Source organism: Schistocerca cancellata, chromosome 1 (genome assembly GCF_023864275.1).
Source record: "Schistocerca cancellata isolate TAMUIC-IGC-003103 chromosome 1, iqSchCanc2.1, whole genome shotgun sequence".
In the NCBI taxonomy this organism is placed as follows: domain Eukaryota; kingdom Metazoa; phylum Arthropoda; class Insecta; order Orthoptera; family Acrididae; genus Schistocerca; species Schistocerca cancellata.
The window spans coordinates 538,787,511-538,859,599 of record NC_064626.1 but is presented as its reverse complement, the minus strand read 5'-3'; the positions used below and the strand labels follow the sequence as shown (position 1 = coordinate 538,859,599).

At 42.5% G+C, this 72,089-nt stretch overlaps 1 protein-coding gene across 1 annotated transcript; it reads left to right on the top strand.

Moving 5' to 3' along the window:
• The first annotated feature begins 25,394 nt into the window (after positions 1-25,394).
• Positions 25,395-58,953, top strand: LOC126188837 (uncharacterized). Its single transcript, XM_049930497.1, has 2 exons — positions 25,395-25,878; positions 58,342-58,953. Exons 1-2 carry the CDS (start codon positions 25,546-25,548, stop codon positions 58,951-58,953), a joined length of 945 nt encoding a protein of 314 aa, XP_049786454.1. The 5' UTR covers positions 25,395-25,545.
• Positions 58,954-72,089: the final 13,136 nt, after the last annotated feature.

Genomic DNA, 72,089 nt, shown 5'->3' with positions numbered 1-72,089 from the left:
TAAGCGAGCGTCAGTAGTCACTTTGGATTCCACCTCAGAAGATGATACGTGCGCTTTCTCTCGCGGAGCTGAAGTATGTTACACTGGTGCCACAACTCCCTCGTGACGTATCTTTCAACAGGATGGCACACCATGCCATTTTGCGAACATTGTGAGCAATTTATTGGATCACCAGTTCCTAGATCACTAGATTGAAAGAGGTAATCCATCGCTTGCTTGGCCCCCTAGCAGGCCAGACATTTTTTTTCTGTGGCGATTATCAAGAATCAAGTGTACCAGACACCAGTTCGTGATCCACCAGCTCTGCACCATTGCATTCGTGCAGCTACCGTCGATGTTACGCCACTAATGTTGCAAGAAACTTGAAAAAAAAAAAAGTGCAGTACAGATTAGATGCCTGTCTCGCCACTAACGGTACACACATTGAGGTGTATTAGGTGTGTAAAAAATCATTTTCAGTTACCATACCTGTAGAAACATACCAGCAATACATATCGCAATTACTTCTCATGTTATAACATTTTATTTTAACCTAACTTGGATAGTATATTTGGACACACGGTAAAATAGCATTTATATGTTTCTCGTCTCTAAGTTATCCACGGCTCTACGTTGTGTACTGCGCACTTTTTCGATTTAACATGCAAAGTTAACCCACTTCCACGTTTTCAAATTCAAATGGCTCAAATGGCTCTGAGCACTATGGGACTCAACATCTGAGGTCATCAGTCCCCTAGAACTTAGAGCTACTTAAACCTAACTAACCTAAGGACAGCACACACATCCATGCCCGAGGCAGGATTCGAACCTGCGACCGTAGCAGTAGCGCGGTTCCGAACTGAAGTGCCTAGAACCGCTCGGTCACCGCGGCCGGCTCACTACTTAAAAGATACTCATTTGTCCCCGAGTGCTGCCAACGTCAAGCTGCCCTTAGATGCCAAGTACTACGTCCAAGTGTTACGTCCACTGGCAAGTAACTTCTGTGAACACGTGCAGAGGTGTTTACGTTACAAGTAAGACTTACTCAGGTTTACTGCTTCGAGTCACTGGGGGAAGTTTATTTCAGGAAATTGCTGCAAGTACATATTGCAGAAGTGCAGTTCTCCTTAAAAACCAGAGCAGCCGCCTCTGTTGCTGCATTATTATTAATAAATAAAAATCGTGACGAAACACAATATAAAAAATAGAAAAAGTGCTAGAGGAAAACATATTAACGATATCAAGAAACTATAATGAACTAATCATTTAGATTAAAAATGTTGACGATGAGTGCAGATTTCATACATATCTTGTCTATTGTAGAATCAAATATTCGATAAATGGAAACAACAGAGCAAAGTGTCTCAAAACACCATATTGTACATCTCATCAGAAATTGCCTTTTAGTTACTCTTCGGTCTTTGCATGCAGTATTTACCACCTTTATCACAAATGTAATGCATTTCTGTTTATGGTAACATTAAAAATAGCTAAAATTTAAAGACTTCTTTACTGCCTGTCCACTTTCCCTTCTGACGAAACATATTGACCGGTACACTCATTTCCCACTTCCTTAACTGATGGTGCCAGTTATACGGGTTTAGGAGTTTCAACAGTATATGTGTTTCAGCGCAATCTGTCTTTGTGCCATTCTCCTTTTCGACAGTGATATTTTCGCACTGAAAGCACACAACTTCTGCAAGTTTGAGAGGTACTTCAACAGAATGACAAATTCTGCAAGTACTTGCAGCAAGATTGGAGAAACTAGAACGAATTTTCTCTCTGCTGTGGACTGTGCGCTGGTTTGAAACTTCCTGAAAAACTAAAACAGTGAGCAGGATCGAGACTCGAACCTGAGACCCCGGTCTGTCACGCAGTTTTAATTTGTCAAGAAGGTTGACGCAAGGAACTGTTAGCAGTAATTTTTCAGATATTGTGGATCGTAATATTCTACCCAAATCTGTGATTTGCGAGACAGGCAAATTAACTGCAATGACTCATTGAGGGAGGCTGAGCTGTTATCTAAAATAAAGAACGCCACAGAGTAATCCGTTTACCACCCTGCAAGCGCTATCTAAATCCTACAGAATTGGCGTGGACCAAAATAAAACCATTTCAGGGAGAACAATGTCACTGGTGAAACGTCGAAGGAAAGATTGTATAATCTTGTTAATGTTGCTGTCCTTTCAGTTACTGCACAGGACTGGCAAGGTTACTGCAGAAAAGTGCAGCAGCTGGAGCAAGAGTATTGGACACGAGATGGAATAACGGAAATGATTATTGATAAAGATCACCAAGCGCTGATGATGACGATTCGAATCAAACACAAATGACAGTGATCTATAGTGAACATCATTTTGACAATTGTTCCAGACAAAGTTAATTACACTTTGCAAAACATTCCTGCTGTGCTGTGTATAATAAATGCATTGTCCAAACAGATCCAAAAATCAGTTTTTCATTTTCGATTGATAGTGTCGTAAGTTGTACATTCATATACTTTCATTTTTCATTATTTACCATAAGTTGTAAGTAAAACTCTGGAGCATAAATATGTCAACAAATAAGGTGATTTGAAATCCGATGCGACGGAAGTTTCACTTAAGCGATCAGTATTTCCGCGAGTGCCGGTTCTGATTTCGTATTAAGACAAAACGCAGGTAATGGTGCCAGCATTGCTGCAAGCAGGAAACGTTGCCTTCCCCTCATCGCCGGCCGCTGTGGCCGAGCGGTTCTAGACGCTTCAGTCCGGAACCGCGCTGCTGCTACGGTCGCAGGTTCCAATCCTGCCTCGGGCATGGATGTGTTTGATGTCCTGATGAAGGCAAATATAATTAGTTTAAAAGCAGTTAGCGATAGTTTGTATTCTTTGAGAGTTACGCAAAATTTTTCAATATTACAATGATGTGCGCCTATGCCTGTGCAGAGGAATCAGATGAATATGAGAAGGATGTATTTTACTTCAAACCGAAGGAGGACATCGGCGCAATGTTCAAAGGCATGATGCAAAAATGATCCTTGGGGATCTGAATGCAAAAATAAGGCAAGAAGAACCGTACAGAAACATAATAAGAAAAAAAAAGCCTGCATGAAATCAGTAATGATAACGGAATAAGGCTGACAGAGTTCGCCAATCACAAGAGATGATAATAAAACGTACATGGCATCCAAGGAAATAAATTAAGAAGTGCACATGGGCACTGCCAGATGTAGTTGCAAGAAAGATGTACTTGCTTTCTTTGTCAAGATTAAGGTCATGGCAATTAACTAACGGAGAACTCAAACAATGTCATTGTAATAGATTATTTATATTTGCGAAGATGGTAAGGGTACTTTACTGAGTTATTTGACGGAAAGGGGGAGGGAACACGGAGGAAACCGTGAATGTGGAAGAGGAGGAACAGGATTTGGAACTAGAAACTATATATAAAGGGCGCACAACAGTTATTATGGAAGCTGGAGTGGATGGAGACACAGATCATTACTGTTAGACAGAAGATTGATGTGGCAAGAATAAAAAAGAATAGCGGAAAAGTAAAAATATAGAAAGTCTCCAAATTAAAGAAATGCAGGAACAATACACGAAGAAGTTACAAGAGATTATCGAGAAAAGAAAGAGTACATGGAACAAAGGGGATAGGGGAACTAATTGGGGGATACCGAAAACAGCCACCAGTGCAGCCATGGAAGAAGTACTGGACAGGACAGCCGGCCGCGGTGATCTAGCGGTTCTGCCGCTGCAGTCCGGAACCGCGGAACTGCTACGGTCGCAGGTTTGAATCCTGCCTCGGGCATGGGTGTATGTGATGTCCTTAGGTTAGTTAGGTTTAAGTAGTTCTAAGTTCTAGGGGACTTATGACCTAAGATGTTGAGTCCCATAGTGCTCAGAGCCATTTGAACCATTTTACTGGACAGGACAGAATACCAGAGAACAGTGAAATGGTTCGAAGAGGAATGCTCACTGGATATCCAAGAGAGAAATGAAGCGAGACAAAGAATGCTGCAAAGGAACACAACACTAGCGGCGGAAGACTAGCGAGAGAAGAGGAAAAGAGCGGATAAGTTACGCAGAGTGAAGAAAAGGTATTATGACAGTAGGGAGATAGAGCAGTTGGAGGAAATGAGTGATAATAATGAGATACGAAAGTTCTATGGAAGACCTAGAGAAAGGAAGAGATGATTCCAGCCGAGAGCAGTGTTCGATAAGGATGGAAACGTAATTGGAGATAAACAGACTTTGCACTATTTATGTATTTGCTTTGTTTGTCAAGATTAAGGCCATGGCAATTAACTAACGGAGAACTCAAACAATGTAATTTTAATAGATTATTTATATTTGCGAAGATGGTAAGGGTACTTTACTGAGTTATTTGACGGAAAGGGGGAGGGAACACGGAGCTTCAAAAAATGGTTCAAATGGCTCTGAGCACTATGGGACTTAACATCTGAGGTCATCAGTCCCCTAGAACTTAGAACTACTTAAACCTAACTAACCTAAGGACATCACACACATCCATGCCCGAGGCAGGATGCGAACCTGCAACCGTAGCGGTCGCGCGGTTCCAGACTGTAGCGCCTAGAACCGCTCGGCCACTCTGGCCAGTTTGATTTCAAAGACCAGCAAAAAAGAAGTAATAATATTTTTATAAGTGAACTGAAGCACTGATAATTTATACGCATTCACAATCTCGAAGTCAGGATTAGACTGGGTACAGACATTTCCTGGGGCAAACGTTATCTTTAACCTACTTCTGATTAAACGGAATAACTACTCGTAGTGCATACATGTTTGCATAGAGGTTAGTCTTAGACTCCGTTAGACAGTCTCTTATTATTTCCCGGCTGCCCACGCAGGACGCACTTTCGTGATTGATCGGTTATGTCCACCAATCATTCGTAACATTAAATTATTTCCTTTATTAATCATTGTAGGTCATTTTTTCTGACTGGAATTCCATAGACAACAGTATGAGTAAAGTCTTTAGCATTGTTAGATTGATTAATCATTTAAATATTAAATACTGTCATACTTCGTCATGTGAAATACTGCCAATAAATGAAAGGTGAAGCTGCTATCAACCCGAATGTTGGTTGGCCGGCCGCTGTGGGCGAGCGGTTCTAGGCGCTTCAGTCCGGAACCACGCTGCTGCTACGGTCGCAGTTTCGAATCCTGCCTCGGGCATGGCTGTATGTGATGTCATTAGGTTAGTAAGGTTTAAGTAGTTCTAAGTCTAGGGGACTGATGACCTCAGATGTTAAGTCCCATAGTGTTTAGAACCATTTGATTTTCGAATGTTGGTTGGCACGCCACAATGTTTAACTAGGCATGATCCTTCAAATGTAAAGAAGGACAGCAGTCAGCGCAGAATCCGTAATTTATTGCAGATCTAGATTTCGATTATACTATAGTCATCATCGGTGCATTACCAGAAGAGTCATACAGGCATAACCATGTCAGAGCATAAACGTGTGACCAGCAACGGCGTCGGTTTAGTTTCTGACTCGTAAATACGTGTTTATGCTCTTACATGTTTAGGCTTATATGAAACTTCTTTTAATATACCTGTGGTGACTGTTATAGTCAAAATCTAGATCTACAATAAGTTACGGATTCTGTGACCGAATGCTGCCTTCTGTACATTTGAGTATTCGACGGCCGCTGTACGCCACCGGTATTCAATGGATTCCAATTAAGTTGGGCGTGATCCTATTTTAGGGAGTACGTCGTAGTCAACACCCGACCTCTGAACTGACTTACCCATTCATTTAAATGGGGATCTACAGATTAACGTGTACTCACAACCATGGAGCAACTCGCCATTTTTTACATTAACAAGTACTTCCATGAGTGAAAGATAAGTAAGTGGTAGCCTTTGATTTCGAGGTCATGCAGAGACATCTACTAACTTGTGGCACACAAACAGCTGCAAGTCAAAATTTCTAGGTACATCACATGCATACAATGTTACTAAGGCTTATGCTATAAAGTTTTGCATAACATCGGAGGATGGAGCGTGTACAAGATATAGCAACGCAGGTGGTCTCAAATATGTCTGACTAATAATAAAGTTCACAGAAATGTCGTAACATCAGGAAGAAGAGTATGTTGTGTATATCAAGGCCACTAGAGACACATTTTTTGATCACTTGCACGCTTATGCAATAGGGAAATAGCTGTGGTGTTTTGAAGGAAACTGAGGAAACCGAAGAAAACTTAAGTCAGGATGGCTGAGAGGGGTTCTGAGCCCACTCCTCCCGCCTTCTGCGCTAACTCGCTCGGCACGTGCGTAATGATGCTAGGAGTCATTTATTCCTTCCATATACGGCTGCGAATGGATTAGTCTGAATCGCTTGTACGTTTCAGTTATTTTTTGAGTATGGATGTAGACGTAGATATCCTGTGCCACATTGAAAACTCTGTCAATCGGAAAATCTTGTAGCCACCCGGAAATCAGTGTCCATTCATATAGATTTATAGAATGACATTTATTCACTAAACCAATATCACTTGAGATTATAATGGAATACAAATAAAAAAATCCAGAAAGAGTCTCTGGTCATTCGGTACGTAATCTCACAACTAGCGCCCATAATGTGGATTCTATTGACGAAACAGAAGAGAATACTTTTCTACTTTCTGCTAGTGACTGATGAACAGACTTTGCACTATTTATGTATTTGCTTTCTTGGTCGAGATTAAGGTTATGGCAATTAACCAATGAAGAATTCAAACAATGTCATTGTAATATATTATTTATTTCGGTTTACAGCGTAAAACACTGCAGAGATCTTCTTCCGCAGCGATGAGTGGTTGGGAAAAAAATCATTCGATTACCTAGAGGCGTTTAATACGTACTCAAATCACTCTTTCATACGATTATGGTACTGCAAGTCTGAATCAGTATGGCTGAACTGATTTTAAATCACTTTTCAGTTGTTTGCATATACATACACTTAGCACGGCTTGAGAAAGCCAAAATTCAGTAATAGTATGAATCACATAATTATAACCTTTTACATGCAATGAGAAAAAACTGTGTTTACTGTTCACACAGGGCGTTGCGCAAGAAACCTAAAAGCTGACCTTATTCAGAGTGACTTTACCTATATATTATAGAGCAAAAATATCTTCAGTAACGCTAGAGAAAGAACTCTTAATGATTTTTGATAGTACACCGTGTGTTAATATGAACTATTAGCGAACCCGGCAAAGCTCGCAATTGCTAAACAGGGGATTGTATATACGTCCTCATCTCCATCTCTTCCTTCTCTTTGCGCATCTCCTTCTCTCCTCCCTTTCTTTGTCCATCTCCTCCTCCTTTCGCCTCTCACTTCCCATCTCCTCCCCTCCCCCAATCTCTCTCCTCATCCCCCTTCTCACTTCATCTCCTTCCCCCTTTCTCCGTCCATTTCTCCCCCCTCCCCTCCTTCTTCATCCATCTCCTCTCCCCACCCTCTCTAACCTTGAGTCTTTTTTATTGGTCTATTGTTACTGCAATCGACACCTCGACTAGGAAATGAAGTCACTTTAAATGAGTGGATGAACTGGTTGAAATCATTAATATGAGGGATACAGGAGGGACCTCTCCAGCTGCAGGATCTTTGAGGATAGTAACTTCAACGACAGTGTTTCTCATTATATTAATATCTCAGTATGTAGGATTGCAAAGTTTCGCCTGATTCAGATTCTATAGTAGTATTGTAGTTATAAATCGATAAGCCATAAATACAGCATTTGTCTTTCCTCTTAAAACTGGTTGCTACGAAGAGAACAGAACAGCACACTGTTTTGTCTAAAATATATGTAAGCAAAAAGAATATATGGGGAAGAAATAATTTGTCTAATGGTTTAAATGCCCTGATATCTAAGTTAACACTGACTGAGAAAAAGAAAAGAAACCATACATTTTCACAGAACATCATTGTCTTTCTTCCTGTTGGCTTTAATGGAAATTCTATACATTGTTCAAAAAATTACATAGCTTACGTTCGTCTGAATGTTTAATAGAGCATCGAGTAAAAACTGAAGTAAATCGGTCGATAACTTTTTGAGCTTCTTGCTAACAATGTTTCCCCTTTATATACTATGTATAAATTTGTATACCACATATATTAAAGAAATATGTAGCCTATGTCCATCCGAGCGTGTATTAGAGTATAATGTTAACATCTGAATTAAATTGGTCGAGAACTTTTCGAGACTTTTGCTAACATCGTTTCCCCTTTACTTACTACATATATTTTTATATGCCATGTATCTATAAAAATATGTAGTCTATGTCCATCCGAAAGTTTGTTGAAGTATGGTGTAAAAATAAGAAAAATACCGGTCAAGAACTTTTCGAGATATTTAATAACAGCGTTTCCCCTCTATGTATTACATATATATTTATGTACCACATATGTTAGAAGTACGTAGCCTATACCAGTTCGTACATTTGTTAGAGTATCGTGTGAAAATCTGAAGTAAATGGGCCAAGAACTTTTTGAGATTTTTGCTGATAACGTTACATATTATTCTTATTCTGTGTTACATATACAAATTTTGTAGAACCACGTACGAGTAGGCCTATGGGCGTTCTCTACCGTGTGACCGAGAATGTTGTGTTAGACCAAACGCAGGCAATCAAAGAGGTGAAGCGAAATGGAAACATGAAACGACAGAGTGTTACGTTGAAATTGAAGGGTGCCATTTCAGCATGTTAAGTGAGCTCGACCGGGTTCCGGGAATTGAATTAGTCCTACCGTGGCATTTCGGCTTGCACTGAACGTGATCCTATGAAACAAATGCGTGTGCGAAGCCAATCGATAAGAGTCGTACGCAACGATGAGCGGGTTTTTGATCATGCAATGTGTTTGTAAGGAAGTAATGCTCACGTTTCAGATCATTCAAATAAAACGGTTCAAATGTCTCTAAGCACTATGGGACTTAACATCTGTCATCAGTCCACTAGACTTAGAACTACTTAAACCTAACTAACCTAAGGACATCACACACATTCATGCCCGAGGCAGGATTCGAACCTGCGACCGTAGCAGCTGCGCGGTTCCGGAGTGAAGCGCCTAGAACCGCTCGGCCACACTGGCCGGCTCAGATCATTCCGTGGCGTTCGTGGAATCTGTATTGCATCAGTTTCTTTCAACATAAAATGATACATTAGAAGCAACAGCGCACGCCTGAGGGAAATATTCTAAATGAAATTTACTACGTTTGTATAAACATCCCACTGCAGTCACGTTAGCGAGATACCCTAACCTATCGCGCTGAGTGTAATTGGGTCGGACCATTTCTTGGTCCGAACGGACTTGATAGTAAAGGTCAATTTGCAGCAACGCCGACAACTTAAGCAACAAAATGCATTAATAATCGGCCTTAAAATTGATTGCAAGCTCTTTAAGATCTACCTGATGACGATGAAACGCAATGGTTTAAGTTCTAGGATTCAGCGAGTACATGAGCTGAAGAGACAGTTGGACGACGGAGAGTAACACAGAAAGAGCGATGTATCCAAGACTGAATTTGGCATCTTATAGATAAAAAAGAATGATAAAGCAACAGCGGGAACAAGCTAAGGCTTAAGAAAATAGCTAGACGAAAATATTCCGAGTTAGAACTTCGAGTCATAATCAGTTGGAGAACCGACAAAAGGAAAAAAAATAGTGGTTTGAGCGGAAAGACAGAGTCGTCCCAAATACTGCCTGTTGAAATGACAAAAGGATATCAGTCCTATCGTTCGAGAACTTATTGCAGAGCATAGTTTTTTAAACGTCCACATAAAGAATAAAACGGCAAACTTCTTCCCATAAGACATGAACAAGCTAATCGATGGGTTAAAACTTGGAAAATGAGACAGAAATGCAAGAGCTAATGGGAGAAACGTGATATTACAGAAGCCGAGGTACGCGCAGCAATCACAATTTAAGGATCTGGATTTTGCTGATGACATCGTTCTTCTGCCAGAAACACCACAAAGTATACAACTAAAGGTACTACAAGATGTTGACTGACATCCAGTTATGTCGGCAGCCTTATCTGTAATATCAGAGATATGATGCACACATCAGCAGCAGAATTGGGAAAGCTTCGGCATTCTTCCAACGGATGCGATCCGTACGGCAATTAGATTCTCTAAGTACCGAATAGTTATAATTAAACTTTCCCTATTTAAAACGTTATAACACGGAAACTAATTACCGTCCAAGTACTAAACTTGGCAGCATTAATGTCCAGAGTATAGGGTGCTTGATTTCCATGCATCACAACGCCACGGTTCAGTTCCAACTATGACCACCAGGTGCCATGTTCAGTCATCGTGATTCATAGTCTACACACCTGACCAGTCGCAGCGCACTTGTTGACGTGTCAACAAGAGCTTGGACAGAAGAAGCAGGGCATCACTGGTGATCCTCTGTTATCAAAACAACAGTAATGCGCAGCTGTACTTCGAGAATATCACCGGCTGCAATGGTTACGGAAGGATCCTCTTTCTCCACCTGCTGTGCGAAGCATGATGAAAAAGTTCAAATCAACTGGAGAACTGGGCGTCGCTCCCGGAAGAGGCCGACGACCGGTTGCACCACAGGTGGTTGATGAAATCGCTGTTGCTATGACAGACAACGCTGTGCACAATTCCCGATCGTCAAGCAGTGCTCTTGCTGTGTCACGACAGTTGAAAATCCCGTGGTTCACTATAAGGAAGGTGCTTCGAAACATTCTCAAATGATATCCATATAAGATCCGCACCACAGTTCGCGCAGCGCGGGGCAGCTGCGCGGTCTTTATGTGTCTTGTCGCAGTTCGCGCGGCTCCTTCCATCGGAAGTTCGAGTCCTCCCTCGGGCATGGGTGGTGTTGTCCTTAGCGTAAGTTAGGTTAAGTAGTGTGTAAGCTTAGGAACCGATGACCTCAGCAGTTTGCTCCCATACGATCTAACCACAAATTTTCCACAGCTCGCACAACGATGTGTTGACTTCGCTCTCCACCTTCACGTAAGGTCTGAAGTTGACGAGACCTGACCCTGGACCATCCTATGGATGGACGAAGCTAATTTTTCTCTTTTGGGTGGGGTGAACACACAGAGCCGCCAAGTGTGGGGATCTTCACCTCCAGTCACTGTGCATAAAGTTCCTCGGTGTGGCGAGCGTGTCACTGTATACTGTGGCTTCATGGCTACATTCATCATTGGTTCTTTCTTTTTTGAACAGTCTGGCGCTCAAGGACTAAAGACGTGCAGTGTGAATGGCCAGCGTTACTGCGATATGCTTCGCCAGCATGTCATGCCCGCCCCACAGGAGAGAGATGCATTGAACTCAATAGCTTTCATGCAAGATAGGGCACCACCGCACGTCGCTCGTGAAATTCACCTGTTTCTCTGGAACACATTTGGAAACGATCGAATTATCAGACGATCGTCTCCAAATGCTTGGCCAGCACAATCACCTGATCTCACTCCCTGTGATTTCTGGTTATGGGTCTACCTGAAGGATAGGGTTTACCAGGGGAACATTCACACATGTGCTGATCTGAAGCACAGCATAACAAGAGAGGTAGCAAGAATACCTACGGATATGCTTCTTTCTGCTGCGCAGAATGCAATCCTACACTTTCAGATTCTTCTGGACACTGACGGGCGCCATATTGAGTCCCTTTTGTAGAAGTAATGGTACCGTAGCAGCACATTAAAAGTGTTTCAACTGAATCGATTCTGCATTATTTATCTTTCCCGTGTCCTTGACACTAATGCTACCAAGTATGGTCCTCGTACAGTAATTAATTTCCTTGTTATAACGTGTTAAATAGCGAAAGTTTAATTATAACCAGCCGGTATGTCCACAAAGCACAGGCTATACTCCTCTGTCATCCCACCGATGGCCACATACGCATGTGAGAACTGGGAAATATCAGTAAAATCAGCACACATGCCCATTGGTTTTCACCAATGAAGCTTGAGGTGTATTTTGAAAATCAATTATCAGAACCATGTTTCAGATGAAGTGCTGAGAAGAAGTGGTCTACGCAGCCTGCACAAAATCGTTGCTGAAAGAAAGGTGAATTTTTTTATGAAAGATGGCAGAATCCCCACATCAGCACTGTTGCTGAAACCAACGGATAGAAACAGAAACAGAGGAAGGCCTCGTAACACTTGGAAACGAACTTTTACAACGAATCTTCAGTGCATGAACATAAAATGGGAGGAAGATAAATACTTGGCAGCTGATCGAGTTTGCTGGAGGAAAGTTGTTGTCCCATACGCTACTTAGCATTGGAGCAACTGAGTCGAAGTAAGATAACCAGGTCAAGTATGAGGCATTGTTCGTTGACACACTGTTTATTGCTCCGGCGGGATGATACACCAGTATGTGGTTCACGTGGAATAGAACATTTTGAACAACGTATGTTTCATATGCCAGTACGTAACTTCGCTGGAGACCTGTCAACCATCGTAGCCGACAGTGTAACACAAACTGTAAAATTTTGTGAATTGTCGAACCTCCTATCTCAAGTGATGGGGAAGGGTCAATAAACCATGGGTAAATAGTTCAGCCCTTGTTTTTTTAAAAAAATTATGTCCATTAAACAGCATCTGAAGCCAGGAAAAGTACTGTTTTCCTCAACTGCGAAGATGCTAATGTGAGTGGAGACAATAATTAACGAACTTCGCGGGAACAGTAGCTGGGTATTTTAAGCGTCATGTCATTTGGCATAATGATGTTTTACCTATTATTGGCGAATTTCAACACAGAATCGTGGCCTGTGACCTACTAGCCAAGCATTATGAATTGTTTACAACTTTAACACGTCTCCAGCTTTCTACCTACCTCTGTGTGGAACAGCTGATTATTAATGGACAAGAAAATATCCCTAATCAGACAGTGATGTTTAGCTTTCTCCATTTTCATATTACTCGCAAGAGATAAGACTTCTTTTCCCATTAAACTGAAGACATTTCATGATACTGAAGAGAGTAACATTTTTCGTAATACGTATTAAAGCTAGGTCGTAGAATTGTTGTCTGTTGTGGTGTTCCATATCACTCCGCTAGAGTCACGTGTAACCAACCCTCCGTCTACCTGGCCAACGAATGGTGATCACTAACTAAAAGCTATATAAAGATTAAATATTTGGGAGAGTGCAAATGTCCGCGGTTTTGTTAATTACTTTTGCATGTAACGAGTGTACCGAGGGACATCGCATGTCTTAAAGGTGGGGGTGGCTATCGCAGTAACTCCACGAGATGAAATACCTGCGTTGGCGTTTATGCACGTTCCATGCATCTTCGTCCCAGACTGGAGCAGCGCGATAGTCCAGAGCAAATACCCGCAGCTTTACAATACTGCGAGTGATCCAAGCAGCTTGTAGAACGTTCATTTATGTCACACATTTATGTGATAGCTGGAGAAGTTAACATTTGTGATGTTTTCTATGTTAAAGAAATCTAGTACATACGAACTTATTGTATGTTGACAGAACAAAATTCTGAGAGGGTTACGGAAGGAACTCTACCTGTTCATTTATGAGAGTTTCATATTATTTTTAAGGATTCTATTTCGAGTATTACTCACGACTGTAGCAGTGACGAAGGCCGATAAGTCCGCACCGCCACGGTCGAAACACAAATCCATTTCAGGTGCAGAAATTCAGAACTACGAGACATCGACAAATTCAAACCAGAAGACAGTTATGGGAACATCTGAAGGTACACAATTCTGATTTTTAATTCGAGTGTCAGCAATCTCGATATAATCCTGGAATCTATCTTATAGAGAAAGAGCATAAAAATAATTTTGTTTTGAATTTCAACTGTAACGAATCTGACTGACATTTTTAACGTTTGTTATTGATCTCTATGAGAGTCACCGAAAGCTCGGAAACTGATATTCTCTGGTGACTGGGAGGTGATACATAAACCCTCCCGTGAGAAACTAAGCTGTCACATGCACAACAAGGCGCTTGCAGACTTATTCTGTACTTAAATGAGACCCTTTCTTGTGGGTCTGAGTGCGTAATAGATTGGTATGTCATAGATATACTGTGGTGATACAGTTTACATCCCCTTGCGGAAGTAATGGGTGTGATGGGAATGGCAAGGAGAAAACTGTACGTACTGAACAGCAGATCCCCTAATAGCTAGGTGAGATATGAGCAACAGTGCGATTCCATTTATCAGTTTGAAAACATATTGACGACAGCATTGAGGCATAAAGAACGATTCAGCATTTGTTTGCAGGAGGTGTCTGCAGTCCAAGTGTCTTCTGTGTCTGCAGTCCAAGTATACACTGAAATCATCGCGCCACCGTCAGGTCAATTAAGATCACTTCTTTAGCCCTCTGGAACGGCCAAACAAAGCTGTAATATTTTCACTGCTAATGAAACCAAATTATCTTTGCTATTCCAATTTTTCAAAGAGTACGTCATTGGTCCCTTACTTAGCTTGCATTTATCGCGAACCTCTCGCCCAGCGCTAAGTCCCAAGCGACTGGAAAAACGTGCAGGTGACTCGCGTATCCAGGGTGAGTCACTAACTATTGCCACCTAGAATAACTCCGAAAGTATTATAGTAGCTGCAAAGTTTGTGGGACAACAAATGTTGCATGGAACAACGGGGGCCATAATATGACATTGGTTTTTATTGCGAGGTGGTGTGGCTTCAGAGATATGAAAGTCAACTTTTTTTTTTAATGGGATGCTATACTTTGGTACTTATTTTCTGATAGCGGATATCGAGACGAATCCAATGATGTGTAACAATAAGGTCTTTGAAGGTCAGCAAAGGTCACGAAGGTGGCATGGACGCCTATTTAGAGAAGGTGTTCGAAGTGATGACCATTGGTATCAATGCAGTGCTGCAATCTTCTTATCATGGATTGAGTGGAATTCCTTACCACTTCGGCGCATGTCGAAGCACATGCTCTTACAATTCTCTTTCGTATATCGTGTAAACAGTATATATTCGCCGAATACGGAGTATCCATTCAACGTGCCATTGACATGTAAACACCATTCGACGGTTTCGCAATACAACACTAATAGGAACGGTACGACTAGTATCGTCGAATCAAGCGAATGTGAATGATGTATTCCTTCGAAGAACAAGTCGATATGCTTCTCATTTATGGACAATGCCAACGAAATTCAGTGAGAGCTAGAGACTTATACCCTGAAAGATATCCTCAACATACTCACCCTACACATAGTACATTTAAATATGTGTATGATAAAATGAGAACAACTGGATCTTTAACGCATCGAAAACATATCTGGCAAAGGAAAGTTAGTAACAAGGAAACGGAAATTGGTACTCTTGCCACTGTGGTTCGAGATGCTTGTGTTAGTTAGCGTCAAATCTGAAGGGAATCTGGCATGAGCCAGAATAGTGTTGTTCGTGTGGTACATCGCCATAAATATCATCCTTACCATATCAGTTCCCACCAAGAATTAACTGGTACGGATTGTATGCGTCGCACTGTATTGTGCCGATGGGCTCAACTTCAGATTCAGATGGATGAACATCTATTAATTTGATTTTATTTACTGACGAGGCTACAGTCACGAACCATGGAAATGTTAATTTGCATAACATGCATTACTGGGCGACTGAAAATCCATGTTGGCTGCGGCAAGTTGCACACAAAAAACAATGGTCGGTGAATGTATGGTGTGGGATTTTGGGGAACATAATTATAGGCCCCTATTTCATTGAAGAAAATCTTAATGGTAGGAAGTACACCACATTCCTGCAAGAAACATTAATTCTGTTATTGGAAGAAATACCTTTAGGAACAAGGAACAGAATGTGATATAAACAGGATGGGTGTCTGGCACATTTTTCGCTGATGGCTAGAAATGAGTCGCAGGACAATTGCCAAATCGTTGGATTGGACGCGGAGGAGATGTGTCGTGGCCGGCTCGTTCGCCAGACCTGATATATCTGGATTTTTTCTTGTGGAGATTCGTAAAAGACATTGTTTATAAAGATGTTCCAGCTACATCTGAAGATATGCCAGAGAACTGTCAGAGCATGTGCTTCGATAAGTGCCGATGTGATAAGGAATACCAGTCAATCCATGATGATAAGATTGCAGCACTGCATTGATACCAATGGTCATCACTCCGAACACCTTCTGTAATTGGACGTTCATGTCACTTTTGTGACCTTCGTTGCCTTCATAGACCTTACTGTTATACATCATTGGATGCGTCTCGATAGCCGCTATCAGAAAATAAGTACCAAAGTATAGCATCCCATTAAACAAAAGTTGACTTTCATATCTCTGAAGCCATCCCACCTAGCAACAAAAAACCAACGTCATATTATGGCTTCCGTTGTCCCATGCAACATCTGTCCCACAAACGTTTCAGCTCCTATCATACTTTCGGAGCTATTCTTGCTGGCAATAGTTAGTGACTCACCCTGTATAAGAAGGGTAAAAGAACGGACCAGAAAAAATACAGACCAATATTCCTAACTTCGGTTTGCTGCAGGATCCTTGAACATATTCTCATTTCGAATATAATAAATTTTCTTGAGACCTAGAAGCTTATGTCCACGAATCAGCGTGGTTTTAGAAAGCATCGCTTCTGCGAAACTCTTTCGACGAAGATCAACAGGCAGATTCCATATTTCTAGATTTCTGTAATGATTCGACACGGTGCTACACTGCCGACTGTTAACGAAGATACGACCTTATGGAATAGGCGAGTGTTCATCAGTGAAAAGGGTATCGTCAGAAGTGCACCGGGGGAAATGTTATAGGACAACTACTATTCTCTATACACATAAATGATTTGGCGGACAGGGCGGGTGGCAATTTGCGGTTGTTTGCTGATGATGCTGTGTGGTGTACGTTAAGTTGGAAGTTGAGTGACTGTAAAAGGAAAGATGAGTTAGACAAAATTCCTAATTCTTTTGATGAATGGCATTTAGCTCTAAATGTAGAAAACTGTAAGTTAATCCGGATGAGTAGCAAAAATAATATCGTAATGTTCGGATACAGCATTAGTAGCGTACCTCTTGACACAGTCACGTCATTTAAATATCTGGGCGTAACAATGCAAGCGATATGAAATGGAACGGGCATGTGAGAATTGTGGTAGGAAAGACGAATGATCGACTTCGGTTTATTGGGAGCATTCTAGGAAAATGTGCTTCATCTGTAAAGGCGCTACATGTAGGACCCTAGTGCGATCTATTCTTGAGTACTGCTCGAGTGTTTGGGATCCGTAACAGATCAGATTAAAGGCAGACAACAATGCAGTTCAGAGGCAGGTTGCTAGATTTGTTATCGGTAGATTCGAACAACACGCAAGAGTTAAACGGAGATGGTTCGGAAACTCAAATGGGAAATCGTGCAGGGAAGGTTCATTCTTTTCGAGAGAAACTATTGAGAACATGTACAGAGCCGGATTTGAAGTTGATTGCAGAACGATTCTTTTGCCTCGGACATATAATGCGCGTATGGACCACGAAGACAAGATATTTTTTCCTCGTTCTATTTGCGAGTGTAACAGGAAAGGAAACGCCTAGTATAGGTACCGGGTACCCTCCGCTACGCGCCATAAGGTGGATTGCGGAATACTGACGTAGATGTAGGTATCAGTGGAGAGCTCCTCTGCGGCGTGCTACGGTAATCTGGGACGGGAATTTCGGTCTGTACCAGGACGACAGACATCCATATCTACTGAAAACAAAAATTGATTGTTGTTGTTGCGGTCTTCAGTCCTGAGACTGGTTTGATGCAGCTCTCCATGCTACTCTATCCTGTGCAAGCTTCTTCATCTCCCAGTTCCTACTGCAACCTACATCCTTCTGAATCTGCTTAGTGTATTCATCTCTTGGTCTCCCTCTACGATTTTTACCCTCCACGCTGCCCTCAAATACTAAATTGGTGATCCCTTGATGCCTCAGAACATGTCCTACCAACCGATCCCTTCTTCTGATCAAGTTGTGCCACAAACTTCTCTTCTCCCCAATCCTATTCAATACTTCCTCATTAGTTTTGTGATCCACCCATTTAATCTTCAGCATTCTTCTATGGCACCACATTTCGAAAGCTTCTATTCTCTTCTTGTCCAAACTATTTATCGTCCATGTTTCATTCCATACATAGCTACACTCCATACAAATACTTTCAGAAATGACTTCCTAACACTTAAATCTATACTCAATGTTAACAAATTTCTCTTCTTCAGAAACGCTTTCCTTGCCATTGCCAGTCTACATTTTATATCCTCTCTACTTCGACCATCATCAGTTATTTTGCTCCCCAAATAAGAAACCTCCTTTACTACTTTAAGTGTCTCATTTCCTAATCTAATTCCCTCAGCATCACTCGACTTAATTCGACTACATTCCATTATCCTTGTTTTGCTTTTGTTGATGTTCATCTTATATCCTCCTTTCAAGACACTATCCATTCCGTTCAATTGCTCTTCCAAGTCCTTTGCTTTCTCTGACAGAATTACAATGTCATCGGCGAACCTCAAAGTTTTTTTTTCTTCTCCATGGATTTTAATACCTACTCCCAATTTTTCTTTTGTTTCCTTCACTGCTTGCTCAATATACAGATTGAATAACATCGGGGAGAGACTACAACCCTGTCTCAGTCCCTTCCCAACCACTGCTTCCCTTTCATGTCCCTCGACTCTTATAACTGCCATCTGGTTTCTGTACAAATTGTAAATAGCCTTTCGCTCCCTGTATTTTACCCCTGCCACCTTCAGAATTTGAAAGAGAGTATTCCAGCCAACATTGTAAAAAGCTTTCTCTAAGTCTACAAATGCTAGAAACGTAGGTTTGCCCTCCCTTAATCTAGCTTCTAAGATAAGTCGTAGGGTCAGTATTGCCTCACGTGTTCCAACATTTCTACGGAATCCAAACTGATCTTCCCCGAGATCGGCTTCTACTAGTTTTTCCATTCGTCTGTAAAGAATTCGTGTTAGTACTTTGCAGCTGTGACTTATTAAACTGATGGTTCGGTAATTTTCACATCTGTCAACACCTGCTTTCTTTGGGATTGGAATTATTATATTCTTCTTGAAGTCTGAGGGAATTTCGCCTGTCTCATACATCTTGCTAACCAGATGGTAGAGTTTTGTCAGGATTGGCTCTCCCAAGGCTGTCAGTAGTTCTAATGGAATGTTGTCTACTCCGTGGGGCCTTGTTTCGACTCAGGTCTTTCAGTGCTCTGTCAAACTCTTCACGCAGTATCGTATCTCCCATTTCATCTTCATCTACATCCTCTTCCATTTCCATAATATTGTCCTCAAGTACATCGCCCTTGTATAGACCCTCTATATACTACTTCCACCTTTCTGCTTTCCCTTCTTTGCTTAGAACTGGGTTTCCGTCTGAGCTCTTGATGTTCATACAAGTGGTTCTCTTACCTCCAAATGTCTCTTTAATTTTCCTGTAGGCAGTATCTATCTTACACCTAGTGAGATAAGCCTCTACATCCTTACATTTGTTCTCTAGCCATCCCTGCTTATCCATTTTGCACTTTCTGTCGATCTCATTTTTGAGACGTTTGTATTCCTTTTTGCCTGCTTCATTTACTGCATTTTTATATTTTCTCCTTTCATCAATTAAATTCAATATTTCTTCTGTTACCCAAGGATTTCTACTAGCCCTTGTCTTTTTACCTACTTGATCCTCTGCTGCCATCGCTACTTCATCCCTCAAAGCTATCCATTCTTCTTCTACTGTATTTCTTTCCCCCATTCCTGTCAATTGTTCCCTTATGCTCTCCCTGAAACTCTGTACAACCTCTGGTTCTTTCAGTTTTTCCAGGTCCCATCTCCTTAAATTCCCACCTTTTTGCAGTTTCTTCAGTTTTAATCTACAGGTCATAACCAATAGATTGTGGTCAGAGTCCACATCTGCCCCTGGAAATGTCTTACAATTTAAAACCTGGTTCCTAAATGTCTGTCTTACCACTATATAATCTATCTGAAACCTGTCAGTATCTCCAGGCTTCTTCCATGTATACAGCCTTCTTTTATGATTCTTGAACCAAGTGTTAGCTATGATTAAGTTATGCTCTGTGCAAAATTCTACCAGGCGGCTTCCTCTTTCATTTCTTAGCCCCAATCCATATTCACCTACTACTTTTCCTTCTCTCCCTTTTCCTGCTACCGAATTCCAGTCACCCATGACTATTAAATTTTCGTCACCCTTCACTATCTGAATAATTTCTTTTATTTCATCATACATTTCTTCAATTTCTTCGTCATCTGCAGAGCTAGTTGGCATATAAACTTGTACTACTGTAGTAGGTGTGGGCTTCGTATCTATCTTGGCCAAAATAATGCGTTCACTATGCTGTTTGTAGTAGCTTACCCGCATTCCTATTTTCCTATTCATTATTAAACCTACTCCTGCATTACCCCTATTTGATTTTGTGTTTATAACCCTGTAGTCACCTGACCAGAAGTCTTGTTCCTCCTGCCACCGAACTTCACTGATTCCCACTGTATCTAACTTGAACCTATCCATTTCCCTTTTTAAATTTTCTAACCTACCTGCCCGATTAAGGGATCTGACATTCAACGCTCCGATCCGTAGAACGCCAGTTTTCTTTCTCCTGATAACGACATCCTCTTGAGTAGTCCCCGCCCGGAGATCCGAATGGGGGACTATTTTATCTCCGGAATATTTTACCCAAGAGGACGCCATCATCATTTAATCATACAGTAAAGCTGCATGCCCTCGGGAAAAATTACGGCCTTAGTTTCCCCTTGCTTTCAGCCGTTCGCAGTACCAGCACGGCAAGGCCGTTTTGGTTATTGTTACAAGACCAGATCAGTCAATCATCCAGACTGTTGCCCTAGCAACTACTGAAAAGACTGCTACCCTTCTTCAGGAACCACACGTTTGTCTAGCATCTCAACAGATACCCCTTCCGTTGTGGTTGCACCTACGGTACGGCTATCTGTATCGCTGAGGCACGCAAGCCTCCCCACCAACGGCAAGGTCCATGGTTCATGGGGGGAAAAATTGATTACGTATTTTAATTTCCTCGAGGCAGTAACTAAAACTTTACGACTACTCCCGTCCCATTAAATTAGCAGACGGAACGAACACGAGAAGGAGAGCATGAATGATCATTTTTGTTGGAATCATGTGAATAACACAACGATCATCACCAATATAAACTGGGACTGTTGTTGAAAAGTGTCCGTTATAAATAAAAAAAAATACTTAGTAAAGAAGTAAGAAGTACCATCCAGTAAGCCTTAACGGAAGAAAATTCTTGCAATAGCAGTAAATTTGTCTATTGGTTAACTGCCAACTAGCTCAGCAGATGACGAAGAAATTGAAGAAATGTATGATGAAATAAAAGAAATTATTCAGATAGTGAAGGGAGACGAAAATTTAATAGTCATGGGTGACTGGAATTCGAGTGTAGGAAAAGGGAGAGAAGGAAAAGTAGTAGGTGAATATGGATTGGGGCTAAGAAATGAAAGAGGAAGCCGCCTGGTAGAATTTTGCACAGAGCATAACTTAATCATAGCTAACACTTGGTTCAAGAATCATAAAAGAAGGCTGTATACATGGAAGAAGCCTGGTGATACTGACAGGTTTCAGATAGATTATATAGTGGTAAGACAGACATTTAGGAACCAGGTTTTAAATTGTAAGACATTTCCAGGGGCAGATGTGGACTCTGACCACAATCTATTGGTTATGACCTGTAGATTAAAACTGAAGAAACTGCAAAAAAGGGGGAATTTAAGGAGATGGGACCTGGATAAACTGAAAGAACCAGAGGTTGTACAGAGTTTCAGGGAGAGCATAAGGGAACAATTGACAGGAATGGGGGAAAGAAATACAGTAGAAGAAGAATGGATAGCTTTGAGGGATGAAGTAGTGAAGGCAGCAGAGGATTAAGTAGGTAAAAAGACGAGGGCTAGTAGAAATCCTTGGGTAATAGAAGAAATATTGAATTTAATTGATGAAAGGAGAAAATATAAAAATGCAGTAAATGAAGCAGGCAAAAAGGAATACAAATGTCTCAAAAATGAAATCGACAGGAAGTGCAAAATGGCTAAGCAGGGATGGCTAGAGGACGAATGTAAGGATGTAGAGGCTTATCTCACTAGGGGTAAGATAGATACTGCCTACAGGAAAATTAAAGAGACATTTGGAGATAAGAGAACCACTTGTATGAACATCAAGAGCTCAGATGGAAACCCAGTTCTAAGCAAAGAAGGGAAAGCAGAAAGGTGGAAGTAGTATATAGAGGGTCTATACAAGGGCGATGTACTTGAGGACAATATTATGGAAATGGAAGAGGATGTAGATGAAGATGAAATGGGAGATACGATACTGCGTGAAGAGTTTGACAGAGCACTGAAAGACCTGAGTCGAAACAAGGCCCCACGGAGTAGACAACATTCCATTAGAACTACTGACAGCCTTGGGAGAGCCAGTCCTGACAAAACTCTACCATCTGGTGAGCAAGATGTATGAGACAGGCGAAATTCCCTCAGACTTCAAGAAGAATATAATAATTCCAATCCCAAAGAAAGCAGGTGTTGACAGATGTGAAAATTACCGAACAATCAGTTTAATAAGCCACAGCTGCAAAATACTAACACGAGTTCTTTACAGACGAATGGAAAAACTAGTAGAAGCCGACCTCGGGGAAGATCAGTTTGGATTCCGTATAAATACTGGAACACGTGAGGCAATACTGACGTTACGACTTATCTTAGAAGAAAGATTAAGGAAAGGCAAACCTACGTTTCTAGCATTTGTAGACTTAGAGAAAGCTTTTGACAATGTTGATTGGAATACTCTCTTTCAAATTCTAAAGGTGGCAGGGGTAAAATACAGGGAGCGAAAGGCTATTTACAATTTGTACAGAAACCAGATGGTAGTTATAAGAGTCGACGGACATGAAAGGGAAGCAGTGGTTGGGAAGGGACTGAGACAGGGTTGTAGCCTCTCCCCGATGTTATTCAATCTGTATATTGAGCAAGCAGTAAAGGAAACAAAAGAAAAATTGGGAGTAGGTATTAAAATCCATGGAGAAGAAATAAAAACTTTGAGGTTCGCCGATGACATTGTAATTCTGTCAGAGACAGCAAAGGACTTGGAAGAGCAGTTGAATGGAATGGATGGTGTCTTGAAGGGAGGATATAAGATGAACATCAACAAAAGCAAAACAAGGATAATGGAATGTAGTCGAATTAAGTCGGGTGATATTGAGGGTATTAGATTAGGAAATGAGACACTTAAAGTAGTATAGGAGTTTTGCTATTTGGGGAGCAAAATAACTGATGATGGTCGAAGTAGAGAGGATATAAAATGTAGACTGGCAATGGCAAGGAAAGCGTTTCTGAAGAAGAGGAATTTGTTAACATCGAGTATAGATTTAAGTGTCAGGAAGTCATTTCTGAAAGTATTTGTATGGAGTGTAGCCTTGTATGGATGTGAAACATGGACGATAAATAGTTTGGACAAGAAGAGAATAGAAGCTTTCGAAATGTGGTGCTACAGAAGAATGCTGAAGATTAGATGGGTAGATCACATAACTAATGAGGAAGTATTGAATAGGATTGGGGAGAAGAGAAGTTTGTGGCACAACTTGACGAGAAGAAGGGATCGGTTGGTAGGACATGTTCTGAGGCATCAAGGGATCACCAATTTAGTATTGGAGGGCAGCGTGGAGGGTAAAAATCGAAGGGGGGACTAAGAGATGAATACACTAAGCAGATTCAGAAGGATGTAGGTTGCAGTAGGTACTGGGAGATGAAGCAGCTTGCACAGGATAGAGTAGCATGGAGAGCTGCATCAAACCAGTCTCAGGACTGAAGACCACAACAACAACAACAGGTTAACCATTTTCCTGTCATCAATTAAACTATCGAAAAATTATTCCTGTCGCCCGTTTATTTTGTTGATAAAACGGCGTAGCGAACTGCAGTAGGCAACAACCCATACAAACAAAATTTTCACACATTCCGCTAGCGAATGAAATGTATACAAAGACGACACTGCTTATAGAATAGCAGACAACGGAGTGATGAACAAGCAGTAAGAGGTGTGGAGCAACGGGGAATCTCATGCTTTTTTTAAGGGTGAAAAGAACCATATACAGAGCAGTTGCAGCATAGCGCACGACCTTGACAATGGCTATATCCCCAGAGCAGGGATAGTCATCCTTTTCACGTACCGCCCGCTTTTGTACCTGTGTTCATAGTAAAAACTAATCACCCACGGGTTCCACAGCAATGGTTATTTATAAAGTAGGGAAGTAACTTTATGTTATAAACCTTACAAAGCAGAGTTATGGTAAGTTAAAGCGTATAATAATAATAATTACTTACCAAATATTTTGTGTCACAATTTTATGAATACCTAATGAAATGTTTTTTTTAAACCCTTACCGCCCATCATGAAAGCTGGAACGCCCACTAGTGGGCATCACTATATGCACCCATGAAAACGATACATCTGGATAGTCGGTGAGTTAATTGGGCCTAAATAAGGATGCGTCTTGGTTCGTCTAAAGCTTATTTACTGGTGAATCTCTAGCCGTCAACGGGACGTTACATTCTGTTTAAAAAACAAAATATGCCAACTTGCATTGACTTCTGCCATTAAGTCCGACAAACCATTACATTTGGGAAACAAATGCAACATGAATATTGGTAGATACAGCATGTTGGCATTAAACCCATTAATGAGAATGATCTGAGTGGGATATATAATGCCCACCTATCCTAAGTGCGAGGCCGGTGTACGCAAAAACGTAATTTGGAATTCCTGAAAATGTACTTCACATCCATTATGCAAATAAAAAGATTAAATTCGGCTACGTATGCAGATGGAATGAAAGACAGGGAAGATGCTACAGAGCTCGAGCGAATTACAACTGACAAGCAGTGGGTTGCGCTCGTGCAGTGAGCTAAGTGTTGCCTGTCTCTGATGTGGTTGGATTATTGAGAATAATTATATGAAGAACGAACATCACAATTGAGAGCTCTAGTTTGCGCTCCAGCGGGCCACCCTCTCCCCCCATTACCCCTCTCCCCCTGCAACAACGATCGATGCTCGCGTTTCAGGCCACAGCAAAACGAGTGCCCGGCGCGGTGCGTGCACGCATGCTTGCGTGCGCGCGTGAGTGCGTGCGGGACGGCCAGGGCGGAGCGGACGTGCATGATGGCGTGCGTGCTAGCGTGCGTGGCGAGTCCGCGCGCTTGTGTGAGTAGTGTGTGTGTGTGTGTGTGTGTGTGTGTGTGTGTGCACGTGTTCCTGCGTAGCTGCGACCGTCTATATGTATGTATGAGTGTGTGTGCGTGTGTGTGTGTGCGCGCGTGTGTGTTTGTGCGCGCCCCTCCCCGGGCGCCGAGGCCGCAGTTCCCTTCGCCGCCGTCCGTGTTTGTTCGCACGCGTTCGCCGGCCGCGGCGGCGCACCAGCTCAGTTGTTCGTTCGCATTCGCGGCGGACGCAGCTCGGCTGGTATCCCGCGCTCGCCAGCGCTCGTTGCCCAGCGCCTCAGCTCTCTTTCCACAACGCACGCCACGTATCGGACGAGAGCCGCTCGGCGGCGTCGCGTCGAGATGGAGTGGTCCAACGACCTGTCTCTGCAGCTGATAGAGGCTTACCGCGATCGGCCCGTTCTTTGGGACGTCAGCCACAACTATTACAAGCTGGCCAACCGTCGCAACGAGGCTTGGGCTGAGATCGCCAAGCTCTTCAACTGCGACGTCATGGAGGTGAAGAAGAAGATGAATTCGCTACTGTCGTCGTTCCGCCGAGAACGACAGAAGGAGGGGCTGCGGCGCTCGGGCACCGGCCCGGAGGAGGTGTACCACTCCACGTGGTTCGCTTTCAACAGTCTCAAATTCCTGTTCGACAGATACCGGCCTCGCCGCCACAGGCACAACTTTGAGGTGAGTTCTGCCAACAACAGCCGCCCTATCTGTTTTCTGAATGTTATATTTACTGTACAAATTGCACGTAAGTATTCTTTTTTTCGCAGGCTGTAATATATTGTATACAGTGCAGGTATGCCTTACTCTACTACACTACAGACATAGACGTCGCATGAAAGTTTACCGCAAGTGTATTTCAGCTAACATCCATATTGTTGTGTCTTATTGTCTACATTCCGAAGACTCATTTCATGCAGTTCTCCATCCTCGTAATCAACCCTCTTAATCTTTGCATAACTACCGCAATTACTTCCCTGACTGGGTGTTGTGTGATGTCCTTAGGTTACCAGAATGAGATTTTCACTCTGCAGCGGAGTGTGCGCTGTATCGTCCTTACGTTAGTTAGGTTTAAGAAGTTCTGAGTTCTAGGGGGCTGATGACCGTAGATGTTAAGTCCCATAGTGCTCAGAGCCATTTGAACCATTTTTTGAATTACTTCCCTTTGAAACTGCTTACTCTAAGTAAGTATTGACCTTCCTCTGGTAGTTTTCTACGTTGGCGAAATTAATGATTCGTTGATGCCTCAGGATGTGCCCTATCAATCTATTCCTTTTTTAGTCGAGTTGTGCCATAAATATCTTTTCTCTTCAACTAGATTCAGTACCTCCTTATTGGTTATCCGACCCAATGATCTTCAGCGTTCTGCTGTAGCGCCGTATTACAAAAGCTTCTATTTTTGCCAGCACCGTGTGAAGTCCACATTTCCCTTCCGCATAACCTACACTCTAGACAAATATCTTTAGAAAAGACTTTCTAACACTTAAATTTCTCGTTTTCAGAAAAGCATTTCTTGCTATTGCCAGCCTGCAGTTTATATTCTGCTTCGAATATCTTTAGCTATTACTATTATTATTAAGGAAATGTTTGTAACTGTATAAATACATAGGAAAAGACTAGTTGTAGGCTTGAGCAAAACAACAATGAAGGCTTTTAGCTCAGTTTCCCCATTGTAGACCCGTTGAATGGCGCGCTGTTTACGTCACAGGCACCGTTTGAATTATGCCCTAACATCACCTGTCTTAAGTCATTTCCCAGTGATTTCACACTGACGAGATTTTTCGGGTTTTACTGCCTTCATAATGTTAGCAGATGTCCAACCAAACTGTGTTCATTTTTCCCATAAATGGAATCGTCCAGAAAGGCGGAAACATGGAAACATACTATTCATATACATATTATGAACATCATGGAGGCTACGAATATCGTTTAACCGTTCAGGATATCCTCCAACTGCTAAACTCAGGTCATTGTACAGCTCTTGGAAAATAATATCTATCGCGTAACAATTGTTTTTAAGAATGAAACATGACTAAATACTGTTAAGTGTTTCCTGTCAGAGTCCGACCATTACAGGTCACATTATTTGAGACGGCAGGACTGAGATTTGGGCGTTCTATTACACAAGAGGCGATGCCCAAAATAATTTCTTAGTATGACGTTTAGGACTGTTTTGGATGTAGCCAAGCGAATTCCTATTGTATATCAGGGTGTGGAACTAGAGTGGCTTCTCCGTTATCTTCGCAAATGAGCCTTGAAGTCCGATACGGAGCGACCATGTTGTCGACTTGACTGTTCAGCACGATAAGCGAAAGATGAAGCCCTGTGCTGTAACGTAACAAATATGTGAAAACGAGACTCGAAAATTAGATAGTCGTACGCCTTTTATTTTCACTTCCAAGTAGTTAGGCTTTGTCCGTAAATAATTTCAGACACTCAATGACAAAAGCACACCCAAAGGCTGGCTGTAATTCCTTTTGCTTAAAGCCAAACAGTTATGAGGCGCCAGTAGTTTGATGATGCATGTAATAATGAGCTGAAGTTGGTGGCAGTCACGTTCATCACCGATATTGTGGTAGCCAGCAGTTATTTTTTGTTCACTGTCCGTTATTAAACTCTGCGATGTACATCACTTGAACATTTATCTATACAAATAAAAGTAAATTGCCATATGTATGAAAGAACACCTAAGAAATGCTCAACTGATTTTGTTGATTTCTTTCTGTTTTTGTGTTCGTAATTGTCAGGTTAAAGCTTGTATGAATGAAAATTTTTCGAAAATCCACCGGGAAAGTCAGAAATTAGGATGTAGTTTTCCGCGGAAATCCCAGTAAAATAAATGCGACGGTGGGTTTGACAATATAGGAACATAACAAAAACAAATTCCGCACTGAACAGTGATATTGCGCTTAAAGAAAGGAATACAAATGAAACCAGTATTTCAATGTTATAGTTGGTGACCAAATCTTTGATGTTGCAAAGACTGAAGTGATATCAGTTCGTGGTAATTTGGTGTGTTGTAAACATTCAATTTGTTTCAGTTCGTGTTTTCTTTCATTTGCGTCGAAATATCAGACGGCGTACGCGCAGCGCTGGCCAGCTACATGATGACGAAGTGCACAGACAGTGTCTGGAGGCAAATCCAATAAGAAATTCCCAAGCGCGATCCATTATGACTCTGGAACAACGGATACAGTGAGTTCGACAGTTGGACCTTACGCACAATATACATATACACGTTCACAGTAAACACTTTCCGTAAACACTTTCAGTAAACCGGCTGCGAGAAAAAACATCCTAAACTGTGCTGTGAAAATGTGCGGTTTTGTTTTCTTTCTCGCAGTTACTTCTAACACACAACAGGAAAGTTGTGTTCGTGGCTAACTTTATAATCTTATCTGTTCCTATATTAAAACCATTCGAAATACTGTCATTAAAGCCACTGTCCCCGCACAGATCCAGCAGCTGGGAAGGTCTCTCTCATACCCCGCGTACTAATCATTCCAACAGATTTACCCACTTATTTTGACTTCTATTCCCATTCAAGGTTCTGTTTGCAATAACAATACATAAGGTCAGAGATAGGAGGGGGAGGAAATGGATATATCGAAGGGGGAGGAGGATATGGACAGGGATACGAGGGAGGAGGAGATGGATGGAGAGAGTGTGGGGTAAGAGATGAACAGGGAGCGGGCAGAACTTGATGAACATATAGGGGGGGGGGGGGGGAGGACACGGAGATGAACAATAGGAGGGTGGAGAAGGAGAGGGATAGAGAATGGGGGGGGGGGAGGAGAAGAAGATTAGGACGTATATCCAATTCCATACACATTTAGCAATTGCGTAGCACTGTCAGGTTTGCTAGTGGTTTATATTTAAAATTACACTTTACCAACGACTTTAAGGGTAGCGTAGCTACGGTGTCTCTTGCGCAACTTGCTCGCAGCTGAGGAGCACATTTCTCAGTGGAGAGATTCATGTGTCAAAATTAATTGTTTATAAGTATTCGATCTGAAAAAATTATCTTTGCGGCTCGTGCGCAACTTACTCATTGCTGAGGAATATGCTTCTTTGGGGAGACATTCTAGAAAGTTTTAACAATTCTACAAATGAAAGGCGACAGTACATTGGTGAGATACCGGGTTCCACTTAATAGGTCAGAGGTCCATTACAAGCTCAGTCTGATAGGATGCAGGTCAAACACAAGACGAGGGTAATTCTAAGCAGAATCGGTATTACTGCCGTAAGCTGGCGTGGCTGTATTGGGAAAGAACAAGAGCTCCAGGCTCAAAGGGAAAGCGTACGTATCCCACTTATAATGAAAATACATGTTTGAAGTCGGTGGTACGTATAAAACATCGTCCGAAATTGTACTAAATTCTTTGTCTGATAATTATTTGAGCAATTATATCAGGACGCCACTCCAAATATAAGTGGTAGCGTAACATACTTGACCCCTTAGTAACAAACAAGCCTGAGCACATAGGGAGCATCACGGCGGAATCTGTGATTAGTTACAGCGAGACTGAATATCGTAACATCCAAATCCACCAAAAATAAACGCAAAGTACATCTACTTAAAAAAGCAGAAGGAAATCCATTTGATGTCTTCCTAAGAGACAGTCTCCGTTCCTTGCAAACTAACTATGTAAGAGTACACAACGTGTGGCTTAATTTCGAAGAAATGCTATGGACTGCAATTAAGAGATGAAAAAAGCATGCCAGATTTAAAAGGACCAACATCTCCAACATTAGCTTTAGTTTACTGGAGCTTGAAGTTCAGCGTGGACTTAAATGTGAAATGCTTTTAATGGTTCCCACAATGAATCTCCGTCCCGAAATCGGGCAGAACATCTAAAGAGATTGTGGTTGTATGTAAAGTACACCAGTGGGTAGACATGATCACTACCGTCACTGCGCCATAGCAATGGTAATGTTAACGATGACAGTTTCATTAAACAGCAATTAGTAAACGAGGTCCGCATGCTTAGCTGGGCGGTAAAGTACTCGCCTCCCATGCAAGCGGGCCCGGGTTTGATTCCCGGCCGGGTTGGAGATCTTCACCGCTCGGGGACTGGGTGTTGTGTTGTCATCATCATTTCATCCTCATCACCGGCGCGCAAGTCGCCCAATGTGGCGTCTACTGAAATAAGACTTGCACTTGGCGGCCAAACTTCCTTGGATGGGGCCTCCCGGCCAACGATGCCATACGCTCATTTCAATTTTTTAGTAAACAAGGTTTTCCGAAATTCCTTCACCAAAGAAGACGAAGTAAATATTCCAGAACTGGACTCAATAACAGCTGCAAACATGAGAAACTTTGGAGTCGGTATCCTCGATGTAGCGAAACAAATATTATATACCTCTTAGGTTGCCTTCAGAGTATGCTTACAGAATAGATCCACATTTAGCAATCTTGTATAACCGCGCTTTCGACAAAAGATCACACGTAAAGATTAGAAAGTCGCGCATATCGCTTCACTACACAAGAAAGGAAACAGAAGTAATCCACAGAATTATAGGTTCGTATCACTGACGTCGATTTGCAGTAGGAACACTGTGTTCGAACGTTATAGCCTCATAGGCCCTCTGCTGATTTTAAATTGTATAAACGATTTAAGAGGTAATCTGAGCAGCCGTCTTAGATTGTTTGCATATGAGGCTGTCGTTACGGTCTAGTAAAGTCATCAGGAGGTCAAAACCAATTGCAAAATAATTTAGATGAGTTATCTGTATGGTGCGAAAAGTGGCAGTTTGACTCTAAAGAATGAAAAGTGTAAGATTATCCACTTGAGTACTAAAAGGAACCCGTTAAATTTATATTACCCGATATATCGCTCAAATTTGAAGACCATAAATTCAACTAAATACCTATCGATTACAATTACGAACAACTTCAATTGGAAGAATCACGTAGATAATTGTTGAAAAGGTATCCAAAGACTGCGTTTTTATTGGCAGAACACTAAAGAGACTGCCTATACTAAGGTTGTCCGTCCTCTTCTGGAGTACCGCTGTGCAATATGGGATCTTTAACAGATAGGATCGACGGAGGTCATCGAAAAAGTTCAAGGAAGTGTAATTCGTTTTGTATTATCACTAAATAGGGTAGAGAGTGTTACGGATACGATATACGAGTTGGGGTGGCAATCATTAAAAGAGAGGGGTTTTTTGTTGCGGCTGGATCTGTTCCAGAAATTTCAATCATGATCTTTCTCTTCTGAATAAGACAATATCTTGCTGGCGTCCATCTAAATAGAGAGAAATGATCATCGTAACAAAATAAGAAAAATCAGAGCTCGCACGAAAAGATTTAACTCTTTGTTTTTTCCGCGTGCTGTTCGGGTGTGAACGGTAGAGAAACAGTTTAAAGGTGGTTCGATGGCTCCTCTGCGAGGCACTTGAGTGTGAATTGCAAGGTAGTCCTGCAGATTTAGATGCAGATGTAAATGTAGATGTAGAGACAATGCTGCAGCATCTAGTTCCATAGCGATAATGTGATTCCTCACAGGATTAGTAAAAGACGATTACTGCTCGAAAACCAGAATCTAGAAATTTCTGTGTCCAACAAAATTGTACTGATCTGACCCCATATGATTTTCTCAAAAATAAAAGAAACTATCTGCAGTGTGGAAGTGGGTGTGTGTGCCCCCTCAACAAAGAAATTTTAAACAACCCTCCAAGGGAGAGTTTCACAACTCCCTTACTAAGTGTCTAGGGATGATTTGCCGATGCGTAAAACCCCTTGGGAACTTCTCAAAGAAAATATCATAATCAGTAGTGGTTCTGCCTTGTAGCAGCCCCCCCCCCCCCCCCCCCCCCAGGCATGATACTGTGCCACCTCGTCTTGTACCGTGCATCTCTCTTCAGTTCTGGATAGTTGTCCTTTTCCTCCCTTACACTGTTTTGATATCACAATCTTCCTCTCCCTCTCTTTCCTTTTTCTATCTTTTCAATTCCTTCTCAGTTCCTTTTCTTAAGACGTGGCGTAGATTTTTCTTCCTTTTCCTTCTGGTGTCTAAGAGGCCATCCATTTTCCCCAGCTCTTCTCAACATTCCTCGTTCCCCATGCTATCCTCCCAACTCACACTCTCTAGTTTCCTCCAAACCCATACTGCCAGTTCCTTTAGACTTCTTTCCTCGTAGTTTCGGTATGTCCAGGTCTCCACCACATGTGTAGCAATAACAGGACAGTGTGGGAAAGAGGTTATAAAATGAACATAAATAAAAATAAAACAAAGATAAAAGAGTGTAACAGACTTAAATCAGGGGACTTTGATTAGTAAATGAGACGCTGAAATTGAGAGAAGTGTTCTTCCATTTGGACAGCAAAATAACTGATGACGAGTAAGGTAAAGAAGATGTAAAATGTAGACTGGCAATGCAGAGAAAATAATACTGAAAAAGAGAAACATTTTAATATTGCAGTATAAATTTAACTATTAGCAAATGGGAAATATAGTTTGTTGGTGCATAAGTTCGTAGCGTTTTTCTATGAGTTTAATAAACACAACAGGTATACAGAAGAGAGACTCTAGTCATCAATAATATATTCTCCTTAACTATTTACAACAGTCTGTCAACACTGTGGTAACTTCTAGGTACCGCGACTGCAGAAATCACGGGGTTTTGAGGCGAAGACCTCGTCGAGTCATTTCCAGAGCGCATTTTCATCCGGAACGAAATTTTCTTGAAGTTGTTCGATAGAGAGTAGAAAAAGGTGAAAATATAAGGACGCGAGATCAGGTGGGTGCGGAATGACTTCTCAACCCAATTCCTGAATAGTGTTTTTTGTCAATCTAGCAGAATGCGGGCGTTGAGAAGCACCATTTCACGCAGTCTTCCAGGTGGTTATTCTTGGATTTCTTCTGCAAGACGCCTGTATCGTTGACAATAAATGCTAGCAGTGATGACTACACCTGGGGGAAGCAATTCGTCGTCCTCCATACAGTCGCTGTTCCACCAGATACATAACATTATCTTTTGCGGATGCGCGCAAGCCTTTTTACGTGGATAGAGAGAACCAACCATTCCTTTCTTTTCCTTATATTAGCCAAAAGAGACCATTTCTTGTCACCAGTAACGATATAGGATTGGAATGGTTGGTATTGTTCATGACCCAATTGACGACGAGCAAGCAGAGATGCACATTATGGCCACTTTCTGATTTTTTTGATTTTGTGATTGTACCCGTACACCCTATTTTTTAATCTTCCCCATTGCATGCAAATGTCGCACGATGGTGGAATGATCACAGTTCATCAAATCAGCCAGTTCTCTAGTACATTGACATGGATCATTCTGGATTAACGCGTTTAAACGATCTTCATGAAGTCCCCATGCCTTTATGAACGTGGGGGACCAGTAATGTAAAAACGAGCCTCCTTAAAACGAGAAAACCATTTTTTTGCCTTGCACTGTCCAGTGTTATTATCTCCATACACGGTGCAAATGGATGGCAAATAGAAGAATATGTTGGAAATATTCTGATTTCGACATTTGGCACTCCATTTTCTAGCGTTCACATCCCCACTATCTCCAAATGGCAATATGTGAACTAAAATAGCAACAGTGAACTAACTACAAATGAAAATGACAGTCAACAAATAATTCCATAGCAACCGGAATATCAACAGCAAAATAAAAACGCCATGAACTTATGCTCCAACCTATTATTTGTCTGGAGTATGGCCTTATATAGAAATGAAAGGTGGACGATAAATATTACTGAAAGTGATGAGAAAGGAATAGAAGCTTTTGAAACGTGATCTTACAGAAAAATGCTGGAGATCAGATGAGTGAATCTGATAATTAATAAACAGGTACTGAGCAGACTTAGGGAGAAAATAAATTGACAGTACAAATTCACTAAAAGGAGGAATAGGCAGGTAGGATTCATTTTGATGCACAAAATAATAATTTGATGATGGAGGTAAGTTTGTGAGGAGGGGGGTTGGTGCAAGGTGCGGTGGCGGGGCTTGGTAGATTAGAGAGAGAGAAAGGTTTTATAATTCCAAGCAGGTTCAGATGAATGTAGACTGCAATGGTTATGAGGAGATGAAGAGGATGTATTAGGGCGGAGAGAGCCTAAAACCAGTTTTCTGATCGGAGACCACAGTAACGACAACAACCTATATTCCTTCAGCATTTCGTTATGATTTTTTCAACAAGGTCTCTGCCAAAACATTTGGCATCCCAACGACAATTAGTGCTGTATCATTTTATGATTTTGAAGAGTTGCGCTCTAACCTTCTTTCCTTTGGGAAATTCTCATTCATTATTTACAAATCATATTTTCTGCAACAGTCTGCGAATGTCGTATCGAAATTTTACTTTTATAGGTATATATGTTTTAGAAAGCGCTAGATTGTACATCTGTGTTTCCTGACTGCAGACGCAAACATGAAACGAACAGTATGTGGTACAGGGTGACAATTATTGAACTATATGACAAAAACGTAAATTAGTTACAAACTACGGCGTTTACTCACTTTATTCAACATGTAAGCGTCACTACAGATACTCGGATTCAGGTTATCACCTATTCGATATGCCTCCATCATTGGCAATGATGTGACGCAGACGAATCGCGAAATTCTGCATGACCCGCTGAAGTGTCGGAACATCGATGCAGTCGATGACCTCATGAGTGGCTGTTTTCAGCTCAGCAATGGTTTTGGCGTTATTGCTGTACACCTTGTCTTTAATATAGCCCCACAAAAAGGAGTCGAAAGTGTTCACATCCAGAGAGAGAATATGGCGGCCAATCGAGACCCATGCCAATGGTCTCTCGTGACCGTAGAGTCAGAATGCAGTTCCCAAAGTGCTCCTCTAAGACATCAAACACTCTCCTGCTTCGATGGGGTCGACCTCCGTCTTGCAGGAACCACATCTTGTCGAAATCAGCGTCACTTTGGATAAGGGAGATGAAATCATCTTCAAATCCTTCTCGTACCGTTCGGTAGTCACCGTGCCAGCAAGGAATATCGCACCGATTATTCCTTGACTGGACCTTGCACACCACACAGTCACCCGTTGAGGGTTAAGAGACTTCTAGATCGCAAAATGCGGATTCTCAGTCTCCCAACTGCACCAATTTTGCTTATTCAGAATGAAATTTTGACTCTGCAGCGAAGTGTGCGCTGATATGAAACTTTCTGGCAGATTGAAACAGTGTGCCGGGCCTAGACTCGAACTCCGGACCTTTGCCTTTCGCGGGCAAGTGCTCTACCGTCTTCTTTTTTTTTATCGTTGTGTTTGGTCGTTGTGGACGTCACATGACATCCGGTCAAGTCCGTATGTTGATCCTTCCACTCAGTTTTTTATTACAGAGGCCAACCAGCTCTCTGATCGAACACGCTGAGCTACCGTGCCGGCATCCGTCTGAGCTACCCATGCACAACGCACGCCCCGTCCTCACAGCTTTACTTCTACCAGTACCTCATCTCCTAGCCTCCAAACTTCACAGAAGCTCTCCTCCCGAGCTCGAGCCTCGGTCCAGCACACAGTTTTAATCTGTCAGGAAGTTTCAATTTTGCTTATTGACGAACGCATCCAAATGAAAGTGGGCTTCGTCGCTAAACCAAAAGAAACCATGCACATACTAATTCCCATCATGCTCCGCGGCCAACCGTGCAGTTTGAACGTCCTAACGCAAACCTTTCAGAAGTTATGACGATTTTATTTCATGTAGTTCGGTAATCGTCATCCTGTTATGTAGTTCACTAAGGATTCAAAATGTCTTAGATAATCAATATACAGCAAATTGCTCCCCTTCTATCATCCCAACTAAAGTGATTGCTTTGATGTGAAACGCTTTCATTTAAACACGTTTCCTGTTGCCCAATTGTCATCCTTGGCGAAATGTAGATTATCAACACGTGATCTACATCTAAATTCACGTCTACGTGTGTGCCCTACAATCCACCTTTCGGTGTGAGGCGGAGGGCACATGTACCACTGCTAATTTCACCCTTTCCCTGTTCCATTCGCGAATGGGTGTTGCGAAAATAAGCTTGCCTCTCATTCGCGAATGGGTGTTGCGAAAATAAGCTTGCCTCTAAGTCTTCATGCTAATTCAAATTTCTCTGATTTTCTCGTCTGAGTAGTTCTTGAAATGTATCTGGATAAAGTAAAACGTTGTACGCTCCTACCCGGCAAATGATCTCTCGAAATTTTAACAACAGACCTAACCGTCATGAACATTACCTCCTTTGTAGCGTCTGCCACGGAGTTTATTGGCCATCTCCGGAACTATTTCGTCTACTGGAACTACGAGGACGCAGTGTAGGTAAATTACCCAGTCTATGTAATCCGACCTAGGAATTCAAATATTCATTATACCTATAACTTCGCAATACTCGTCTGATTTTAAGTCCCCTTCATGAGAACACCCAGTCTGTTAATATTTATCAGATCACGCAATACTTCTTTTCATTCCAGCTTGCTGACTGTTTACTTCGTCTTTGATAAATTTAACTAGACAGCTCTGTCCTCGGCAAGTATAAATTCTGCTCCATTCTCTGGTAAAATTTATTTTCAGGCTGTAAAGTTCTTATCCAAAACGAATGTCCCTTATTCCGGAATTTTCCAGTTGTTATGCTAACTCCCATGATGAAAGTTCCGCTCGTTTCTTTCTAGGGTAATCGGTTCGTCAAATTTCTTTCCTTTAAGGACATTCATTTATGTAAACATGGATTGTTGAACATGAAGTAAGGAAAGAGAAGGAAACTGGTCGCAGCATATTCAAACTAACTATTTCTGCAGTCAACTGCAGTTTATTTAGAAAAACCACTGTAAATTTAATTACAATTCGCTGACAGGGATTTGAACCCCTCTCCTGTCGAATACGACTGCAGTGTCTTTACCACTAAGATTCTCCATACCTAGCAAGGTTCAAAGCTATGACAATTGTCTCTTTGCAGTGTTTCTGTAATTTCTGTTGGAGCTTAACAGCTATCGTAGCCATTGAGGCCCACATGAAATCTCCCTTCTGCTTCGGACCCACATGAAATCTCCCTTCTGCTTCGCTCATAAGAGCAGTTTTAGTATTGCGTTCATTTGAACTCTGTATTGCTGGAGTAATTCTGAAATCGCCACAATGTACATTAATAAACGGAGTAAATTTCTGAAAATCGCAGGTATATGAATTAAAGAAGTTCAGTGTTACGGTTCCGGAGCCCCAAAGTATAGATTGAACAAGATTTACTGTGATTCAACTGCACTGACGAAAAAAAATCACAACACCGAGGAGGAGTTGTGTGACATAAACGAAAATTGGTAGGCGTGTTTCTACATCTGAAAGATGTCTATTCAAACTTCGCGCCAGTCGGATAAGAGTAGCACTAATAGAGCCACAATGAGAATGCAAATCAGGTTTGCTTTAAATACCTTTTGTAACTGTTGTAAGTGTTAGTTACCACTGAGATTGAGATTTGAGGTTGGACATGGTGAGTCAAGAATGCCTTTAAGACGACAAAGACGTCATTATCAACACCTCACTGCGTTTGAACGAGGTCGCGTAATAAGGCTACGAGAAGCTAGATGTTACTTCTGCGATGTTGCAGAATGCCGTGGCAGAAATGAAGCCACTGTACATGATTGCTGGCAGCGGTAGTCACGAGAATGTACGGTCTCAAAACGTCCGGGCTCCGGACGGCCGTGTGGCACTATCGAGAGGGAAGACATCGTGTAGGTGTATGGCTCTGACACATCGTACTGCATCCGCAGCAGCAATCTGAGCAGCAGTTGGGACCACAGTGTCGCGACGAACTGTTACAAATCGATTACCACCGCCATTTGTGACTTCAGTGGTGTCAAGCGAGAGCTAATTGGAGGGCGGGGTGGAGGTCTGCTGGTTCCGCCTTGGTGCCAGTGATGGCCATGTGTTGGTAAGGAGGATGCCAGTTGAAGGTCTGCAACCAACCTCTCTGTATGCGACACACACTGAACTTGCACATGGAGTTGTGATCTGGAGTGCAATGGCAGCAGGAGCACTGTCGTGGTTATCCCACGCACTCTTATCGCAAATTTGTACGTCAGTCTGGTGATTTGACATGTTGAGCCGCCATTCATGAACAGCATTCCAAGTTTTTTTTCCAACAAGATAACGCTCGCCCACATTAACGCTGTTGTAACCCAACGTGCTCTACAGAGCGTCGACATGTGGCCATTGCCTGCTCGATCACAAGATCTGTCTCCAAGTGAGCACATGGGATATCACCGGATAACAACTCCAGCTCATCCACAGCCTGCATTAGTCGCCCCTGTATTGACTAACCACATGCAACAGGGATGGAACTCCGCCCCCAAACTGAAATCTGACACCTATGCAACTTAACACAATGCAAGCACATTTGCATGCTTGCATTCAACATTCTGGCGGTTACACAGGTTACTAATGTACCAGCATTTCACATTTGCAAATGCTTATCTCACGCTTACATTGACTTGTGATCTTGCAACGTTAATCACTTAAACCTTGACAAATGTATTGGCAAATGTATTTCCGAAATTTCATTACTCTACATAAATTAATTTTTGGTGTTGCCATTTTTTTCATTCAGTTTATTACACGATGAGCTTGCTGCCGTTTAGTTTTCGTGGCATTTTTTTTTTTTTTGCCATTTTACATAGTCGTTCACGAGACTCCGTGTTTGGCCGGCCGGGGGCCGGGGTGGCCGAGCGGTTCTAGGCGCTTCAATCTGAAACCGCGCTTGCTACGGTCGCAAGTTCGGATCCTGCCTCGGGCATGGATGTGTGTAATGCTCTTAGGTTAGTTAGGTTTAAGTTGTTCTGAGTTCTAGGGGACTGATGACCTCGGATGTTAAGTCCCATAGTGCTCAGAGCCATTTGAACCATTTGAACTCCGTGTTTGGCTGTTTTGATCCCAGACCAAAACGTAGACAAAACAAAAGCTACAAAAATCATATCTGTAATATAAAATGTAGTTGTAAATCTGGGGAAAAGAAAGATTCTCGTAATTTCAGAAGTAAGTTGCAGGATATATGCAAAGTAAACCAGCGCACAGTGATTTCGGAGTAACAGTGAGATGGCTTATTTTGGCCATGGACTTGAAATCACTTGATGGAACTCATAAAACTATTTAAGTATTCACGTTTAAAAACCGCAAATCAGTGTCAGTGTCCCAAATCAATATCGTTTCTCTTTCGTGCGCACAGGAAACAGCATTAAAATAATCGTTGTTTTCGATTGACAGTTTGCTTATAGGATTAACTCTCGTGGTCGTGGGCCAGGTTGACGTTCGAATAGGTCTCTTAAGTTTCTGCCTTCTCAAGTGTATTGCCTTGTGAAAACATCAGTTTTTACTGCATTTATCTGAATATGTTATGCTAGTATGCGCAAGCTACGTGGAACTACTAACGACCGCAGCTCAACAACGTTCGTTACCCTAAACTGTACGCAAAGGATACTGAACGAGACTCTAACAGAGGGGGCATTCCAATCAACGTTCGTCCATAATCACGAGAGATCTTCTTACGGACAATGTGGCACAGGAATCAAAGATACGGGTTGAGATGTACGCCCTAGTTGGAAAGGTAGAATTGAAGTTCACGGCCATTTCTCCTACGTTGCCCGTCCAATGGAGCTTTAAGAGGTTATCTACTTGTGCTTCTCGTCGCAAGTACTCATCTCTTCCAACTTTAGTTCTGTACGGGGAACGTCAGAAGGAGTTATTAAAGGCGTATGTGAGTGTTTTATTTCTTAATCGCGTTTCGCTTTTAGTGCAATCGTCACAAGGCAATGAAGTATTACTAGAAACTGTAAATATCTAGTAAAATAAAATAAATGCTTGTTTCTGCAAGGCGCACCTGCATATGGTTGATATACGTCTTTCGCGTTCGTCAGTGGTCGTTATTCACAAATTTACTAGTGTACCGTCTCTCCATTGGCACAGAGTCTATTTTCTTCCACTTCTTCTGCAGGCTTCTCATTTCCTACGGCGGTGCATAACAGCCGCGTACGTTTCTCTTTATACTGGTTGTTTAGTTCGTAAGACATTGTCAAAAATAGTTTACACCAACTGATTAGAGTTCACAGTCTCGTTTAAATTGGACTATCGAGAAAGACCTACTTTTCTGTCTATTCGTCGTGAGACTTCAATGAACAATACTTTTAACGTGAAGTGTTAAGCTATACCTCGTACAGTAACACGACTTCCGCGATATGTGGAACCGAGCGATAACCGTGTAGGTCGAATTCGCTGAAGTCGGTGTCCAATTCTGCGTATTAATACATACAAATTGTGTTCATTTGGGACCAGAGATTAAAGAAAACAAGGTAATTTATAAGAAAAACGTACAATAAAATATTCAACAATACAACAAATTATATTACGGTACAATATTGTAACAATGTACACCGAATACGTTGTGACGTAGAAAGATTCATAAAAACAATGTCGCCTGACGAGCCAAATTTTTTCTTCTCACGCAAAATTTCCTCGTAGCATGCTAATCAAGTTTTTATTCCCCGTTTTCTATCACTAATGAGCATTTATTGGAGTCTTTTTTTCTCTAAAATTTGTAAGGTAAAGACACCAGAAAGATAATTGACGCTTCGGTTCATAATGGAAGCAAGACTAAAGAAAAATCAAGACACGTCCATTAGATTTGTTGATCCGGAAAAAGCATTCGATGTCAAATGATACAAGATGTTCGAAATTCTGAGGAAAATAAGGGTGAGCTACAGAGAGAGAGAGATGGGTAATATACAACATGTACAAGAGACAATAGGGAATAATAAGAGTGGAAGACCAAGAACGAAGTGCTCGGATTAAAAATGGTGTAACACACTAACACAGGGATGTAGTCTTTCGCCCCTACTGTTCAATCTATACAACGAAGAAGTAATGATGGAAAAAAAGAATGATTCAGGAGTGGAATTAAAATTCAAGATGAAATTACAATGACACAATTCGCTGAAGACATCATCAGTGAAAGTGAAGAAGAATTACATGATCTGCTGAAGAGTATGAAGGGTCTAACGAGTACAGAATAAGGATTGAAAGTAAATCAAAGGTGAAAGTAATGAGAAATATCGGGAATGAGGCCAGCGAGAAACTTAACATCAGGTTTGATGGTCACGAAATAAAGTTAAGGAATGCTACTACGTAGGCAGCAACGTAACCAATGACGGATGGAACAAGGAGGACATCAAAAGCAGACTAGCACTGGCAAAATGGGCATTCCTGGCCAAGAGAAGCCTTCTTCAAATTAAGGCCTATGTATGATTTTGTTTTTGCGTCATCAGTCTTCTGATTGGTTTGATGCTGCCCGCCACGAATTATTCCTCTCCTGTGCCTACCTCTTCATCTCAGAGTAGCACTTGCAACCTATGTCCTCGATTATTTACTGGATGCATTCCAATTTCTGTCTTCCTCTACAGTTCTTGCCCTCTACAGCTCCCTCTAGGAGCATGGTAGTCATTCCCTAATGTCTTAATATATGTCCTATCATCCTGTTCCTTCTCCTTGTCAGCGTTTTCCACATATCCATTTCCTCGCAGATTCTGCGCAGAACCTCCTCATTCCTTACCTTGTCAGTCCACCTAATTTTCAACATTCGTCTGCAGCACCACATCTCAAATGCTTCGATTCTCTTCTGTTCCGGTTTTTCCACAGTCCATGTTTCACTATCATGCAATGTTGAGCTTCAAACGTATATACTCAGAAATTTCTTTCTCAAATTAAGGCCTATGTTTGATACTGGTAGACTTCTCTTGACCAGGAATGCCGTTTGCGCCAGTGCTAGTCTGCTTTTGGTGTCGTCCTTGCTCCGTCCGTCATTGGTAATTTTGTCGCCTAGGTTGTAAAATTCCGTATCTTCATCTACTTCGTGACCATCAATCCTGATGTTAAGTTTCTCGCTGTTCTCACTTCTGCTACTTCTCGTTACTTTCGTCTTTCTTCGATTTACTCTCTGTCCATATTCTGTACTCATTAGACTGCTCATTCCATTTAGCAGATCTTGTAATACTTCACTTTCACTCGCGTTAGCAATGTCATCAGCGAATCGTATCATTGATATTATTTCACCTTGGATTTTGATTCCACTCCTGAACCTTTCTTTTATTTCCACATTGCTTCTTCGCTGTATAGATTGAACAGTAGGGGCGAAAGACTACATCGCTGTCTTACATCCTTTCTAATCCGAGCTCTTCGTTTGTGGTCGTTCACTGTTATTATTCGCTCTTGGCTCTTGTACATATTGTATATTACCCGTCTCTCCCTATAGCTTACCCCTATTTTTTTTCAGAATTTCGAACGTCTTGCACCGCTTTACAATGTTGAACGCTTTTTTTCAGGTCCACAAATCCTATGAACCGGTCTTGATTTTCCTTTAGTCTTGCTACCATTATCAACCGCAACATCAGAATTGACTCTCCGATGACTTTATCTTTCCTAAAGTCAAACTGATCGTCATCTAACACATCCTCAATTTTCTTTTCCATTCTTCTGTGTATTATTCTTGTCAGCAACTTGGATGCTTGAGATGTTAAGCTTATTGTGCGATAATTCTCGCACTTCTCAGCTCTTAAAGTCTTCGGAACAGTGTGGATGATATTTTTCCGAAAGTCAGATGGTATGTCGCGAGACTCAAACGTTCTACACACCAACGTGAATAGTTGTCTCGCTGATTTTAGAAACTCTGGTGGAATGTTATCCATCCCTTCTGCTGTAATTGATCTTAAGTCCTCAAAAGCTCTCTTAAATTCTGATTCTAATACTGGATTTCCTAACCCCTCTAAATCGACTCCTGTTCCTTCTTCTATCACATCAGATAAATCTTCTCTCTCATACGGTCATTCAATGTACTCTTTCCACCTATCCGCTATCTCCTCTGCATTTAAGAATGGAATTCCCCTTGCACTCTTAACGTTACCACCCTAGGTATCAAACATAGGTCTTAATTTGAGGCAGAAATTTATGAGAATGTACGGTTGGAGCTCAGCGTTTTATAGTACAGCAACATGGTCTGTGGGAAAACCGGAATAGAAAGAATCGAATCATTTGAGATGTGGCGCTGCAGACGAGTATTGAAAATTTGGACCGCTAAGGTGAGGAATGAGGTGGTTCGACGCAGAATCGGGGAGGAAAATAATGTGTGGAAAACACTGACAAGAAGAAGGGGCAGGATAATAGGACATCTGTTTGGACATCAGGGAATAACTTCCATGCTACTAGAGGGAGCTGTAGAGAGTAAAATCTATAGAGGAAGACAGACTGGAATATATCCAGCAAGTGATTGAGAACTTAGGTTGCAAGTGCTGCTCGGAGATGAAGAGATTGGCACAGCAGAGGAATTCGTGGCGGGCCGCATCAAAACCCTTTTTCAAATGAACTGAGGCCTTACGTCAAGTCTGCAACTATCATTTCATCTTCTGATTGAGCTGTAAACAGGTTATTCAGTGTTTTGCTCTCGCTCGCGCATTTCAGTAAACTCATCAATGGTCAGCTACTGATTGTGTGGATTCAACAGTTCTTGAAAGTGATCGCCACCCATCTCTAAATTTGTCTGACAAGAATGACTCCCTGGTCAGTCGATTGAAGCATACACATATTCGGTGGCAAAAATACAACTGTCACATGTGAGTCGAAATTAATTAGAGCAACAGGAGGATGTCCTAGTGCGATGTCGTTTAATAACATCACGTTAAATGGGATTTGTTTTAACTGTCAGTAACGTTCGACTTAAGGTATGAAGTGAATACCAAACCAGTCCTCAAAAATGGAAGCTGTCACCTAAGCTTTAGCATTCGACTTCCAGATTACAGGAAACCTAGCTTTCGATTTATTTTTTAATGCTCTTGGATTTTCTAAGCGATATACTAAGAGAGATTTGAATCTACAATCATAGCTGCATTCGCGCCGACGATCATTATCAATTGATCTTTGGTGGCTTTAAAACCTGGAAAGGTTTTCCCTTCACGTGCATTTAAAGTCCTTTTATGCATCTTCTTCCAGTACAAATCAGTTTCATCTACGGTGAATATAGTTTGGCTAGTATAACCACTTCCGTCTAAAATTGCTTTGAGTTTTTCTGGATAGAGCGACGCACTCTTTTTACCATCGCTTGCTGTCTCGCCACGTTTTGCGATTCTATGCCAATTACAATGACTTTTGAATCGGCTACACCAACCGTTACTAGCTTTAAGCGTTCATCTTTAGCCGCCTCCCCAGCTTCTTCTTTCAGTCTCTCAAAAATCAGCTTAGCTTGAGAGCAAACCGTCTTCTGATCAACAGAACAATTTTTCATTCTTACTTGATTATCACACCATAATTTTAAAGTTGTTTTCACATGAGCGATAATACCATGACGTTTACGAATGACACTTGAATTCAAAGACTAAGCATTTTTCACAGCTTCAAGTATTTTTCCTTTATCTTTTATAATTGTTCTGACTATTGATACCGGTAAATCAAACTTCTTTGCCAACTAACAAATTTTAATTTTTGTATCGAATACTTTGATAATATTAAGATCAAATTCCAAAGTTAATGATTTCCTTTTCTTGTTGATGCAAATGAATCAGTTCTGTTTTGTTCAGATGATATATCAATCAAGCCATCTCTGTGGATAAAACGATTCCGTACGAAACTGTGTAGGCGGAGCGGGGGAATAGAGGTGCGCAGCACTCAAACAAACGAATCGCGTTAAATCCGGATCTGAGTAAAACGGGGCACTAAATGTATTTTGAGCTGACTATGGGCAGTTTATGAAATTATGACGAACGTCAAACCAAGTTAGGTACAGCAACAGCAACTTTGTTACCACGCCGCCTCCGTAGCCGAGGTTGCACCCGGACGCTGTATTTCTGTGTTTCTTTTTTGTTTTGTAGGGAAGCTGAACATGGAGGTAACAAGATAGAATCCCCACGTTGTAAGAAAATTATCACCGTAATTATGTCAGCAACGGGAGGAGAGGTGATGCTATACAGTTCTACAGTCAAACCTCCACCCAATGTCTTGTATAGCTGATGACATGTGACACTGATGAGCCACCCGTCGGAGGGGGATGAACTCGGCGGCTCCATTGGCACAAATTTAAAGGAGTGGGCTATCCTCCGCTACCGGATTTCACTATATTTTGACAACGACTAATGACATCCGACATTTTCGTGCCAATCTAGGTGTATTGTGTGTCTTAGTGACTTATTTGGTATTCCTTCTCCAGAGAGGAAATGCAGACTGTAAATAATTATACTCAGTATTCCATTTTTCTTTCGACTTTAATATAAAAATAATTAGGCCCTCTTTCTCCAAAAAACATGACGTAGTGCACCCCCAACGCTATTCATACTTATCGCTTGATCCAGCTATACGCACACAAGAGAGGTGGCGCAGTGAACACACTGGATTCGCGGTTCAAACCCTCGTCCAGCCATCCTGATTTAGGTTTTCCGTGGTTTCCCTAAATCGCTGCAGGCAAATGCAAGAATGGTTCCTTTGAAAGGGCACAGCGGATTTCCTTCCCCATCCTTTTCTAATCCGAGCTTGTGCTCCATCTCTAATGACCTCGTTGTCGATGGGACGTTAATCACTAATCACCTCCTCCTCCAGATATACATACTGCATTCATCCAACACGGTCATCTGCCTCAAGACACGACACTCATTTGTTATACCACTTTAGAGCACAGCAACGGAACTTATTAATAAAATGTCGCCCAGATAATCTGAGAATGTGTACTGAAGCGGTTTTCGAGCCCAGATCCGTCAGTAAGTTAACTGTCAAATCACACCACATGAACCGATTCAAAGCATCAACTTATTACACAGTTTCAGATGGTCACATATGATCAACGCACCACATACCAGACAGTAAAGGGTTCACCCTCTGTAACAACACTGACGTCGTCGGGAATTCAGAAACTCCCTTCCATCCTGCCTCTTGGCGGTGCTAGCACTGTCGGTGAGCTTCTGTGTGGTTTCGAAGGGAAGGAGAGGCCAGTGGCAAAGTTGAAGCTAAGATTCTGTCCTTGAGGTTATGTGTGTGTGTGTGTGTGTGTGTGTGTGTGTGTGTTGAAGAGCCCTACAGCGCAAGTGTGAGACAAGTTACGCACACATAGCACATTGAAATATTACTTAATCGGGAGTTTATTTCTAGCACTCTAATAATCACAGTCAGTTGTTAACACTTGCCAACCAGACGTAAATGTGTTAGACAGGTTCGGGGACTAGTGAGGAAGTATGCTAATCCTTTTACGGACTGATCTTACAGTTAATCTCCCTAGTACATCGAGAAACATCTCAAAATGTTCTCTTCCAGTGGACGACATCTCCTATTGCATTTATCTCTGTTCAGACACAATGTTACCTGTTGCAGTTTTCCTGAAGAGCTCCTGATTTCATATCCATCTCATCTGTTCTAGAGATTTTGTTTTTAACCAATATCACACTTTGTTAAATCCAAAGGACATAACTTTTGACATAACCGCATTATTTCCCGTTATGCACTTGTAGGAGGCGTTTCAAAAGCTGCTATACTTGCCAAATATCCTGTTTGTCTGTTATTTGCCTCGCAGCAGCAATGGAAAAGTTACAAGACTGAGTCCTTGAATCCACACACTACAGCCGTGGACCGCTTTAAAAACAAGCAAGCTATTCTACACCCTTGTGCAAAACTGAAGGGCGAAAGTAATTATCGGATGATGTGGCACTGCCAAGCAACATAGCTCGATGTAACGAGGAACACACATGTATAGAAAGCACACCTACAGTACAATACAGAAGGTAATTAAAAGGAGTATGCAATGTGACGGGCAGAAGTGACACTTTTATTCAAGGAGAATAATTGCATTGAATTCACCGTGATTCGTAATGCTTCCTCGGGACATTGTAAATGGAGGGATGTGTTTCTTAATAGGATGTGTGACCACGACGGACAGCAATGCATGCTCTGCAACGTCTCCCTGCTCTACTTAGAGATTCCGGACAAAGGAGCAGGTAGACAAAAGGCATTTATTACAGTTATCCTGGGAAAAACGAAGTTATTAGTTCGCAAGGACCGTTATTTACTCACGTTTTTCATTTAATTATAAAACAAAGCATTACTTCGTTTGCAAAGCTTGCAACAGGATCCTGTAAGAAGTCGCACTAGACGTTGAGGTTCTATACTTTGAAAAATGTCGTAGAAAGTTTATCGAATTAGACAGGTTACAATATACAGCCTTTATGTACTACTGAGGTTATGATTTAACCTTTAGGCGACGATATATGACACATTAATGATAGTAAATACAATAATAATTATAAAGTCAATAAAATGTGCTATTATAAGTTATGAAAAGTTCACACATTGGATTCCGCAGCTATACTAAATTTTAAAAAAGATCCATGCGGTTAATTTTACAAAATTGTTTAAGATTTCGTAGCCATTTCTTGACAGACTGTCTGTTGAATTCTGTCTCAAGATCTTCGGGCAACATTTGCTTAATGATCCTTCTGACGTTTTGCCAGCTCAGTGGCTGGTATATTGTTGAAGATTCACCCTCCATTTCTGATGGAGGGCTGAATTCGAACGCGCGGTGGGAGATTGTACAAAGGGTGTTCCAGGAGAAATGGTCAGTATTTAGGGATATGACAGTAACGATCATTTGAAGCAAAAATTCTAGTAAACATGCGCTCTAAAATGCGTACTTGAAGATCTATGAACACTTTTTCATCTTCGATACTGTGAAACAAATCCCTTCTACGGCAAGCTCTTTTCTTCCATATTTTGAGAGGTGGTAGTATGTTATCTCTACTGAAAGCTCAAAGCTCTTAAGACATGTATTTTACAGCCCGTATTCATCAAACACTTTTGTTCCTAATGGTCGTCCCTGTCCGTTCCTCCAGGGACACCCCATATACCTGTCGCGCCAACGTCTTGACGGCTTTGACCAGTTGTTACCGCTGAGTTTCTCCCCTTGTTACCTGCAACAGTTGTTTGCTGCCGCGCGGAAATACAGAACCCGTTGTTTCATCTTCGTTGCTAAAACCATTGCCATGTTCGTGAATTTCTATGGCTTCCTTGAACAAACAGACGTGGTAGCCCTTCTCCACGGCGAGAGACTGCATCTCACTCTGTGCCTGTCAGTAAGAAACTTTCGTTATGTCGTTGTTCTATCACAGCACGTGTTCCACCACGGTCGATAAACCTACAATACCGGTTATGTTCAATGATCCCGGTATTGGTGGTTCGTTACTTTTATTGGAGCTACCACGGAATAAAACCCTCTTTCTCTATTTGACTCACAGAACACAGAACCAAACCTTTATCACAATGCCTTACAACTCTGTAAGACTAACGAAGGAGAGAGACCAGTAAGGGTATCAGTTTGGAACACTGCGAGGTTCCAGGCTTTTCACGATGACGAAGAATCATTCTCCTTTGATAGCAAGACATTAATCATGAAGTAGCAGTTATTATTCGATCCGCGGGCTGTTCTATTGGATGATATGATGGCTGATTCTAGCTCCGTCATCATGAAGGGTTTCATAATTTGATGATCGTCATTGGTCGGTTCGAATCTCGTTTTCTGACGTTTGCAGGGTTAATCAGGACGGAAACCACATGATTAGGCATTTTGGCATCATAGAGAGCCACCCATCCTTAGCATTACAGAATGTTCGGTATGTTGCCATATTGTCTAAAATGGTTCAAATGGCTCTGAGCACTATGGGACTTAACAGCTGAGGTCATCAGTCCCCTAGAACTTAGAAATACTTAAACCTAACTAAGCTAAGGACATACACACATCCATGCCCGAGGCAGGTTTCGAACCTGCGACCGTAGCGGTCGCGCGGTTCCAGACTGAAGCGTATTGTGTTCGAGTATAATGACTTTTCTGGAGACTAGAAATCTACTCTGTAGGAATCAGCATGGGTTTCGAAAAAGACGGTCATGTGAAACCCAGCTCGCGCTATTCGTCCACGGGACTCAGAGGGCCATAGACACGGGTTCACAGGTAGATGCCGTGTTTCTTGACTTCCGCAAGGCGTTCGATACAGTTCCCCACAGTCGTTTAATGAACAAAGTAAGAGCATATGGACTATCAGACCAATTGTGTGATTGGATTGAGGAGTTCCTAGATAACAGGACGCAGCATGTCATTCTCAATGGAGAGAAGTCTTCCGAAGTAAAAGTGATTTCAGGTGTGCCGCAGGGGAGTGTCATAGGACCGTTGCTATTCACAATATACATAAATGACCTGGTGGTTCAAATGGCTCTGAGCACTATGGGACTCAAAATCTTAGGTCATAAGTCCCCTAGAACTTAGAACTACTTAAACCTAACTAACCTAAGGACATCACACACACCCATGCCCGAGGCAGGATTCGAACCTGCGACCGTAGCAGTCCCGCGGTTCCGGACTGCAGCGCCAGAACCGCTAGACCACCGCGGCCGGCTGACCTGGTGGATGACATCGAAAGTTCACTGAGGCTTTTTGCAGATGATGCTGTGGTGTATCGAGAGGTTGTAACAATGGAAAATTGTACTGAAATGCAGGAGGATCTGCAGCGAATTGACGCATGGTGCAGGGAATGGCAATTGAATCTCAATGTAGACAAGTGTAATATGCTGCGAATACACAGAAAGATGGATCCTTTATCATTTAGCTACAAAATAGCAGGTCAGCAACTGGAAGCAGTTAATACCATAAATTATCTGGAAGTACGCATTAGGAGTGATTTAAAATGGAATGATCATATAATGTTGATTGTCGGTAAAGCAGATGCCAGACTGAGATTCATAGGAAGAATCCTAAGGAAATGCAATCCGAAAACAAAGGAAGTAGGTTACAGTACGCTTGTTCGCCCACTGCTTGAATACTGCTCAGCAGTGTGGGATCCGTACCAGATAGGGTTGATAGAAGATATAGAGAAGATCCAACGGAGAGCAGCGCGCTTCGTTACAGGATCATTTAGTAATCGCGAAAGCGTTACGGAAATGATAGATAAACTCCGGTGGAAGACTCTGCAGGAGAGACGCTCAGTAGCTCGGTACGGGCTTTTGTCAAAGTTTCGAGAACATACCTTCACCGAAGAGTCAAGCAGTATATTGCTCCCTCCTACGTATATCTCGCGAAGAGACCATGAGGATAAAATCAGAGAGATTAGAGCCCACACAGAGGCATACCGACAATCCTTCTTTCCACGAGCAATACGAGACTGGAATAGAAGGGAGAACCGATAGAGGTACTCAAGGTACCCTCCGCCACACACCGTCAGGTGGCTTGCGGAGTATGGATGTAGATGTAGATGTAGAACCGCTCGGCCACTCTGGCCGGCTCGCACATGGAAGTTAAACCTGTTGCATAAACGTACTTTCTCAACAAGGCAATAGAATGAGGTAAGTATGTGCGCGCACAGCTAAACGTTGGTTACCAATTGTGGAAACCGGAAATTCTTAAAGGGTGGGGGGGGGGGGGGGTGTCGACATTAGGAGCGGTGGCAGAATTAGGTCCCCTAACCTTATCAGTCGAGTATCATTTATTTTTATATTTGTTTCTACACAGTCACATGAGCATTTCACAATGCTGTTGCTGCTTTTGGTTAGTCAGTGGTCATCTTCAGAACATGCATGGATCAGAATAACAAAGTGAACATGAGAACGGTTAGTGTTGCCGGTTCGCCCCAAGCGCAATATAGTCTCAGTAGCAGCTGTGCAGCTACACCGTGAGGACGTTCATGCGTACCCCATGAACATGAAGCACTGAGTTTGCTTTGTAGGATCATGAAAGTCTTACCGCATTCAGTTTCACAAGTTTTGTACAAGAAACCTACACCACTGAGAAAAACCATTGATTATGCCGTGTGGCTGGGGCCTCCCGTCGGGTAGACAGTTCGCCTGGTGTAAGTCTTTCGAGTTGACGCCACTTCGGCGACTTACGTGTCGATGAGGATGAAATGATGATGATACGGACAAAACACAACACCCAGTCCCAGAGCGGAGAAACTCTCTGGCCCAGCCGGGAATCGAACCCGGGCCGTTAGGTACGACATTCCGTCGCGGTGACCACTCAGCTACCAGGGGCGGACAAACATTGATTAGTAACAAAAATGGCTCTGAGCACTATGGGACTTAACAGCTATGGGCATCAGTCCCCTAGAACTTAGAACTACTTAAACCTAACTAACCTAAGGACAACAAACAACACCCAGTCATGGTTAGTAACGGCAGCTGAGATACGGAAGTAGTATAACTGTGTACAGGAAAGAAGGTGTGACTCACCTCGTACTCTGGTTGCAGCTGCAACGGCTTAGCTGCGAGTCACTTTTGTTACTCTGATCCATGTATAAAGACACATGCTTCAAGCAGTTTCCGTTGTGACAACGCAGTAGTATCCACTAGCAACGTCTGCCTTCAGCCTGGAGATGACCAATGGCTGGTCGAAGCAGGCAATGGCATTGTGCAACGCTAATGTGATAGTTGAAATAAAAATGTAAAAACAAAAGAACGACAACACTGTCATTAGACTAGAATGCCTTATGGTACATAATGCCTTTCGTTAAATACAGGTTGATTTTTTCTACCGTGTACAAACTCTAGGGATTGATCGATGAGAGGTTACAGAACAAAAAATTCTAAATAATTTATGTCCGGAAATGCATGGTTTCCATGCTAGAGACCATTTATTCAGTCACACTTTGTTACTGAGACTGCAGTGTAATACACGCTGTATCATGCAGCCACAGTTACAGTACGCATGGTTTCCTTCCAGAGAGTGGTACTATTCCTCATACGGCATATGTTGTGTCCGATTTACTTCAAAATGGCTCTGAGCACTATGGGACTTAACATCGGAGGTCATCAGTCCCCTAGAACTTAGAACTAATTAATCCTAACTAACCTAAGGACATCACACACATCCATGCCCGAGGCAGGATTCGAACCTGCGACCGTAGCGGTCGCGCGGTTCCAGACTGAAGCGCCTAGAACCGCTCGGCCACTACGGCCGGCCCCGATTTACTTCTTCTCTTGCTGACTCACCTCGTAGTGGATGTGATGCAACGTTGTACACAATGGTTCCGAATTCATATCGAGAGCTTGCCAACATGTGTTGCAAATAGCAACGGGCCGCGGGCACCAATGTTGTATAAGGAGACCTATCCCCGCCGACAACAACCACAGCATTCAATGTTCACAATAGTGTTTCGCCGTTTGTCTGAGACATGGTTGTTTCAGGAAGTAGGAAATCATGAAGGACGTACCCGAAATGTTCGGACACCAGGCTTGAGGACTATGTGATTAACACCGTGTTAAGCGACCGCCGTTTGAGTACTAGGCAGTTGGCCTGCCAGACGACCATGATGAACGTTCTCCGTGACAATTGTTGCTACCCTTATCACTTAAGGCGTGTGCATGACTTACTAACGGCAGACTTTCCATATAGGAAGCAGTTTTATCACTGGTTTTTTCACCAGGTAACCGTGATTCCGGGATTTGTGTCATCCATCCTACTCACAGATGAGGCCACCTTTACGCGCAGTTTTATCTTCAACTTTCTTAACATTCATCTATGAGATTGTATACAGAACACCAATGGTATGGTGACAGCGAATCATCAGCATCGGTGCAGCCGGAATGTGTGGGCCGGAATAATTGGCGACCGTATTTTGGGACCAATGTTCCTTCCACGTCGCCTAACAGGCCGCAACTATCGGCGTTTCTGACTGCAACCATCGGCGTTTCTTGAGGGTGACTTTGCCTCCCCTGCTGGAAGAAGTGCCATTGATGATTCGAAGGGTTCTGTGGTTGCTACCATAATAGTGCTCCAGCCCACTTACCGTCTTGACGCATTTTAATCGTGTCTTCCCGGTCGATGGATCCGACGAGGGGGTCCAGCCTGCTCGTTCACCGGATCTCAACCGGTACGATTTTTGGTTATGGGGCCATCTCAAAAGTATCGTGTATGCAGAGCTCATACCAGATGTGGAAACACCGGAGAGGCGTATTCATTCTGCCTTTGACACTGTTCGGATGCAGCCTGGCCGATGTGAACATGTGAGACAGAACATGCTACGGTGCGTACACGTATGCGTTGAGGCACATGGAAACCATTTTCAGCACATACTGTAACTGTGGCTGCATGGTATCAGCAAGTATTAGACCGCAGTTCTGTAACAATTTATGACTGAATAAATGGTGTCTATCATGCAATTCCGCACATAAGTTCATTGGACCTTTTTTATTCCGTACCCTCTCTTCGATCAATCCCTAGAGTTTGTACACGGTGGAAAAAACCACGCTGTATAGCCATACAGTTAGTTGAAATAGAAAAGAAAAAAGAAAATACAAAAATTATGGGACCAATATATGACTACTGGAAAAGGAAATTAAGAAGGTATAAAGTACTTTAAGAAAGAATAAAACGTATATTAGACGCGATGAGCAAGAAAAGAGTTCTGTTCAACTATGGACACCTTAAAGGACAAGATGAGAAAAGAATAACAAAAAGAATTTTTAGTTGTTTGACAAGAAATCCAAAAACGACAGTGACGTTGGTCAAAGAAGTCAACCAAACATGAGGGAAACGGAAATTACGGAGGAAGAAATATGAAAAAAAAAATCAATTCAAAAGTAAAAAATTTCAAAGGCTGCCGAGAGAAAACATAGAAAAAGGCAGGCGCAATACGGTCAGTAGAAAGAATACAATATAGGAAAATAATGAGAAACTACTGGAAAGAAAGAAAGAAGAAATTAGCAGAAAGAAATAAGAACTTATTTCATGTAGTCCTCAGTAGGCCATACCAATTTTTTTACGTCAGTCAACTGATTAATTTTTAATGTTTGGAGGTCACTGTCGTGTAAAATTGTGAATGTATTTTCGCACCAACTGCTACAGGACCAATGCTTCTTTGGGATTTATACTGATCAGCCAGAAAATTATGACAACCGAACTACTATCGATATAAACCCGTCCAGGCGATAGCAGCGTCATTCTCCCCAACTCGCCAGATCCGAACCCGATCGAACACTTCTGTGATGTGGTTGAACATGGGGTCAGATCTCATCGCCCGTCTCCCCGGAAATTACAGGAATTGGGCGACATGCGTGTGTAGATGCGATGTCAACTTCCTGCATCGGCATTATTGCTTCCATGCTACGACCTGTCGCCGCTATTATCAGTGCCAAAGGCGGACATACCGGCTATTGGGTAGGTGGCCATAATGTTCTGGCTAATCAGTGTATGTTGAAGATGGTGACACTGTCAAAAGGTGCAGGCACGACGATGATATAAATACATGTCAGAAGATTGTAAAGGTTTTACATTGTGCTAAAGCACAATCTTTTTCCAGTATATCACTTGATAATGGCCGTAAGGCCGAAACTGCAAGTCACAATCAATAATTTCTAGTCAATGCCGACTTCGATGTCTTCGAAAAATGTCAATGATTTTATTCCAATACAGTACATCCTTCGTTTTCTTCAACGTGGTATTTTTTATGTTATCGCCCTACGTCAAAAACGATGAAAAATGTGAATATAGGAACTCACCTGTATGTTAGCAAAGTAATTAATTATCTACATCGTAGGTATTTATTATACTATTGTAAAGGGGTACCTTTTAATTTTATTTTGTAAGAAACAGTTGTACTTAGATTCCTATCAGTAGTGGAAGTGAGTATATTTGCTGGAAAATTAACATTGTCGGTTGGAACAGATGTACACAGTGTATATGCAGCAGTATGAAATCCATTCTATCGACAAATACAGTCAAGTGGTACCGCGTTTTCTGACAGTAGCACAGTGTATAACAAGACATCAACGATTCAGTTGGTAGAGGGTGTTTTTTTTTTTTTTTTACATTTGTGGTAATGACTATGGGACCAAACTGCTGAGGTCATCGGTCCCTAGGCTTACGCACTACTTAATCTAGCTTTTAACTTACGCTAAGGGCAACACACACACCCACTCCCGAGGGAGGACTCGAACCTCGCGGGGGGAGCCACGCGAACCGTGACAAGACGCCAAAGACCGAACGACTGCCCCGCGCGGCGGTAGAGGGTGGAATTCGGTATAGAGGCAGTCGGCTGTGTGCGGTTTTAGTGTGTGCGTATGCGCCTTTACTGCAGATAGAAAACAGACACCATTAGTGATAATGCGAGTTGTGTACGTGAACAACGATTGTGATAATGTTACGCAGAGAAAAGTTATCATTATGTGATTGAGAAAAGTTATCATATGTGATTAAAATGCAAAAATCTGTGTGTACAACGAAGTGGAACTCTGTAATCGTCAAACTGCTAAGAAGGTGAACTGTTCAAAGTACGCCGGCCGGGATGACCGAGCGGTTCTAGGCGATACAGTCTGGAACCGCGCGACCGCTACGGTCGCATGTTCGAATCCTGCCTCGGGCATGGATGTGTGTCACGTCCTTAGGTTAGTTAGGTTTAAGTAGTTCTAAGTTCTAGGGGACTGATGACCTCAGCAGTTAAGTCCCATAGTGCTCAGAGCCATTTGAATCATGTTTGTTCAAAGTACAGTGATTGATAATCTCGTTAGAGTGGGGGCACGATATGGATAGAACGGAAACTATGGGCAAAGTAGAAAATTATCTGAGACATAGAAAGGGCCACAAACTGTTATTCTTCTCAACTTGTTGCTGATTTACAGTTGCCAGAACTGCCAGACGTGTAAGACAAATTTTTCCTCATGACAAACATCTTGCATTCAAGAAATAACTGCAGAAACAAGCTCTTACATCCAAACATAAACAGGCGAGATTGGAATTTGGTGAAAAACATCTGTCATGATCTTCAGAATGGGATAAAGTGATCTTCAGTCACGAGGAGAAGAAGTTTGATTTAGATGGACAGGATGGATTTCAATATTTTTAACATGATCAGAGAACAGAGCAGCAGGTAAGAATGAGCAGAATTTTTTATGGTGGAAGTGTTATTATTTGAGCAGACTTGAGTGGTGAAGTTAAGTCACATTGCTTGGCTGAACACAACAATGAACTCCATCTTGCACACAAAGAAGTTAGAGACAGAATTGATTAGAACGTGTAAGAACCTAGGGAACGAAAGTATAATATTTCAACAAAACAATGAATCTGTGTATGTTTCTACTACAAACAATAAGTGGTTTGAAGATAAAGATTTCATGTCTTTCCCTCGTCTGCACTTAGCCCGGATTTGAATACCATGGAAAATCTTTGGTGAATACTTGCAAGCCTGTTTATCGGAATGGAAGGCAATTTGAGACCGTATCTGAGCTGAAAGGGCGACAGGAGCAGAGTGGCGACAATTTTACAGCAAGGCCTAACAAAATCAACGCCGAAGAGGTAGAGAGAATATTGGACAACATACTAACAATGCAGTAACACAACAGGAGAGTGCACTTATACCCGTTTCCATCCAGGAAATGCAAACGCCTGATTTTTTGTTATTCATGTTATGAAAGAAACTATGTAATTCCGCTATGACTGTTTATGTCTTATATGCCTCTACTACTTCCATAGTAAATTCGATACATTTATGGTTCAGACATTGTACTGTTACCTCCGTGAACCCTGCCTTTATATTATTTCCACTACTACTGTATCCGTTACCATTCTAATAAACTAATGAGTCCTCTCCGCTCTCCAAATCCCGTACAGATCCGCAGTAAGCTCTCCTCCAATCTCCCAGATGGAAGGTGTGGAAATTGCATCTGTTCAGCTCCGAGACGAAAAAAGAGGCAGCTTGAACAATTAAACAACGATATTGGCTGTTTAGATTGAAATAGAGACGCTGTGTCTAGTATGTTCCTACAAGATTTTAATTATTGAAAACAACATGCACATGTTTTCTTGCACGAGAGTAATTAGCCTCATAACAATAAAAGTGTATCTATTCGCAAAGGATTGCTGTGGGGTCTAGAATGGACTCCGAAACTTCTAGTAAGGGGGATGAATACTGTATTCATAGCTCTTCTTCTAGACTTAGCACTCACTTAAGCTCAGATGGCGTAGCGGTTAAGTCACTGGAAACGTCTTCGGGAGAAACGGGGTTGAAGTCCACGTTTGACTATCGCGAGTTTGGTTTTGATTATCACCCTATAACATTACAGACGATTAGATGACTGCTATTTGTCCAAATGTCGTAGTGTTGCACCTTGTCGCCGGTGGAGCATTAACTTAGTTTCTTTTCTTTCGTACTAGTAGATACGACATATTAGTGCACATAGAAATCTCTCTGTAAACCAGGGTCTCATATGGCTTCGTTTACCAAGTATTTTAAGAATGTGATTCAAGAAGTAATTAACTCTTGTGACAAAATGTTATCCACAGTCAGATAGAATAGTACCCCGTTGTGTGGAAGTAATACCCAACATAATTAATATTCTCACCACGCTGGCGCAAAAAGTTTCTGCATCGGTACGCCAAGTCATTTATGCCTGTCTATGGCAAACAGGGGCACGTCATAACGGCGTGGAGAGCGTGCATACCGGTTGCGATTCTCAAAACTGACGTTGCTTCTTCGCTGGTAACCGTACGTACCAGCCAAAGAAAACAACTTCAACTGACATCGATATTTTCGCATCTACGTCAGTTATTTAGATGGCCAAATAGCAGATCTAATATAGCACCCTTAAAGGCTCATATACTAATCAAACTGTACCAGTATCGGCTGTTTTAATTCGTCTACGTACGATTATCCCTGTTTTAGTTTTCTTAATGTTCGTTTTATGGCGTTTTCAAAACACTGCCCATTGCGTTCAACAGATTTTCTGAACTCTTACCGTCGCTGATAGAATTACTATGTCATCAGGAAATATTAATTTTTTATTTCTTCTCCGAGAACTTTTATTCCCTTTTCCAAATTTATCTGTGGTTTCTTTTATTGTTTGCACTATATACAGACTGAATAACATGCGAACATGTCACTTCAGTGTATTTTGCCTTTACGATTCTGACATTTCTACATCAACAGTGACATTTAGCCTGTCATGAAAAAGTGACTGTGGTCGTTTGCTATTTAACGTCTGTTCTGCTCATTGTAGGCTTTCTTGTTATTTTTTTTGCTTTGTACAGTATTTAATGAAATGTTATGTAACTTTTTTATTTAATAATTGTAATAGCTGGCCGTATCAGGTAGTGAATAAATAGTGCTGCTGTTTGGTGTTATTCTTCGATATTATTATTCTGCCAGGATGACGACGGTGACTACGAGGGAGAGGACTTCATTACGGACGAGGAACCGGACATCCCGACGGACGTTCTGAAGATGGAGTACAGCGAGGATAGCCCGGTGGCGGGCGACGGCGCTGTGCTGGAGCGGTTCTCGGCGGACGGCGACAAGAAGCCGGCGCTGAAGCGCAAGCGCGGCTGGTCGGAGGAGACGCGGCTGGCGGACGCGTGCGGCCTGCTCAAGGCGGCGGTGACGGCGGGTGCGTTGGCGCGGGACGATTGCGCCGTCTACGGCGAGCACGTGGCCAACAAGCTGCGCTCGCTCGACCACCGCACGCGCGCCATCGTGCAGCACGCCATCAACAACGTGCTGTTCGAGGCGGACATGGGCAAGTACAGCGAGGCGGGCGCGCCACATTTCCAGCCGGCGTACTACGAGTGCGCCACCCCCGCCGGCTTCCCGCCCGCCTGGGCGCCGCCCACGCCGCAGCCCCAGCAGGCCGCCGCCGCCGCGGCCGCCGCCGCCGCCATGATGTGCCCGCCGCCGCCTCCGCAGCAGGCGCCGGCCGGTGCGCAGGCGCACGCGTCGCCCACCGCCGCCTCTCAGCCCCCGCACCAGAGTCCGCGCGCCTGAACCGCACCTCAGCCGCTGCCGTTCTCAGTGGTGCGCGGCACTCCTGCCAAACTGTGTACCCTCGCTAGGTCCCGTTACACTTTATTTCCGTTGTGTCAATTCTAGGTGAAATACGAGAGGAGTTGAAAAGTTTCCACGTTCATCGGGAGATGAAAATTGTAAAAGTGTGATGAAAACCTGCAAGTTGACAATCTTACACGCTTTATTTTCTGCTTACTTTCGCCATTTCACAAACGAACACATTTTCCACCTGGTTTATTATTACATATTATCGCTTATTCCATGAATCTAAATCTTTCTTCATATTTCGGAAAATAAAGTAATTAGAAAGTGAAAGGTCTGGTAATATGAAGTACGTGGAACATAATTTGGACATACATAGGCCTTTCACGTGCAGATCCTTTGACATGAAGAATCGAGTACCAGTCCATATCTTCTCGAGGATTCACGTTTCTCGAGTGCAAGAAATATGTCATTTCATCCTCTCATCTATGCGGAAAGCTGTGTAGCTTTACCGCCAAGATAACCATTTCTAGCTTGATCAAAAAGCTTGCACGACTCTCAACTTTTGCTAGACTGATCCATGTGACAGACCTAAACTTCTTGTCACATGCTCCATGTTAATTATCTCTGTTCTTATAACATATCGAACAAGTATTTATTCACTCGTTTGCGCTTTGTGTTTTGTTATGTGCTAGTACTCATAAATCGTAATTTCTCCAAGCTTACGCATCTCTCATCGCGTTAGACGGGCTTGCGATTGTCTCATTTAACGCTTTGACATTCTTGGCCGTCTCATCATTCACTAGGAATTTTCCTTACATTTAGAGAAAAATTATTTTCCATCACGTAGTAAAATGTCGTACAACACGTTTAAAGAATTAAAACTACGACAAGAAAATGAATGCTTCACATGTGAATATGTCAATTTTTTCTCTCCTGTGGTAAACTGAACTTTCGACTCTGTTTCATTTCACCTCTTATTCTTCCTGAAGATGGAAAATTCTGCGATAAATTTTGTGTTTAAGTCTTCTTGTTTCTCATATTTTTGGTGGACGGCTGGACTCCTTGTAACATGCATTCCCCCTGTATCCATGTTTAAACTCTCTTCGTGACATTTTGTTTTTATAGCGATATGTAACCCAAGAACACTATGTGAGCCAAATGCTCTGCTTTCTTCTGCCGCTAACAAGAATTTCATATTCAAGAACATCATTTTCGTTCAGAAGTTTAAACGCTGTTACGCGTTTAGTCCATGTCCTTTTAGTAATATTATATTTTCAGTTAAGTAATGTTGAAGGTGTACATACCGAATATCGCAACCGCTGACAGGTTTGCGAAAGAGAATAAGCTTGAAGAATGTGTGTATGATTTTTTTTTTTTTTTTTTTTTTTTTTTTTTTGCGCCTGATCCTCAGAATCGTAGAAGTATAACATGAGTAATTGAGTAATTTAGCCAGCAGACCAACCTTTCTCAAACTTCACACTTAAATTATGTCACGATACAGAAGTCATTTGCGTGCAGCAGTTCATGGAGAACATATATGTAATTTTGTTGGACTTCCTACGAAATGTCTTTTGTTATAATACTTCCTACTTCGGAATATTTTGCACTTTTGGGCAGATATTTTACGAATACGCATATGAGAGATTCTGTCCTTGAAAATCTGATCAAGTACTTTCTTCACTATGGTTCTCAGGAAATTATGTCTGCTCAGTGTTGCTATCATCGTTAAACGACTGTCATTCTTAGGAATTACACAGGTCTCAGTGTATTATTTCTGTGCGTAATTGACTGAACATATTACTTTGTAAATGTACTAGCTATAAATGACTGGGTTCAAAGCGTGTAAATAAAACAACCGAAAAATGTGTAATAAAAGCACTACAAAATATAACGATTTTTCGTTTGCCATTTTCCTTACAAACATCTGTTTCTGAACGAGCTTCACTGGAGGCTGAGTGAAATATGTCGCAGCTACTTGAATCTCCTCGGTGCGGCATCTTCTTTCACAAAGTTGTAGTGATGCCATCCCGAGTTCTACGTGTACTCTTTCTTACAGCGAGCAACGTTGTAGCCAGCGAAATGGGAAACATAAAGACAGGAACAACGAGTTATGCACTGGCTTCTTTGGTGTTTTTCCCTATGTTTACATGGGTAATAGGTAATCTCCTTACTCAAAACCATCGCAGGAGATAAAAATAGCAGAAATGAGGAGTTACAGCTAGAGGACGATTCATGCAGCAACACTTTGAGTACATCCTCTCTTTTCTCATCGTTGTTAAGACAGCCATATTCTATTGTAATACACTCCTGGAAATGGAAAAAAGAACACATTGACACCGGTGTGTCAGACCCACCATACTTGCTCCGGACACTGCGAGAGGGCTATACAAGCAATGATCACACGCACGGCACAGCGGACACACCAGGAACCGCGGTGTTGGCCGTCGAATGGCGCTAGCTGCGCAGCATTTGTGCACCGCCGCCGTCAGTGTCAGCCAGTTTGCCGTGGCATACGGAGCTCCATCGCAGTCTTTAACACTGGTAGCATGCCGCGACAGCGTGGACGTGAACCGTATGTGCAGTTGACGGACTTTGAGCGAGGGCGTATAGTGGGCATGCGGGAGGCCGGGTGGACGTACCGCCGAATTGCTCAACACGTGGGGCGTGAGGTCTCCACAGTACATCGATGTTGTCGCCAGTGGTCGGCGGAAGGTGCACGTGCCCGTCGACCTGGGACCGGACCGCAGCGACGCACGGATGCACGCCAAGACCGTAGGATCATACGCAGTGCCGTAGGGGACCACACCGCCACTTCCCAGCAAATTAGGGACACTGTTGCTCCTGGGGTATCGGCGAGGACCATTCGCAACCATCTCCATGAAGCTGGGCCACGGTCCCGCACACCGTTAGGCCGTCTTCCGCTCACGCCCCAACATCGTGCAGCCCGCCTCCAGTGGTGTCGCGACAGGTGTGAATGGAGGGACGAATGGAGACGTATCGTCTTCAGCGATGAGAGTCGCTTCTGCCTTGGTGCCAAAGATGGTCGTATGCGTGTTTGGCGCCGTGCAGGTGAGCGCCACAATCAGGACTGCATACGACCGAGGCACTCAGGGCCAACACCCGGCATCATGGTGTGGGGAGCGATCTCCTACACTGGCCGTACACCACTGGTGATCGTCGAGGGGACACTGAATAGTGCACGGTACATCCAAACCGTCATCGAACCCATCGTTCTACCTTTCCTAGACCGGCAAGGGAACTTGCTGTTCCAACAGGACAATGCACGTCCGCATGTATCCCGTGCCACCCAACGTGCTCTAGAAGGTGTAAGTCAACTACCCTGGCCAGCAAGATCTCCGGATCTGTCCCCCATTGAGCATGTTTGGGACTGGATGAAGCGTCGTCTCACGTGGTCTGCACGTCCAGCACGAACGCTGGTCCAACTGAGGCGCCAGGTGGAAATGGCATGGCAAGCCGTTCCACAGGACTATATCCAGCATCTCTACGATCGTCTCCATGGGAGAATAGCAGCCTGCATTGCTGCGAAAGGTGGATATACACTGTACTAATGCCGACATTGTGCATGCTCTGTTGCCTGTGTCTATGTGCCCGTGGTTCTGTCAGTGTGATCATGTGATGTATCTGACCCCAGGAATGTGTCAATAAAGTTTCCTCTTCCTGGGACAATGAATTCACGGTGTTCTTATTTCAATTTCCAGGAGTGTAGTTGTAACTGATAGTGAACTTTATAATAAGGTAAGAACAAATTATTTACTCACGTAAATACGTTCAACGCTATATTTTGGCAGACACTATGTGATCAAAAGTATCCGGGCATAAGGCTGAAAATGACTTAAAAGTTCGTGGCGCCTTCCATCGGTAACGCTGGAATTCAATATGGGGTTGGCCCACCCTTAGCCTTCATGACAGCTTCCACCCTCGCAGGCTGGAAGGTGCTGGAAGGTTTGTTGGGCAATGGCAGCCCATTCTTTGTGGAGTGCAGCACTGAGGAGAAGTATCGATGTCGGTCGTTGAGGCCTTTCACAAAGTTAGCGCTTCAAAACATCCCAAAGCTGTTCTGTAGGATTCAGGTCAGGACTCCGTGCATGCCAGTCCATTACAGTGATGTTACTGTCGTGTAACCACTCCGCTACAGGCCGTGCATTATGAACAGGTGGTCAATAGTGTTGAAAGATGCAATCACCATGCACGAATTGCTCTTCAACAGTGGGAAGCAATAAAGTGCTTAAAACATCAATGTAGGCCTGTGCTGTGAAAGTGCCACGCAAAACAACAAGGGGTGCAAGCCCCCTCCATGAAAAACACGACCACACCATAACACCATCGCCTCCGAATTTTATTGTTGGCATTACACACGCTGGCAGATGATGTTCACCGGGCATTCGCCATACCCACACCCTGCCATAGGATCGCCACATTGTGTACGGTGATTCGTCACTCCACACAACGTTTTTCCGCTGTTCAATCGTCCAATGTTCACGCTCCTTGCATTAAGCGAGGCGTCGTCTAGCATTTACCGGCGTGATGTGTGGCATATGAACGGCCGCTCGACCATGAAACCCAAGTTTTCTCACCTCCCGCCTAACTGTCATGATACTTGTAGTGGATCCTGATGCAATTTGGAATTCCTGTTTGATGGTCTGGATAGATGTCTGCCTATTACATATTACGACCCTCTTCAACTTTCGGTGGTCTCTGTCAGTCAACAGACGAGGTCGGCCTGTACGCTTTTGTGCTGTATGTTTCCGTTCACGTTTCCACTTCAGTATCACATCGGAAAAAGTGGACCAGTGGATGTTTAGGAGTGTGGAAATCTCGCGTACAGACGTATCACCTGACCACGTTCGAAGTCCGTGAGTTCCGCAGAGCGCCCCATTCTGGTCTCTCACGATGTCTAATGACGCAGCACAATGTACATAATATTAAAAACGTATGTTTTTGTGGGTGTTTAAAGTTGTTCAAATGGCTCTAAGTACTATGGGACTTAACATCTGAGGTCATCAGTCCCCTAGACTTAGAACTACTTAAACCTAACTAACCTAAGGACATCACACACGTCCATACCCGAGGCAGGATTCGAACCTGCGACCGTAGCAGCCGCGTGGCTCCGGACTGAGGCGCCTAGAATCGCTCGACCACAGCGGCCGGCTTTTGGGGGTGTCCGGATACTTTTGATCACATAGTGTATCTTCGCTAATTTGTCTCTTACAACTGAGACTGCCGGCCGCGGTGGTTTAGCGGTTCTAGGCGCTCAGTCCGGAACCGCGCGAGTGCTACGGTCGCAGGTTCGAATCCTGCCTCGGGCATGGATGTGTGTGATGTCCTTAGGTTAGTTAGGTTTAAGTTCTAGGGGACTGATGACCACAGATGTTAAGTCCCATAGTGCTCAGAGCCATTTGAACCATTTTGAACAACTGACATTAAAGAAAATGTTGAATTGAAACTAAAACATGCCGCGCGGGGTAGCCGAGTGGTCTGGGGCATCTTGTCACGGTCCGCGCGGCTTCCCTAGTCAGAGGTTCGAGTCTTCCTCGGGCAATGGGTGTGTGTGTCGCCCGTAGCGTAAGTTAGATTAAGTAGTGTGTAAGCTTCGAGACCGATGACCTCAGCAGTTTGGTCCCATAAGACCTTACCACAAATTTTCAGTTTTCCAAGTTAAAACAAAATATAGGTCATACCTCATATGGTAAGACATGCTTACTGTTATATCTAGTTGGTGCCACAGTTTTCAGGGTAGATGGAGAAAGATGGCTTTTGAGACGAGTCCAGTCACGCTGTACGCTGTTTCAAATTGTGGGCGTGACTATCCACAGTCCGAATCGCATTTTGGCAGTTTTTATAGTCTAGTTGTGGCTTGATAGCCTCGTGAATTTTCTAATTACATCTTGCTTCGAGTTCCTTGTCAAACTCTGGATCCTTCTGTAACTGATCAGTTAAGCTGGTTTTCCAGTCGGCTAAAGTTAAGAAAATATCAATTTTTACATCCAGTGGGACCACACACAATGAAGCAATGTTATCTTCAGTCAACCCTCGGGTTGTGGACGAATTTACTTTTTACTAGGTGTTATTGAACACCTACGTGGTTTTACGGATACCACCACCTCATCTGCCCTGATCGTTCGGTTACCTATTTCCACTACGGCGTTTCTTGTAGGCCGCTGACCATACGTAGTCACCCACATCTGCTAATGCGTGGATCATATATCCGTGCTCACGTATCTTATATTCTGAGAATTCATGTGCTGAATACAATGCTCTTCCCAAGTTTGCAGAAAACATCCTCAAACTGGTCGTAGAGTTCTGCCGTAGCTCTTCGATCCTGAAGAGAGCAAAGCGGGGCACCGGCCTAGTTATTAGGAGCAGAGGGGTCTAAATTCACGTTTTAAGTAGTTTCACTTTTGACTTCAGGCGAATTTCGGGACGGTTCTCTTAAATAAGCTAAAGCCAATATTATTGTCCATCTTTGTCCCACCGACACAGTGCTCCACCTCAACAAACTTAATCTTGATGGAGGTTAAACTCTTTAACTTCCCTTTGTCTTTTCGTCTTTAAATCTGACAAGCTCAATAAGTCCCTGTCTGGTGTATTTGGTTACTATCGCATCGAAACCTCCATGCATGTCATTTTCCGTCCCTAATGACATCCTCGTCGACAAGATTTTAAACGCTAATAACCCTTTCTCGCTTAGAACCCTAGGTAAGAAAGTAACACCTTAACAATAACGTCGTGGACGGTTATGTAGTATACAAGATAAGGTCATAGGAACGAGAAAGGTGTCAAGGGGCCAGAGACACAGTCACAACACGAGCTTCGGCAACATGATAATAACAGTTCCCTCCGCGAGGTTTGTAGACAGAAGCAGGTAAGTGACCTCATTGTTGTCTAATACATAGTATGTAGTAATGATTACGTCAGCACAACAAAAATTTCATTAGTCTCTGTGGTTACACGACTCATAAATGTAAGGCGAAAATGCTGTGTACATTTATGAAACGCAAACTGTTGTTATAGTCTGAAGTTAAGTCGTTCATACCTGAAATTAATTCCACAAATGCGAAATTTTAGCATCACAGTATTGTATCGAAATAGTTCTAACGTGCAGCATCCAGTTATAGAGAGAGTTTTGTAATACAAATTAGTTTCGTCAGGTAGAGAGACATATTTACTGCAGCAAAATTGTTGAAGATTTATGGCCACCTATTGACGTATTGCCTGCCGGTTTTCGTCTCGGGAACTTGGGGCGACGTTTGCGTAGTGTTTTTTTTTTTTTTTTTTTTTTTTCTGGCGTTTCGCCAGCACTGTGGCAGGCTTGTTAGAGATTTAACCTCCGCTGCTGGTGGCGGACTGGAGTAGAGCTCGCGACCAGCGTCTGACCCAGTCATTACGGCTGTGGTTAACTACAACGGTCGTTCGTTGCAGCATGGGAATCCAAGATCCGTTTTCCCTTAAGACTTTCTTTATTTTTATTATAACTGTTGTCATGTCTATGAATGTTCATACCTGAGAACCACAGCCGTAATGACCAGAGGAAGGCCGTCAGACGCTGGTGCGACAGGTATGTGTCAGTAATCTCCGGTCGCTGGCTCGACTCCAGTCCCTCACCGACAATGCAGATTCATTCTTTGACAATGCCATTCAGAAAAATTACTAACCAAACGTCGGCCGAAGATCCAGAGACAAAAGCCAACAGGTGATACAATTACTGGCAAGTTGCTTGCTTGCTATTGGTTTCGTGCTGCATTCGAGTGGTGTTTCATAACTGAACACGCTTGACTTTTATGGTGACTCCAACAGTATTCATTTCTGGGAAATATCAGTATTATCTCGCTACAATGTCGCCCACGAATTGCTGTGAAATAACAGAACCTCCATCCCAAAGAAGACCCTCCACTTGGATTTCACATGGGAAGCAATCTATACCCAATTTTCCTGCAATAGCTTTTTGTTAACGATTCTATACCCCTCAACAGCTAATTGCTAGATATTTTCATACTACTGCATAATTTCGGCCTTCGGCCATTTTCAGGTACCTAGATCCGTTTGTTAAGTGTTTTGTTATAACCAAATCGGCGATGGCAAATATTGTCCAATCTTAAAAACCAAGCTTAAAAGAAAATCATGACCGTACTATAAGCAAACTGACCTAAATAGCTGAGATAGATTCGTTTCAAGTTGCAAGTATTGTTCGTCTTGAGCGACATTCGCATTGATACACTGAGGGGACAAAAGTCATGGGATAGCGATATGTACATATACAGATGGCGACAGTATCGCGTACATGAGGTATAAAAGGCAGAGCACTGGCGGAGTTGTCATTTGTACTTAGGTCAGTAATGTGAGAAGACTTCTGGCGCAATTATGGTCGCACGTCGGGACTTAACAGACTTTGAACGCGGAATGGTAATGAGAGCTAGACGCATGGGACATTCCATTTCGGGAATCGTTAGGAAATTCAGTATTTTGAGATACACAGTGTCAAGAGTGTGCTGAGAGTACCAGATTTCAGGCATTGCCTCTTACCAGGGGCAACGCACTGGCCGACGTCCTTCATTTGACGACCAAGAGCAGCGGCGTTTGCCTAGAGTTGTCAGTGCTGACAGAACAGCAACACTGTGTGAAATAACCACAGAAAATGCGGGACGTACGGCGAACGTGCGGCAAAATTTGGCATTAGTGGGCTACGGCAGCAGACGACCGACGCGATTGCCTTTGCTAACACCACGACATCGCCTGCTGCGCATCTCCTGGGCTCGTAGTCATATCGTTTGGACCCTAGACTACTGGAAAACCATGGCTGGTCAGATGAATCCCGATTTCACTTGGCAAGAGCTGATGGTAGAGCTAGTGTGGCGTAGACCTCACGAAACCATGGATCCAAACTGTCAACAAGGCACTGTGCAAGCTGTTGGTGGCTTCATTACGGTGTGGGCTATGTTTATGTGGATTGGGTCTTCTGATTCATTTGAACCGGTCATTGGCTGGAGACTGTTATGTTCGACTACTTGGAGACCACTTGCAGCCATTCATAAACATTGTGTTCCCAAACAACGATGGAACTTTAATGGATGACATTGCGCTATAACATCGGACCACAATTGTTCGCGATTGGTTCGAAGAACATTCTGAAGAATTCGAGCGATTGATCTGGCCACCCAGATCGCTCGACATGAATTCCATCGAACATTTATGGGCCATAATCGAGAGACTTTTCGTGAACAAATTCTTGCAGGGGCAACACTTTCGCAATTATGGGCGGCTGTAGAGCAGCATGGCTCAGTGTTCCTGCAATGCCTTGCCGAGTCCATGCCACGTCGAGTTGTTGCACTACTCCGGGCAAAAGGAGGTCTCCCGTGACTTCTCTCACATCAGTTTAAAACACTGTAAAAAGCCGAAGTGCACTAAGCTGTTGGACAGTAGGCCAGAGTTCCAGAATAATTTCGGAACACCCTTATATCTCCCTCCCCCCCCCAAATCTCTCTCTCTCTCTCTCTCTCTCTAGGAATTCTATTGTCGGAACGACTAATGATCGCGTTGTCTGTCACCACCGAAGTTAAATTCGATATTAATACTACAGGTAGTGTTTAACAGCATTGCTTCAAACACCTGTAGGCATTTCATATCTACTCATCAACTAGCATAGTGTTGATCCGCCAGTTAAAGCTGTGTGGCAATTCTTTCTGCTGTTTTGTTTTACTCATCTTGTACAGGATTTTAAAAGAATGCAGTATTACGACAAGGTTCTTCAAAACATACATCACTGGCTACGTATCGGCAGTTGCGAAAGAAATTAAATTTTAAAGATATGCCGAACATTCTCTTCCCAGCTGGTGCAAAAAAATTAACAACAAAACCGTAATACGACTGATATACCTGAAATGTTGTTGATTGACTTGGTGAATTACTTATTTTAATTTTCTTGTAAGTAATGTCCCTGGGTATTTAGCTATGCTTTTTTCTTATTAAGCAGTTAATTTTCATCTCTGTTATGAATGGCATATTACTAAATTGGCTTTGCTGGATTTATAACGGACAACTTGTCATTAGGTGTGAAATGCGTGCTGGATAAATTAATAGAAAGTGCTAATTAATAGACATTCCAAGCACTGTAAAAAGTAGCTTTCAGATTTACCCAAAGCACAACGCGTTTATAATGAGAAGGGAGTATCGGATACTGGTAGCCTGTCGACGATAGTAAGTCTTAACATTTAAATGCTACTCTCCTTAGAAACACTATTTCCAGGTCAAATCTTGGTGAAGTGATTTTATTTTCGTTGACAGGGTCTACATCTACAGCTACGTGATTACTCTGCTATTCACAATAAAGCGCCTGGCAGAGGGTTCAAAGAACCACCTTCAAGCTGTCTCTCTACCGTTCCACTCCCGAACGGCGCGCGGGAAAAACTAAAATTTTTCTGTGCGAGCTCTGATTTCTCTTATTTCATCGTGATGATCATTTCTCCCTGTGTTGGTGGGTGCCAACAGAATGTTTTCGCAATTGGAGGAGAAAACTGGTGATTGAAATTTCATGAGAAGGTCCCGTTGCAACGAAAAACGCCTTTTTTAAATGATTGCCACTGCAGTTCACGTATCATGTCTGTGGCACTATCTCCCCTATTTCGCGATAATACAAAACGAGCTGCCCTTCTCTGAACTTTTTCGATGTCACCCGTTAGTACCACCTGACGCGGATCCCAAACTGCACAGCAATACTCCAGAAAATGGCGGAAAAGCGTGGTGTAAGCAGTCTTTAGTAGATCTGTTGCTCCTTCTACGTGTTCTGCCAATGAATCGCAGCCTTCGGTTTGCTCTACCCACAACATTATCGATGTGATCATTCCAATTTAGGTTATTTATAATTGTAATCCCTAAATATTTAGTTGAATTTACAGTCTTCATGTTTGTGTGCCTTATCGCGTAATCGAAATTTAGCGGATTTCTTTTAGTTCTCATGTGAATAACTTCACACTTTTCTTTATTCATGGTCAATTGCCGCTTTTCGCACCATACAGATATCTTAACTAAATCATTTTGCAATTCGTTTTGGTCATCTGATGACTTAACAAGACGGTAAATGACAGCATCATCTGCAAAAATCTAAGAGGACTACTCACATTGTCTCCTATGTCTTTCATATAGATCAGGAACAATAGAGGGCCTTATAACACTTCCTTGGGGAACGCCGGATATTACTTATGTTTTACTCGATAACTTTTCTTCTATTACAACGAACTGTGATCTTTCTGACAGGAAATCACAAATCCAGTCGCACAACTGAGGAGATATTCCATAGGCACGCAGTTTGGTTAGAAGACGCTTGTGAGGAACAGTGTCGAAAGCCTGCTGGAAATCTAAAAATATGGAATCAATTTGACATCCTCTGTCGATAGCACTCATTACTTCATGAGTATAAAGAGCTAGTTGTGTTTCACAAGAACGATATTTTCTGAATCCGTGCTGAGAATGTGTCAATAAATCGTTTTCTTCGAGGTACTTCACAATGTTCGAATACAGTATGTGTTCCAAAACCCTACAGCAAATCGACGTTAGGGATATGGGCCTGTAATTCAACGGATTACCCCTACTTCCCTTTTTGGGTATTGGTGTGACTTGAGCAAGCGGTTGTATATAATTTCTAAATATGGAGCTATTGTTGTCAGCATACTCTGAGAGGAACCTGACTGGTATACAATCTGGACCAGAAGCCTTGCCTTTATTAAGTGAATTAAGCTGCTTTGTTACACCGAGGATATCTACTTCTATGTTTCACATCTTGGCAGTTGGTTTTGATTGGAATTGAGGAGTATTTACTTCGTCTTCTTTGGTGAAGGAGTTTCGGAAAACCGTGTTTAATAACTCTGCTTTAGTGGCACTGTCATCAGTGACTTCAACGTTGTTATCGCGCAATAAAGGTATTAATTGCGTTTTGCCACTGGTGTGCTTTATGTATGACCAGAATCTCTTCGGGTTTACTGCCAGATTTCGAGACAGAGTTTCGTTCTGGAAATTATTGAAAACATCTCGCATTGAAGTACGCGCTATATTTCGAACTCCAGCGACACTTTGCCAATCTTGGGGATTTTGCGTTCTTTTAAATTTGGCACGCTTTTTTCGTTGCTTCTGCAACAGCGATCTGACCCGTTTTGTGTACCATGGGAGATCAGTACCATCACTTACTAATTTAAGTGGTTTATATCTCTCAATTGCTCTCGATACTCTCTCTTTGAAATCATTCCACAACTTTTCTACGCTTACAGGACCAAATCGGAAGAGGTAAAGACTGTCTCTTAAAACGACGTCAAGAGCATTTTTACCAGCTTCTTTTAAATAGATATACTTTGCGTTTCTTTTTGATGGTTACAGGTGTCGCGGCATTCATCCTGTCAGCAACTGCCTTGTGGTCGCTAATCCCTGTATTCATCACGATACTCACTTTTTGTCCAGGATTATTTGTTGCTAAGAGATCAAGTATGCTCTCGGAACCATTTACGCTTCGAGTGGGCTCATGAACTAATTGTTCAAAATAATTTTCTGAGAAAGCATGCAGTACAATTTTGAACGACGTTTTATGCCTGCCGCCGGCTTTAAACGTATAATTTTTCCAGCATATCGAGGGTAGACTGAAGTCACCATCAACTATAACTGTGTGAGTGGCGTACCTATTTGAAATGAGACTCAAGTTTTCTTTGAACTGTTCAGTAACTATATCTTCTGAGTCTAGGGTCAGTAAAACAATCCAATTAATAGTTTAGTCCGATTGTCAAGTTTAACATCCACCCTTACTATTTCGCAGGAACTATCTGCTTCAATTTCACTACAAGGTAAACTACTTCTGAGAGCAATAAATACTCCACCATCAACTGTATTTAATCTATCCTTTCTGAACACTGTTAGATCGTTTGCAAAAATTTCGGCTGAACTTAATTCAGGCTTTAGCTAGCTTTCTGTGCCTATAACTATTTGAGCGACTCCTGACCTGTAAAGTGGAACCCGGAAACCCATCACCCGATGATGCAAGTCAAGGAATCTGCACCCTACACGGTTACAGAACCGCCTGAGCCTCTGATTCAGACTCTCCACTGGGCTGTGCACCAAAGGACCACAGTCGGTTC

Bases quoted from the DNA above. Each gene is read 5' to 3' on its own strand.
- LOC126188837 (XM_049930497.1), top strand. From the start codon at position 25,546: ATGGAGTGGTCCAACGACCTGTCTCTGCAGCTGATAGAGGCTTACCGC. The intron at 25,879-58,341 runs GTGAGTTCTGCC...TTATTCTGCCAG, and splicing joins GCCACAGGCACAACTTTGAG to GATGACGACGGTGACTACGA.